The 72,089-nt window shown below is 39.7% G+C and overlaps 2 protein-coding genes across 5 annotated transcripts in view; one reads left to right on the forward strand and one right to left on the reverse strand.

Moving 5' to 3' along the window:
• The first annotated feature begins 324 nt into the window (after positions 1 to 324).
• On the forward strand, positions 325 to 35,309 carry stk39 (serine threonine kinase 39). 4 transcript variants are annotated; one of them, XM_050049522.1, is made up of 18 exons: positions 325 to 724; positions 2,892 to 3,004; positions 3,413 to 3,521; positions 5,006 to 5,144; positions 6,373 to 6,428; positions 7,140 to 7,249; positions 8,506 to 8,607; positions 8,973 to 9,106; positions 9,253 to 9,301; positions 9,965 to 10,030; positions 16,987 to 17,142; positions 17,863 to 17,892; positions 18,310 to 18,366; positions 19,203 to 19,264; positions 27,117 to 27,169; positions 27,366 to 27,434; positions 27,798 to 27,862; positions 33,834 to 35,309. In XM_050049522.1, the coding sequence occupies exons 1-18, from the start codon at positions 433 to 435 to the stop codon at positions 33,906 to 33,908; spliced, it is 1,737 nt and encodes a 578-aa protein (XP_049905479.1). In that variant the 5' UTR covers positions 325 to 432; the 3' UTR covers positions 33,909 to 35,309. The 4 variants fall into 4 exon arrangements, with proteins under 4 accessions (XP_049905479.1, XP_049905481.1, XP_049905482.1 ...); XM_050049523.1 differs by having other exon boundaries at positions 326 to 724; positions 16,987 to 17,109; XM_050049524.1 differs by lacking the exon at positions 18,310 to 18,366.
• Positions 35,310 to 39,331: 4,022 nt separating this feature from the next.
• Positions 39,332 to 72,089, reverse strand: part of b3galt1b (UDP-Gal:betaGlcNAc beta 1,3-galactosyltransferase, polypeptide 1b) — a 66,783-nt gene continuing 34,025 nt past the window's right edge. The window contains exon 2 of the mRNA XM_050048901.1: positions 39,332 to 41,467. Within this exon, the coding sequence (XP_049904858.1) occupies positions 40,246 to 41,232 (987 nt within the window). The 5' untranslated portion in view covers positions 41,233 to 41,467 and the 3' untranslated portion in view covers positions 39,332 to 40,245. The remainder of the gene's footprint in view (positions 41,468 to 72,089) is intronic.

Genomic DNA, 72,089 nt, shown 5'->3' on the forward strand with positions numbered 1-72,089 from the left:
CAAATTATTATGCATGTTCAGTTCTTCAGCATGGAGCAATGGTGACTACTGTGTCCCTCAGCCTTCATACACAATACAAAGATGTGGTGGCGCCATCTATTGGCCAGTGTTAACAACATCACTTGCAGTTTTGAATACATGTGACATATGAAATCGTCACACATACGTACTGTCTCACACAAAGCAGCTGCCAAATCCTTCTTCCTATTAGTAATCAAACAACGATGGCAGTATTTAACAGTTATTTAATACATTAAAAAACATAATTAATTAAAGATTTAGATAACAGCGTTTTGTACCGTCTAGTAGTCTCCTAAAATGACTAATAGTGATTTTAATCAATGTCTTCCTGTGTGTATTGAACCATTGTGTACTCAACTGGCATGTCACTGAAAAGTGTGTGTGCGCGCGCGTGTGCGTTAGTGCGCGCGCATGTGTGCGGTCCGTTATTTTCCGGGTTGTGTCTCCTCGCTGGCGGTAGTTGCTCCGCTGCAGCCGCCAGCTGACATTTGTACTGAGGAGGTGAGGTCAAATTTGACTGTCTCTCTCTCCCTCTCGGTGTGTGTCTGTCTGTCTGCCACAGAGGCTGCTAACAAGCGCAGAATCATCATCATCATCATGGCGGATCAAGGCGAATCTCCGGCTCCGGTCCTCCACCCGCAACCAGCGCTGACAACCAGCTGGCCAATTACCAGGGAGTCGTACGAGCTGCAGGAAGTCATAGGTTAGTACCCGGGGATGTGATGAACGCTGTATATTATCATGGAAAGGCACGCGGCGGCCGGTTATCAGCTGTAGATGACGATGAGGGGCCTACCGGCTTTTCCATATGCAGTAGCCTCCTGCAATGCTTTGCAATGCGGATGTTAACAGGCACGTTTTACAGACTACCGGTCTACAACTGTGTTTGGTGACCCTGATGGAGCCCAATGAGTTGAAATGCAGGTTACTGAGCCGGGTTTGAAATGTCACTTTGCCCAAGTGTGCTCGGATCATAGAGACCCACTCTGGCAATGCCAGTTTATGGCACGTGTCCAGTTTATTAGTCATTACTAAAATCACAGTTGCTGTGGCTGTGTAAAACCCACACTGTGTTATTTCACTGGCGTTATCTGTGATGGCACGGAAACAGAATTAGATAGCCTGTCATCTCAAGTTGGCAATGTTTCAAATGTCAAATATACACAGTGATAAAAACAGCTTATATTAATATTCATGATAATAATAGTAGTTAGGATAATAGTGGTAATAGCACTGTTACTTTTAACCACACTAAATCTTTGAGTTATACAAAATAAAAATCAAGAGACTGAATTCCCAGCAAGGCTGTAACTACAGTAACTATTATTTCTGTTATTGATTACTCTATTAACTACTTTTCCGTGTATCATTTAGTCTGTTAAATGTTAGAAAAGAATGAAAAATGTCCATCATGTTTATGGGAGCAATGTCTTAACACCCTTTTCATATCAGACCAACTGTATAAAGTAATATTTTTTTGCTTAATGACTTAAACAATTACCTCACACTCTAAAAAAAGAACCCACTGGTTCAACTTAAAAAAAATAAGGCCTCATAAAGTAAATTTAATTAGTCTTTTATAATCTAACCAACTCAATTAGTTTAGTACAACCATTATGATTTGCTTTCACCTTAAAAAAAGAAACTTAATTAAGTTGAATCAACTTAATATTCATCCAAAAGTTGTGTTGATATTTAGTGGTCAAACTATTTTATTTATTTAAGATATTCTTACTTATTTATTTTAATTCCATCCAACTGAAAAATGTCAAACATTTTTTTGAGTTTGACCAACTTCTTGAAATAAGCTGTAAACTGACTAAAACACGTTAATGTAACAAACTTAATGTTGTTTTACACTGAAAAACGTATTTATTTTAAGTGTTATCCACTAACGGCATGAATAATTTTTTAGAGCGTAATAGTTGGCGATTGATTGTTTAAGTGCTTACTCTCACAATAGCTATGGGTCAAAGGCAGTGAACTTATACATGCTCAGTCATTTGTTAAGTCTTGTTTATATACGTAACTAGAATAAAAACATTTGACACCATGTGTTTTATGAATGTTGTTCTGATTAACCTTGTGGTTATGTGTCTTCCTGTACTATTACATGAGAGACTGTGGATATGCTTGTTGTAGATTTGTAAAATAGTTATATGTACCGTCAGTTTTCTTCCTTTAATTTAACTTTTTTCAGAGTTTAAAAAAGTGATGTGTCCCAGCATCAGTCGCAGAATGCTCATTTTCAGTTCTGCCATGAATCAGTTAAATTTAGTAGTATCAATTACTAAATTCAACAACAATTAAAATCTTAAACGTACTGAAAAAGAGCAAAAGGAAGTCGCCTGAATATTTTTGGTACACGCATGTACTGTGTAGATGAGCTGACAAGTCCTATCATCGCTGATAAGGAGTAGCACCACAGCTGTTTGCTGCTGACTGTGATGAGTTAGTGAGACCCCCCCCTCTGTTGTCACAATCAACTGGTAAGCAGTCAGATCTCATGTGTTCTCTCCTTCTCCTTATCTGCCACTAACAGTTGGAAAGCAATATGCTGTGTGTCGCAGCTCCTTGGTGTGAACAACTTCACCACTCCAGCGTGGCCTGATTTGTAATGAACTGAGTAAACAACACATCACGTTAGAAAAAAGGAGCTCTGTAGTGAAAATCAGCTCATGTCCGCCAGCACGCATGAAAGATGAATACTATAACATAGACATAAAACCTGAGTAACAGAAGGCCAAAATGAACACCACAAAGCCACAGAGTTCTGCTGTATTTCAGTGTTGTCTTCCAGCTGTGTGCGCTTTGAGACGCTCTTTGCTCCTGTCCACTTTGTCATCGCTCTGTTGTGGCTGTGATTCCAGGCAGCGGGGCCACAGCTGTGGTGCAGGCAGCCCTCTGTACCCCCAGACAGGAGCGCGTTGCCATAAAGAGAATAAACCTGGAAAAATGCCAGACCAGCATGGATGAGCTATTGGTGAGCACAATAAATATGGGCTTATTTTCTAAGTGTGTGTGCACAGAGTGTGTTTGAACCACTATGCTGTAGTACTACTTTCCCTCTGATCCATATTATTATTGTTCTGTGTGAGCCTGAATAACGGTAATCATTAATGCACCTAAGAGGCTGTAATACTGAATCATTTGCTGTAAGGTTGTAAAAACTGAGATATATATCAGTTCCTGTTACTAATACATGCTTACTTAATAAAGAAAATGTGACACAAAATACTGATTCAAAAATAATTTTATTGCTGTCATAAGAACTGCATGCTTAGCAATGGTCTGTTTTGCAAAGCTCTTCACAAATAACACACCATGTCATCAACAAAGCCACATGATGAAACTTGAAATGTCACATGCTGTCGTTTCTCTCTCACAATAGAAAGAAATCCAAGCGATGAGCCAGTGCAACCATCCCAACGTTGTCTCCTACTACACCTCCTTTGTGGTGAAGGATGAGCTTTGGTTAGTCATGAAGCTTCTGAGTGGAGGTAAGCTTCAGCTGCCGGGCTACGTGGAACCAGATCCCCAACATCTAGGTTGATAATACAGTCAGAGAAAGTGATGATGCTTCATGTTTGTGCTTCGATCTGACAGCTGCCTGGGTTATAACTCACTTATACTGTAGTCGCAAGTGAAAAATAGTGCAGCTGTACAGCTAATTGTCTAGTGATTACATTAGTTAGCATCATATATTTAAAGGGACAGGTCACACCAAATTCAAAAATACATATTTTTCCTTGTACCTGTCGTGCTATTTACCAGTCTAAATTGTTTTAGTGTGAGTTGCCAAGTGTTGGAGATATCGGCCGTGGAGATGTCTGCTTTTCTTGAATATAATGGAACTAGATGGCACTCAGCTTGTGGCTTAAAGTTCCAAGAAATACATTTGAATAACTCAACAGCAATGTCTCTTTGCAGACATCACGACCAGGTTACTCAAGATAATCCACAGACCTTGTTGTGAGCAGTTTCACATAGGGACTATTTTCTTTCTACCAAACTACACCCACCATGGGTATTACAGAGCAGAAGGAAGCCTTCATCTAGTCATAGACGAGAGACTCAAGCTTGTGACAGTGCAAGATGTAAACTTTAATGGCGTCCATGGCTGAGCTGTAACAGTAGCTACCTCAGTGCTGCTAAGTGAGCTAGCAGTATTTGCACACTTCCTTCTGCTTGGTGATTCGATTGGTGGGTGTAGTTTGGTAGGAAGAAAATAGTTCCTACATGAAACTGCTCACAACAGGAACTGTGGATTATCTTCAGTAACCAGGTCATGATTTATGTAAAGAGACATTGTTGTTGAGTTTTTCTAATGTATTTTTTGGCGCTGTAAGCACCACAGGGTGAGTGCCATCTAGTTCCATTATATTCAACAGAAGGCAGACATCTCTACGGCTGATACCATCAACACTCGGCAACTCACACCAAAACAATCTAGACTGATAAATAACACTACAGGTAAGAGGAAAATGTATTTTTGATTTTTTGATGAACCATCCCTTTAATCTGTATTTACATCCAGTATGCAAAAGCGACAGCTGGCAAGAAATAACTGTCAAAATGCATGCATAAAATGATCAATAAAAGCGATCTAATCAGCATTTCAACCACTATTTCTCATTATGTATGTTAGAAAAAAATGAATGTAAATCCCTTAAAAGTATTCTTTCAGCACAGTATTTTGGGATGGCTTTATTACAGTCATTAGGCAGCAGTTGCAACTGTTGGTTGGATGCTATTGTAAACAGCTTACAGCGCTCACTTCTGAGGGAATTACAGCAGTGAAGTTACTCACTATAATGTACTGCCTGCTGCGTTTTACTGTTTAAGGGACAACAAGCAATTAACAGACACTGAAGTAATTTGCGCCTGGATATTGATCACGTAATGACTCAGCGTAACGCTGCAGCTGATTTGTGTTTTTCATTAATGTGTGAATTATTTCTGTGTTTCCGTGGTGTCTTTCAAGGCTCTATGCTGGATATAATTAAGCACACAAACAAAGAGGACCACAGAAATCGAGCGCTAGATGAGCCAATTATTGCTACCATACTAAAAGAAGTCCTGGAGGGCCTGGACTATCTGCACAGAAATGGACAGATTCACAGGTAATACTTTAACATTTTAACTAGATTTTTTTTTCTGACATGTGCTGTTTTTATCTTGCTTTCTGATTTGTTTATGATCAGAATTAAGAAACGGGTTGTAAAAGAAACTAGCAGTGACAATCCCAGTTGAAATTGTACAAATGTAAAATGGCAGTTTATTCATAGCACCTTACAGACACAAGGTAAGTCAAAGTGCTTTACAGGAGCATAAAAATACATTAAACATAAGACATGAAGACAACATTAAAATTGCATTTTAAAGACTAAAAGAAGTGGGAACAAGTAGATAAATAGTTAAAGATTAGGAAAAGCAAAAGCAAGCAAATAAATAGTCATGCATTAAAAATAAGTCATATATCTACTTTACTGGGAAGTAGTGGTAAATGATAATGTCTTAAGTCCTGATTTAACTGAGCTGACAGTTTTTGCAGACCTTCACAAAGTTTGTTCCACAGGTGGGGAGCACAGAAACTAAAAGCAGCTTCACCTTACTTTGTTTTGATCCTGGGAACACTGAGTCAACCTGTCTCGCATGACCCGAGGGGTCAGGACGTTTCATAGCATACAAGCAGATCAGAGATGTATTTAATGCTTTATAGAAAAGTAATATGATTTTAAGATCTATCCTTTGACTCACAGGAAGCCAGCAGTGATACAAGGAACTGTGTATTGTGCTGCACTGTCTTGGTGTTACTCTGGCAGCAGCGTTCAGGACAAGCTGCAGCTTTCTGATTGATTTTTTTTACTAAGACCTGTGAAGGCACCATTGAAATAGTCGAGTCTGCTAAAAAATAAATGCGTGAACAAGTTTCTTTCTGTATCTTGTTGAGACAGAAATCCTTTAAGTCTTGCTGTGTTTTTAAGTGGTAATCAGCTGATTTGTAATTGTTCTAATGTGGCTGTTTAAATTCAGGTCAGAGTCTTTGACTTACATAAAATAAACAACATTCATAAAACGTATGATCATATAAAATGTTATCGCTCTCTGGATAAAATGTAAAATGAATCTTATCAGGCCATTCTGTTTATTAAAAAGCAGTGCTGTTGTCGTGTTGTCTAAACTCCCTGCATTTCAAGGTCACCGAGAGGCACGATTAAACCTCTATCAGCCCCTTGGGCAAAGATCCAGATGGTGGTGGGCTGTGGGACTTGTTTGCACGAATGGAAGAATCAATGCTGCTCCACATGACTTTGTTGTTTGACTGTGTCTGCGTTTTGTTGACCTCAGGGATGTGAAAGCTGGAAACATACTACTGGGAGAAGACGGATCTGTTCAGATTGCAGGTGTGTTGAACACGATACTGTTCTGTTCTGTGACACTCAAGATTTTCATTAAAACCAAAAGCAGAAATGTCTAATCACTGAAACTGAGCTCACAGATTGTATGAATTCATGATAAAAGTGATGCATATTTATAGTATTTGTTGTTAAGTCAGAGATTAAGCTAGTCTTACATGAGGCTGGTAATATTTCTTGACTAATTGTTGACATGATATTTGATTTCTGGAAGCTGAAAACAAAACCAGCACCAATCGCTTGAATCGTGATTGTCAGGTGTGCATATTATGGATCTCGCTGTTCCATAACCTAATTGAAGTTAGCAGTTTTTTTAAGTCCTGGTGACTGCATTAACTACAGCTGTTAAGATATTACAAAAGACATTATTGAATAAATAACTGATAAAACTGTGTAAAAGAATTGTAAAAGACATTTGCTGCTTTTGCAGGTCTTCTGTAAAAGGTGGACCTTCTATCATTTTGGTGAAAAACATAATGAAATGATATCTGATATCAAATAAAACCTCGCTTTTGGCCCAATATTTACTCTCCATGCTGCAGTTCTTTACCTGTCACAAAGCTGAACTTTAAATGAACAAAAACTGACTGGACATTATGTTTTTTTTTGTGTTTGCTAAAAAAAGCCATTTCATTCTGAAATACCCATTCAGCACATTCAGGTATGAATAAGGCACTGGTTGTTTATCTATATTTTCAGATTTTGGAGTAAGCGCGTTCCTATCCACCGGGGGGGATGTGACTAGGAACAAAGTACGGAAGACCTTTGTTGGCACGCCATGCTGGATGGCGCCGGAGGTGATGGAACAGGTGAGTCTATCTTTATCCGTACAAAAAGGTAGCTGCAGGTGATGTCATGAAGTTCATCGTATCTCATTCAAAATGTTTTTGCCTCAGCTTGTCTCTGCAGGACTTAGTGCTAATCTAATTCTTGATGTAATGCTATTAGCTGATGTATTTTAACCACCTAAATCATGACATTAACATAAAGCCCCAGAGATTAAAAGGGGCAGTTCACCCCAAAATCAAAATATTTTTCCTTTTACTTGTAGTGCTCTATATCAGTTTAGATTGTTTTGGTGTGAGTTGCTGAGTGTTGGAGATATCAGCTGTAGAGATGTCTGCTTTCTCTAAAATATAATGGAACTAGATGGCACTCAGCTTGTGGTGCTCTAAGCGCCAAAAAAATACATTTGAAAAACTCAACAGCAATGTCTCTTTCCAGAAATATGACCCAGTTACTCAAGATAATCCACAGACCTTGTTGTGAGCAGTATCACATAGGGACTATTTTCTTTCTACCGAATTACACCCTGAACAGTATCACCACACACAAGGAACTGTGCATTTACTGCTAGCTCATGTAGCAACACTGAGCTAGCCAATGTTACAGCTAAGCCGAGGAGGACGTTGTTGTTTACATGTTGGCTGTCATGAATATGAGCCTCTCTTGCATGAGTAGATGCACTCTTCCTTCTGTGTGGTGGTTATTTGCAGACTGACTTGGCAGAGATGGCTGCCATTTTGTTTTTATATGGATTAGTGTATTGTGCTCTTATTCCACTAGATGACACAAAAAGTGTCCACAGATGAGGACAACAGGTCTAAGTTAAGTAGAATGAAGCATAAGGTCAAGTAGATGAAGGCTTCCTTCTGCACAGTAATACGGTTGGCGGGTGTAGTTTGGTAGAAAGTAAATAGTTCCAATGTGAAACTGCTCACAACAAGATCTGTGGATTATCTTGAGTAACCTGGTCATGATTTCTGCAAAGAGACATTACTGTTGAGTTTTTCAAATGTATTTCTTGGAACTTTAAGCACCACGAGCTGAGTGCCATCTAGTTCCATTATATTCAAGAAAAGCAGACATCTCAACGGTTGATATCTCCAAAACTCAGCAACTCACACTAAAACAATGTAGACTGATAAATAGCACTGCAGGTAAGAGGGAAAATATGTATTTTGATTTGGGGGTGGACTGTCCCTTTAAATCCCGACACTGACGTAATGCCCCAGAGATTTAAGTGTATTTAATATCACACATTATTGTAATTATATGTCCACAGGTTCGAGGCTATGATTTCAAAGCAGATATTTGGAGTTTTGGAATTACAGCTATAGAGTTAGCAACAGGCTCTGCACCCTATCACCGCTACCCTCCCATGAAGGTGAGTGTCCTGGATGTTATTATTGGCTGTTATTTAATCAGTGTGGTGTCCCAATCACAGCTATTTTTGCAGCTTTCACCATTAGTGCCCCTAAACTCTTGGCTTACTAAATTCTCGTCTAAATCAACTTGTCTCTGTGAAGTTTCATCATTAGCACAGAAAGAAACTTGAGATAACACATTCTGACTCGCAGCTTTTGCTGTAATTGGGATACCAAACAACTAATAAAGAGCAAAAGTTTTCTCGCAACATTTCTTCTACAAATATTTTCCTGCTTTGAGTTTCTTTTCCTCTTGTACAATATTTGTGTTGCTGCAGAAATGTGAGGGCGGTTTTGAGTTGTTGTTTTTTCTTGTCCTTTTTAGGTTTTAATGCTCACCCTACAGAACGATCCACCCACTCTGGAGACAGGTGTAGAAGACAAGGAAGTGCTAAAAAAATACGGCAAATCGTTTAGGAAGCTAATAACTATGTGCCTTCAGAAGGATCCTGCCAAAAGGTCAGCCCCGCATTCCATAAATCTACCAAATATTTCAGTGCAGAAAGAGCTGATGCAATTTGCGATCAATAAAAAGCACCTGATGAGCATTCAGAGAGCGCTGTGTGGTAATGTATTTTCAACAGTGTGCTTTTCTTTATCTCTAGGCCCACAGCCGCAGAGCTTTTGAAGTGTAAAATCTTCCAAAAGGCCAAGGTATTTGTTTCATTTCAAATATATGACTTGCCATCTTTGTTTGGTTTCATTATTAGTGTTACGCTTATGGCCTTGTGCCAACTCCAACAATGACTCAGCTCTGTATGTTGAGTTTATTATTAATTTATGATGGTTATGCATGGTTTGCTATATCAAGCAACATACGGTATGAAAAGTCCACAAGCACACTGTATCTATCATCATATTGCAGAAACCTGTAAATATATACCTAATTAAAATCTATATCCATGTTGATACTTAGGTCAATAATTGAACATGATGATGATTTACAAGGGTGTCCTGATGTTCTGGTTCAGAGGAAAGAAATGCTGTTCAATAGCGGAGTATGTGCAATGCAAAATAGAGTAATTATTTGAATTACCTGTTAGCACACTTTTTATAATGTTAATTTTATGAATGAGATATAGCAGGACCAAGTGCTTGAACGTCACTGTGTTGTTGGCATTGAAACTGGTTTAGTCACTTGTCTAACTTTTTAACATTTGAAAGATAACCTTCAGAACTTTCCTTTAAGTGCTGGCACTCAAAAATACAATACATGAGATTGTTGTGACTCATTGTTAGGTTGTGATTAATTTAATCTGTCAGTTCTTTGCGTTATGAATGATATTTTTGATATGTATTTTTGTTTTTCTCTTGCAGAACAGAGAATATCTGGTTGAAAAGCTTTTGTGTCACGCACCAAAGATTTCCCAGAGAGCGAAGAAGGTATGTTTACACAAACATTCCCTGTAAAATAACTCCGCTATTGACTAAACATGAACAAATTATGCCCGAGTGCTGGGATCGACTGAAGTCCACCAGAGTGTTGCATTTACAGTCAACACAAGCTACGCACTCTGACTTTCTTCAGCACCTCAAACACTTCATGCCTAAACTGTTGTGTGGGTTATGTAAAAATATGGGCCACTGCAGCAGAAGAGTTAGACAGCATCGATGCACTGACATCTTGCGTCAGTGGCTCCCACTGCGGCTCTCTGTATGTGGCACACTCAAAGATAAACAGGATTAAATGAATTGTTAACACTAAGTATCAGAGAGGAGCACTTTATTGTTCAGGTTGCTTGCTCAGTTGCCCACTGGTCACAGTTTACTGGGAGGAAGTGCAGTTTTCAAGCACAGCTGATATTGGTTTCACATAACAGTCCGCCTGGATGGCCAGGACAAAAAATGGGAACAGAGGGCCATAGCTGGAGGCAGCGTGGACAAGTGGAGGGGTGGAAATTCACTGATTGCTCTGGAGTAAATGGAGGGCATAGTGGATAGCAGGGCTGTTACGGTGTGTGACGTTAATGTTACGCACAGACAGGACAGGGTGTCAATAAAGAGAGAGGCAACTGTTGTGGGATGGGCATAGAGATGTTGAGGTTTGTTGATGGGTAAAGTGGTAACTACAGGCATCTTTAGCTGCCATAACAGTAAATGAGGAGGCACTTAAAGTCCCCTTCTAGACACTTCAAAGTGTGTAAAAAAATACTCTGCTATTATTAATAAATTGTTGAACATGGTGAGCCCACATAAAACAAATGAAAAAAAAGGCATTGCACCGTTATTCTGCCTTGCTGTTCTGTATAAAAGGTACGATCGTGGAATGGGAGGACAGCGGGCGTAGCAACAGCGCCCAAACAATGTTTGAGTAAAAGGACAGTTGGTAGGACAAGACCATGGGCGGAAGGGGTGTGACGTTTTAAAGGTGTATTATGTAGGCGACTCACCACGGGAGATTTAAGAAGTAGCTGTTAGCAGTTAGCAGCTTACTTAAAGAAGAAGAACGGCAGCCTAAAATATCTACACATTCCACAAGCTAAGGATGAGATTCACCACCATATAACAGGGACGATAAATGATTATTGCCATGTTATGCCATCATTATTGTTTAGAAAGCACTGCCAACGTATTTGTTATGTATCACACTAGAGGCCGATGCTGTGGTGTAATATGTAGCACCTGTGACACCTCTTTTGCTTTTGCAATGCAGGCATGCAGTATAACATCACACACTTGGGCAGAGTGTAAAAATGCAAGGGCAGCATGAAGAGGGGACTTCGTAGTGCCCCTACAGCATGATCTTTGTGTAAAAAGGGCTATTGAGGAATTCAGGATCTGGCCTCGTGCCCTGCCCACCATCACTGCTTGCGCTAGGTTGACCAGTGAAAGAGCAGTGTGTATCAAGATGGTTAACTTAAGCATTAGAGGGAGCAGACTCAGTTGAGGAGTCTGTTGTGGACCAAAATCAGCAACCAGCTGACGAATCAGAATGGTAGGTGAAGTTAGCATCTTTAACTATTTCCGCCCGGCGTAAGCCAAGAGGGGATCATGCGTTTGGATGTGTGTGCATGCATGTGTCTAGCTGTCTGTCCCCAGCTAATCTGGCAAACTACTGGGCCAATCAGCCTCATATTTTGTGTGCACATTTATGACTGTATGCTCAAGGATGTCTTGTGGTTGCGATGATTCTCTATTGTTGAAAATCTTGTTAATCTTGTTGCATTAACTGCCGACCCTGCACTCCTCTCAACCAGCTAGTGGGGGGGGGCACAAGTTTACCTGAAATCGGTTTGGCTAAAACAACAAGCTTTCCTGTCTGTTACTGGCCACATTTTGGCTTTTGTCGTGGCAAAAGTCTGAACTGTAGAATCTGCAGACCGATTCCAGACCCAATATGTTATGATCCACCAAAGTTAGGGACTTTACAAGATAAATTTGTCCTGTTTTTGTTATCTTCACCGCCATCTTGACAGTAAGGGAGCTGGGAGGGACAATTCCACCAGGTACGGCTGTGCTGCATTCCTGCTATCATGGCTGCTACCTTGTTTTGTTCCGTCCGTTACACAGCGTCATGTAACATCAGGGTTCCAGAGCGTTTTGCCTCCCCAATTTTGTAGGCTTGCAGAATTTGTTGATTTGGTCGTTCTTCCTTGATATTTTTGTTTCTTATTAACTTAGTAGGCTAATGTAGTTAGATGTTTTTTGTCTGTTTTAATTATTTTTATTGTTGTTATTTCCTATTTTGTTGTGCTGTAGGCTACAGACAAGTTAATGCTGTTCAAAGTCCAGTTATGAATGACATAAATTAAATATTTGTGGCTGTGTTTTAGTCATGAAAAATACATTCATCCTCATTGTATCTATATTTTTCATTCAGACATGTTAGCAGGAGAACTCGCGTATTTTTCTGCTTGAGTTTTTTTGCTTGAGTGGCCTGGCAGCCGCCTGGTGGAGATCTGCACTCTGTGTACTTCTCTTGTTTGTTTATTTTTGTTTGTTAGCATGTTAGCTGGTAACTTGCTGTAGCTGACACAGCATCAGTGGTTGTGAAACATACAGTAATATGTGTGTTGACATGGTCACATTGTTATTATGTAATGATATACCTGATGTATAATCAAAGTTTGCAGAAAGATATATTCTGTCTGACTGAGATTTTTTTATTAGGTGTAATAAGTGTGCTCTTCCTGGAGGTTTCAGGTTTCTTTGCCGGCAGTTGCATATTATCCAGTGATGGGCTTTCATATTAGTGACGCACCTAATCTAGCCTGCTCAGTGCACATTTCATTCTCAGATTTTAGGTAGGTGCACAGACATCACCCCCCTTCAGTAGAGGAATGTGAGAACACCTCTTTAGTGACAAACATTATACAGATGAACAATTCAGACATTTTAGGGGACATAAACAAACGAAAAACACATTTTTGATTACAGCAACTACTTTCCAATTTAGACTGTATTTATGTCTTTGAGGAAAATTATGTGAGATTGGATCTTAAATGTTGGCACTTTGTGAAAGAACTTCTACAGACTAGAACCTGTATGCTGTGGAGCCATTTATCCCAAAGTATAAATGCACAATTACTGGACACTTACTGTAATTAATCCACTTTAGCTTTATGTGTGGAGTCCTGTTTAATGTGTAAAATAGACGGCATACACAGTAAATGCAGCCAGGTAATGTCAGATTCACTTGATACCTTCGTTGGACTAAATGTACGAGCCACAGAGCCAGTGTCTTTGTTTCTTTGGGCTGATTTGACCTCCAGAGTCATCTACATTATACATTCAGCAAACATTACCCAAAGCTTGCAGAGACATGCGATACCGCAGAAACATTGTCACCTCAGGGTGCTGTGACCTCTTTTTACAAAGACAACCATGGCCTTGCTCCTTTAAGATCTTGTCCAGTCACTCTCAGACCTCCTTGACCTCTCTGAACCGCACTGCGCCCCCTTTGCACCTCTGTTCCCTGGTGCTCTTGTTATGTTCCTGTACTTTTTGTCCTGTGTGGTGAACACGTGCAATTCTACTCCCAGGAAACAGGCACAATGTGGGTTTAAGAGACGAGAATTAAAGCTTTAAATGGGACCTTGAACATACTGCACTGAATGAAAAGGAGATGGCAGATCCTCCGGTCAGCTGTCACCAGCAAAGTCATTTTAGATTAATACTTTATCTAATGAACGGAGGGAGAAACTCGGGTATGGTTTCCTAGAGAGAGAAAAAGAGAAAGGAAATAAGTGAGAAATACAGGAAATTGCCTCTTATTGTGTTGCATTTGAAATATGAATGTAAAAAAGCTGTAGTATGACCTGTAATGTGAGGTGAGTAACCAGCAGAGGGCACCCTAACACCCACTATAGAGCTTCCAAATGGGGAAATTGAGTCTTTAATGTTTAAAGATTAGACATTAGGGCTTGAATCATTGATTTGTTAAATAATGAAAAGTTGGAACATATAAAAATATTGATATTGAATACAAATGTATGGTCCATTGCATGAATCCTGATGGAATACTGTCGGCGTTCTGCATGGATGCTTTCTGAAGCCTGATTTCAAAATACAGGGCATTTTAGTAGAAGGTGTTTTCAGCTGTATTCCACTATCAACACATTCGCTCTCTGAGTAATGTTTCTGTTTATCCTCAAATACAGTGGCATATGTGTACAGTGGGATGATTTTGTCAGCTGCATATTTTGTCTGTGAGCTATTTTTTTTATGTATGAATGTCGGTCCGGTGATCATGAGTGGCAGCTGCGTGCATTGATCTGTGTCTGTTTTGCTCAAGGACCCTGAGCAGAACTGTGGGAGCCTCGGTTCTGTGTCAGGTGTGGAAAAAAATCCTGACACCAGCAGAGCGGTAGTGCGTCCTTAACTTTGACCTTGTTTAACGCTGGGGCATTTCAATGACCCTAGTGCTAGTGATTTACAGTTTTGTGTGTTGTCTCCTCTGTAACACTTTTGTGCTCTCATATCTCACCTCACACTGCTAGACTAGTCGTGTGTCGCTTGCCTTACACACTCCCCCAGACTGTAGCAAATTACCGGCTTTAGCAATGACTCTGCCAATTTTAACTGCTTTATTATGCTGGTTATATTTGCAGTTATATTACCGCTGCTGTGCAACCAAGTCATATTTGATATCTCTCTTATGTTGCCTCTTTGTATGATTTATAGAGTTTTCCGAGCTGTGCCCGAGCTGTGCCTACTAAACTGATAGTTACTAGAAGCGTCTGTATGGTTTCTCTTGGAGTGCTGAGTGATTTTGTATTTAGTGTACTGTATATCACCAATGTTGCCATGTCACACCAGGAACCTTTGAAAATTAGCCATTAGGATATTATCAGTACAACCTAAGCTGATGCACCTGGGGTCTGTGAAATATTTGGATAAATGTACAAGAAAAATGTTTTCTTGTGTTTGCAAGATCCTTCTAATTTTCCAGCTTTATTTTATATTTTCTTCTGAGATAATTTTCATGTGATAACACAGTTCTCATTATTACTACATACCAAATTACACTGCTATAACAACATAATGCTCAACCTTAATGACGTGGGCTACAGTGCCATCTGCTGAAGCTGGTTGTTATACGGATTTATCATGTTACAACAATAAAAGTTTGTTATAATAATAATTTTGGGAAATAACGAAAACATTTTGTGACATAAAAAGAGGAAGTTTTATATCATTAGTACAAGAATTATTATTATTATTATTATTGTTATTATATATTTTTTAAAACCATAGACTGTATATTAAGATGGATGACACATCTCCACTTACTTCCACTCTACAAAAACGGAGCTAAGATATCCTGGATACTGCTGCTGCCATCTTGTGCTGGTGTCATCATTTGGAGCCAGAGTCTCCACAGTACCAATCCGATTAGCACACACAGCTGTCAATCATGTCGTCATACCCCCTCTTTAAAGCATTAAATAACTAATTTAAACCAAACTTAATTAAAAGAAAAATGAACATACATCAGCAGGAACTAACTAAAATGACTAAAACCATCTTTGGGAAAAATGTATTCGACGGTACTTTGAATTTTTAGTTTGGCTCATGTCCTATATATGCTAATATGGAGGGGGCTGAGTTTATGACCTATACTGCAGCCAGCCACCAGGGGTCGTTTGAGGTGTTTTGGCTTCACTTTTGGGGAGCTGTTATGTTGTCCCTCTTTATATACAGTTAATAATAAAAACTGAATAATTTGTCATGCAGTACTAACGAGAAGAAAATGTCACAACACGATAAATGTCTTGTTATAACATGTAAAGGATCTTGTAAAAAACAAGAAAATGTTCTCGTTATAACCAGAAACTGAATAAGTTTTGTGTGTGGCAGCAATACACTGCAACATCAGATGAATTCAACAGGCTTAGTGACTTAAATGTGACTTTATAAATGGTCAAAAATATGTAGCTGAGGTTCCCAACAGTTTCTGTCAGGGAGTAGATCCTTTCAGTACATCAGCTCATCACAAGGCTTCCAGGGGCGCCATTACAGAAACTCTTCAAGACTGAAATCCTATCTTATCTCAGTTTAGGATGACATTTGGGATTTTTGGCATCACAGAAACATGTTTCCAAACTGCATTTGGGGGAAAACCCTATCTAATCTTAGTGTAGGAATTAAGCTATTACTAACGTAGTAATTTCCAAAGTTAGGATTTATAAGTAAGGGTAGCGAAGACCCTGTCTCTGAAATCCAAAATAGCTGCCTAATAACAGGCAAAAATGTCAACAGCACTGTTGTTAGGTCTTTATGTCAGTGACAATGACAATGGGGAGCAACAGGAACTGAAATACAATGATTGAAAGGCACCTCAAACCATATGATGACACTTACAATTTTGAAAAACAATTCAAATAGACGAATGAATGAATTAATAATTTGAATTAATTAATTAAGCAAGCTAGCTAGCCCCTGACAAGTGAGAGCTGCTGATACTATGGCTTGTCCATTTTGAGTAACCTATAGGAACACCCTAATCAAAGATACAAGCAGTCTGTGTACATTTTAAACATAGATATGGGCATGAAAGGAGGAGTGCGGATTAAGAATTTACAGTTATAGTTCTCTGAAGTTAAGATCACATAGGGTGTCTGAAATGGGATAGGACACAAATATTCTTTTAGGAATTGCTTCTGTGATAAGAAGACAGGGTTTTCCTCTCTTTGAAACTTAGACAAGCAGTTGAGATACGTTTCTGTAATGAGGCCCCAGTACTCCAGAAACATTAAGATCCACTGCTCTAATGTGATGGCCTGTAAAACCTAATGGAATCATGGGTAAATCACAATATAGATACATGTTCAATAAGAATATACTATGAATGGCATCATTAACATGAAGTGTGCTGGCTGTGTGTTGTCACGGTCCAGGTGAGGAGAGTCCCAGGCTCCAGTGGCCACCTGCACAAGACGGAGGACGGAGACTGGGAGTGGAGCGACGACGAGATGGACGAAGGCAGCGAGGAGGGCAAGGCAGCGGTGAATCAGGGCAGGGTAGGTGAGACTCCACATCGGCCAGCCTCAGCAGTGCGTATTCCTTCGTATTTACTCATGATTTGTTGTATTTATCCTCAACTGCACATCAAATCGGTCATTGTAACAAAACTCCAGTGTGCACATTGAAATTCAGAATTTGACGTATTGAGGTGTACGTGGCATGTCTAACCCTGATCACACCGTTACACAACTTCCCCTCTGTATAACCCTGTACACCCCCCACCCCACCCCACCCCCGATCAGTCAGTATTTTTTTTGGATAGCAGATGGCTTATCTCTGAGAGAGCCTGTCATGAGGTCGCTGTAATGAGCTGGAAGATAGCTGCAAGGATTTGAGGCAGGAGGAAGTCGGCAGCTATGATCAAAGAGCCCTTTGATAGAGTTGCCCAGCTTTAATGTATGAAACAACAAATAATACGTTACCAGAAGTCGTGATTTAAGAAATAGGTTGTTGATGATAGTATTTTTACAAGGTTGTGTTTCCGTTTCATCGATCTCAGGCTTGTTTCTTTTCGGGTGCTGCACTGTACTTTTTTCATTAAAGTGAAACATAGGTTTGGAGAGACAGACAGAGACAGAGAGAGAGAGACAGAAACAGACATATGGTGTGGGAAAACTGAAAAATGCACTGAGATCGTACAGTAGAAGTTTTAGGCTTTTTGAGAAACCAAAAAAAGGAAATAAATCATCATTATAACTGTGTGCCTGTGAAAATGAAAATGTAAATGTGTGTTTTTTTCCCCCCTCCAGTCACGAAGGGTCAGAGATGAGGCCAAAGACGTAAGTTAGCTCATCCTCTCACGCACTGATTTTAGCATGCATTTACAAATAAAAAACACCTATTTGTGTAGACACGTAGACAAACAAGCTTTATCCTCTCTGCTGCTGTACTACTTGATAACTTGGCAGAGGGGCAGTTTTTAGAAATGCAATTAACTCGCCTTCTTGGGCTGAAGCTTGTGTACGAATAATGAACTCAATTATGAATGTTTATTTCGCCGCGCACATTTTTATGCGGTTTAATCAAAACAGCCGAGCACCTGTTTTAGAGTGTCTGACAAAGCCAGCAAATTGCTCCTCGTCTAGTGCTCTGAATTGACTTTCCTGTGTTTTCTTTATAAGATGAGCTCTGATTTGATATTTACCAAGGATGTAATAGCATTTGCACAATTATGCCTCTCATTTTGTTGCTCCTAGAATGAGGAGAATGCCAACAATGTCCCTATTGAAGGGTTGTCTATTCAGCATCCCCAGGTGAGGGATTCAGCAGCAGCACTAATTTGTCATGATTCAATGACCTTGATGCCACAGTGATTGTGTGTGTGTGTGTGTGTGTGTGTGTGTGTGTGTGTGTGTGTTTGTGCACACCCATGCGTGTGCAGCACTGTACATGCGTCTGTCTGTCAATGTGTGTAGGTGGGCTAATATGTGCGCATGTGTGTGTGTGCGTACATGTGGCTAATATGTGCGCATGTGTGTGTGTGCGTACATGTGTGAATGTTGGTCTCCTGGAGGGATGCTCTCAGCAGTAATAACTCAGAGTAAATGGCTGTCTGCCTGACAGTGCCAGCTCAGTGCCTGGGTGTATCTCATCTAAAGACTCACTGCCATTGCAACCCATTTTCTAAGGCTATTGTCATTTTGAAAATGAGCCAAAGCAGTTTGAGGTGTAGTCTTGTGCTCTAGTCAGAAATTAAGTGTGACAGCTACTCGGCAGTCATTTCTTACCCGTAATGTCCATTCTTTGCCATACAAAGAGCCCGTTTGTAACATGGTATTGATAACGATGATGGATCCTTACACCTTCTTGTATTGTCCCTTTTCTTTTCCCATACAACTTTCCCTGCAGCTGCAGTAAATGGAAGACATTTCTCAGAAAAAAATAAACCACAAGAGCTGAGGGTGCAGCCACTTGCTTTTTTTCTGACTTTATGTTAAACTTGCAGTTACCAAAACTTCTTGCTCTGCAGTGCAAGCTGTGTGCAAAGCTTCTTCTTCTTTTCCACAGAAAGTGTGATTGTTTTGTCTGATCTCTCAGTCTGTCAGTACACCACATAAACTGCCTCTTCATCAGGTGTTTTCTTGTGCAGGTTGAGCCATATGGGGACACTCCGTACATTCAGGGTGCTGTGAACATGGTACTACGGCTAAGGTGAGACAGACATTTCTTTTCAGATCATTTTCTCAATCATCGGCTGATGCACAAGGCAATCACAAGAACATATTGATTTTGGTCACTTGAGACAAGGCAATCCTCACCCCGGAGATACATGTTTTTCCTCTTACCTGTAGTGCTGTTTATTAGTCTGGATTGTGTTGGTGTGAGTTGCAGAGTGTTTGAGATATCAGCCGTAGAGATGTCTGCCTTCTCTTCAAAATAATGAAACTAGATGGCACTCGGCTTGTGGTGCTCAAGTGCCAAAAAAGTACATTCAAAAAACTCAACAGCAATGTCTCTTACTGAAATCATGACCTAGTTACTCAAGATAATCTGCAGACCTTGTTTAGAGCTGTTTCATGTTGGAGCTATTTTCTTTTTGCCATCCATATCACTGCGCTGAAGGAAGAGTGCATCTACTGCTAGGTCACCTAGCATCACTGCGCTAGCTAATGTTGCAGCTCAGCTGAGAAGGATGCAATTGATGTTTACGTCTCATGTTGTCACTACAGCAAAGACCCCTCGTCCATGAGTATATGCACACTTTCTGTAGTGCAGTGATATGGTTGGCAAGTGTAGTTTGTTAGAAAGAAAATAGTTCCTATATATGAAACTGCTGATAACAAGGTCTGTGGATTATCTTGAGTAAACGGCTTATGATTTCTGGAAAGAGATGTTGCTGTTGGGTTTTTAGATAATTTTTGAGATTTTTTTTTTTTTTTTTTTTGTTAGAATTTTTTTCCCATTTTTTTTCATTATAATTTTTTTTCAATTTGGTCAATTTTTTTAATTAAATTTTTTTTTTTTAATTATTATTATTATTTATGCTTAGAGCACAAGGAGCCGAGTGCTGTCTACCTCCATTTTAAGGCAGACATCTCTATGGCAGATATCTCTAACGATCGGCAACTCACACCAAAACAATCTAGATTTATAAAACACACTACAGGTAAAAGGAAAAATATGTATTTTTTTGGAGGGGGTTGAACTATTCTGTTAAATAACTAATCATGTCTCTGGATGCATCATCACTTTGTCCTGAACATGCAGGCCATTAATAGACCTAATGATGTTCGTCTGCTGCAGAGGGGCTCTGGCATTGCCATGCATCCCTTCATCTCCCTTTGTTTCACCAGTCGTGTCATAGGGAGGAGAGGGTTACACTCCACTGGTTCCCTGGCTGTGCTCCACACTCTGCTTTCCTCCTTTCATGGCACCCTTTGCTTCTTGCTATAGAAGCATTTCTCTTCATGATGGCACAGTGGAGGCTTGTGATTTGGCTTCAGAATGATCAATGTGGAGACTAGCTGTTAGAAAACAACTGAATTTAGCACCCTTTCGCTTTAAAATAAGGCAATGCAAAGCAGGTGTACACATGACCAATATGTTGGCTGTGTATCATGTACATTCCCTCTCTATCTTACTCGCTATGCAAACACACCATTAAAGAAAGCGGAGGACATTTTAAGTGATGCAACAGCCAGACAATGGTGCATTTTTGGACAGTAGCTTGCCTGTAGCTCCCTGATGAGCTGGTCGCAGAGCACACTCTTGGTTGAACGGACATCTAAAGGTCCCTCCGCAGGCGTCCAGCATGGCACAGAAAGCCTCTTTATTCTGTGCTTAATAACAAAACAGTGGTCTAGATGCAGCAGGGTATGTCTCACTGTTTGATGGCTGGTGAAGAGTAGTTATTCTAACCTGGTGGTGATTAAAATTAATTGCCAGTTTCAATGGTTTGGGTTTTTTCGGGTGCTCAATTTCACAATTTATCCGCAGGTTTAATGATGTTTGTTCGATCTGTGGGTTTAACGGCTGAAACACAAGAAGCAGGTTATATGTGGTTATCAATTAACACAATTACAACATAAACTTTCACTGCGGCGCTTATTAAACGTAAAAACACTGTTATCCTGGTCGTAAAAATGTGTCAAAGCAGAGTCGTGTGGCAAATGATTTAATTCCTACACAGAAATGCATTGACTGTGTTTAATGTGATCCCAGCATCGGGCTGTCAGGTCATCTCTCTGGTTTGTCAGCTGGAATATTCAGTATTAGAGATGCCGACATGTGATGGATGTCTTCTTAGATGTAAAGCCATGAAGCTTGATGACATTTTTTTCTTAGAAGTGTTCAGTTTTCAAATGCTAATGTATTCCCCGGGTGGATTACCAAGGCCTTTCACTATATCCTCTTCTTTGACACGCTCCGCAGTACGACATAGGGGATGTGTTAACGATGGGATTTTTGTATTATGCCCTATATTCCTCTTGACTAGAAAAGATACACTTGACAGAACATAACATTATATTTGACGTTGCAGCAAGATACAAAAAAAGAAACCTTTTCAAAGGGTAGATACATCAAGCACCTCTTTGTGTACGGTTTATCCTTAAAATGCTTATCTTTATACTATCAACAAAAATATCTCCATCCGAACAGCAGATGTTATGCTGACAGAGACATCGTTTTAAGAGCAGTTTGCTTTATTTTGGGTTCTGAGATATTTGCTTCTGACTGAGGAAATGCTTCTTTAAGAGAAAATAGACTTTTTTTCATTGAGAGGGATTTGGCTGGTATGTTTTTAAGTGAATCAGCACAGGAGGCATTATAGGATGAGAGACTGTGTAATTTTTTTGGATTCTCTTTGGCTGTGTTCCTATGTTTTGGGGGCAGAGCAGGAGATATTTATGGCCACAAATAGTGTGAGGCTGCATAAGAAGCAGTGTCTTTAAGTAGGGTGATTAGATAAAAAATGTATCTGGAATATAAATGTTGCTTTAATGTAAATTCAGATTGTTTTTCTTTAAACCCAGATCTCATTGTCAGTTGTCAGTTAAAGTACTAACATATGGGTTTGCTGGCAAAAGCACAACAGTAAAAGTCTAATTGTGAAAATTTAAAGTCAACTAGTGAATCCATGAAAGTAATTGCATTTGAGCGAGCAAAATAAACAGCTAATTGGTCTCCTCTTTCTACTAATAAGGGAGTTCAGCTGATTAGCATGAGTTTATGGTAATATGATCCCCTCTGTAGCAGAGACAGGGGAGCGGCAGCAGCATGATTGGATTTTTGTCAACATTTTGCTTGGAACTCATTCAATCTTTCTTTTTTTTTTTTTTTTTTTTACAAAGGCACAGAGGTCTCCTGAGAAGAGTATTGTCAGCAGTTTGAAGGGGAAGTTCAGACTTGCATAATATGCTTGCTGTTGGTGCAATGTCATTGGAGCTTAAGTAGCCAAAATAGCACAGATGCAAATTGATTACACCGAGCAGTTCAATGCGGAGGTGACATTTACGTGTTTTCTAAAGGTTCTTCTGTATGAAGGGTAACTAGAAGCTGAGAAATGTCAGGGTAGCCTCTGAAACATCGTTTTGATTCATTTTAGAGAAGCAGTAGTGCCTGTGATGTCATCCTTAAGCCTCGCTGCTGTCTTTAGTGGCACCCCAAGAAATTCTTCATCTCTGGAAATTTTGTATGGCATGCCAAAACCAAAAGCCATAACTGATAGAAAAGAAATGTTATTGTGCTGTTGAAGTCTATAGGCTGGTTGAGAGTTAAGGAGTCGCATACTGACATACTTTGGTTTTATATTTTACAGTTAATATTACTAATTATCTGATGTGATAAGACAAATACTGGTACAGTTAACTTTGTTACTTATGTTTTAATGTGTTATATGTATATGGGTGACACGGTGGTGCAGTGGTTAGCATTGTCGCCTCACGGCAAGAGGGTTCCTGGTTTGAGCCCGGGTTGGGAGGATCGAACCCTGAGGTGGAGTGTCAGCGTGGGTTTTCTCCGAGTACTCCAGCTTCCTCCCACAGTCCAAAGACGCATGCAGGTTACTTGGTGACTCTAAATTGCCTGCAGGTGTGAATTTGAGTGTGAATGGTTGTCTGTCTCTATGTGTCAGCCCTGTGATAGTCTGGCAACCTGTCCCTGCGTCTCGCCCAATGTCAGCTGAAACAGGCTCCAGCCTCCCCGCAACCCCTAACAGGATAAGCCATTACGGAAAATGAATATATGTATATATATCCCTTAAAAAGATAAATACAGGAGTACATTGACTGTAAAAATAAAAGATTTATGGGAACAAGCCCTCTCAAGTTTAGGGGACACTCGTGGGTACTCATACAACCTGTTTTCATTCAGATATCTTGAGAGAAACCTCCTGAGTGTTCAAGGTATCCCTTTGCATATCGACACGCCAGTTGTTCGTGACAGCTATTTTGACATGGTTGCTACCTTTGGATGCCTTAGGTTATCTGTTTTGCAAGATGTTACTGCTCTTCCCCAAGCTTAATAAATGAGCATGCCACAGCCTCTTAATGACAGTAATATCGGCCTCCAATTATTTTTGCCAAGGGAAGCCAGTGGAGGGGCCAATAATTATATCAGGGGTTCTGGGTGCAACTGGCCATCCTCAGTCATTTTGAGCCAACTAAATTCTCTCCACTTCTGGCATCTCTGTATAATAACAAAATAAAATAACAATAACAAGCCCTGAATCCCTCCTTGGTTTCCCTCCCCCAGGGGAGACGCTAGCAATTAGTAGCAATTAGCAATTAATTGAGAGTCTAGGGATTGAGAACTGTCTTAATACTGGGAAATGATGGACCTGTAAGATAAAGCTTTAACAGTGAGAGTTAGTTGCACAGCTAGTAAAGTTTTATCACATTTAAACAGTTTTTTTGCAAGTACTAGACATTTTTGTTTTCTGTGCGAAATCTGGATCTCAGCTTTAACAAGTGCATAAAATTGCCTGCTTGAACTTATTCTGTTTGATGTGCGTTCAGCTGTGTGATATGCTATAAAGATATGAGCTTTGGGTAACATAACAGTGGAGTCTCCCCATAGATGTATTGACTGTTGTGTCAGTATGTGTAAAAGCACCTGCCTCCCCGTCAATGTGACATAAAATTTGGAGTATGTAGTTTCAACACAGTGGGGCACCGGTGTGTCAGCCCAGGCATCATGGTGTGTGGCATTTTCCGTGATATATCTACACTTTTCTTGCCTAAAAATACCCGTCGGCTCCGCTGTCACCACTGTGACAGCCAACAGTGCAGGTCTGTAATGCACTGACAAACTGTACCTGGTGTACATGTGGAAATGTTTTTAAAAGATACCAGTTTCCATTATGTTTGCATGTGAAAGGGTTTATAAAAGCCTCTACCTGAAATCACAGACCTGTATTCTGTAGTGAGAAGGCAGTATGATTATGCTGTGCCTTTTTTGTCAAGGTACTGTGTCATAAACCTGTCGCTGGACATTATACAGTCATCATTCACACACAAGTCAGTTCACAATGTTTGGTGGGTGAAATGCTAATTTTATTGATGTCGAACTGTGAAAACACTCACACCTCAGAATGGTATTTAAATAGGATGCAGATTTTAGGCATGATTTATTTGGGCAGGATTATGATCCTCTTTACATACATGTGGCCTCGGCAGCCTTGGCAATGTGCACCCTCTGCCTCCTCTGCTGGGAATAGAGATGTTGTTTTTGTCCATCTGCTCCACCAGAGTTTTTACCCTGTTTTTTCTTTTTTAAATGCAGCTCTCTAAAATTTAAAAAAAAGTCAAGCTGACTCACAGCTAAGCTGATAGTAAATCCTCCTTTTCAATATGTTGCGTGGACTTGCTACTAACAAATTCATCGCAGATATGCCTCTGCTTATGTGTGTGTTGACTTATGGCTCTAATCTCATCTGAAATGAGGGTCATGGGCTGACTGTGTGATTTATTTAACAAGACTACATACCAAATTAATCTTCCCCTAACACACCTCTTCTGGGCAATGCTGACACATCCTGCTTTTATCAGCAACCGGCCACTCCCCTGTCACACACAGAATTTAAAGGCAGATATCTAATGCAAGTGATGCAAATGAATGCAAGTTGATGCTGAAAAGAAGCCCGAGGGTGCATTTCATTAATGCAATCAAATGAGCTGGATGTATACATGCACATTGCACATACACATGTTTTTTATCTTTTACCGCAGTCCAGGGTTGAAAATCCTACAGTTACATTACCGCACCATGTAGAGACTAAAATCACATTCAGTCACATTTAATCTTAACAGAATTTAAACAGGTAAACCCACACAGATAAGCTGATGCCAACACTTTTTGCAGGTCTTCGTGAAGTTTTGAGAAAAGCATTTTTGATATACAGTATATCTCAGTGGATGCAGAGGGATATGCAGGAGAAGCAGTTAGACAGCCGTTAACTCAATACTGCTCAAAACCACTGAGGCATGTCCTCTGCACATTCTCTACAGTTTTTTCATCCAGTGCCACAACACATTTTTCTCACAGGTGCTCTGTCTTTATGGTAATCCTCAGTATGTAACAAACAAAGTTGCTCAAAGCATCTTTAAAAATTCACAGTCAGTAAAATGTTCATTGCTTTTTCATTTTAACTTATTAACCTAATCATTGCAGGGAAAGGTGATTTACATTTATATTAAACAAAGGATCAAAATAACCATTTGTAATATGAGAATTATCACTAGCCTCTGCTCAGCTTTGGAGAACATTTTGGTGCCTTTCAGCTCATGATTTGGTTTTCTTGCCCGCAGCTTTGCTGTTTTAGTTCACATTCACCGCTCCTATCTGGTCTTTTTTCAGCAAAAAAGCTACAAATAAACCAGCTGTAGTCTTCCTGCCCAGCTTCAAACGACACACACAAAGTCAGCAACCACCTGGAGAACATACTGTAGTGGAGCATTTAGTTGCGAAAGTGCCAGATATTTTCATCAGGAGTTGGTCAAGACCAAAAAGAGTTTTAAAGAAATACTTTACCCTCCCAAATGACCGATTCTCATTCCGTGTGACATTGAATTTGTTGAAAAAAAACAAAAACGTTGTATTTCTCGCATGCCTCTATGTTAAACAGATAATCCAAAAAAAAAGGCAAAAAAAATCTCGAGAGTGAATATTGGGCTACTATTTGTCAGGTGAAGACAAACATGATTGATGCTTGATGAGTAAATATACCACTGTTGGCTGGCGTGTTCACCAATTCAATCAGGAGAGACAGAAGAATGAAGTAAAGATAATATTTAATACAGAATATGAGTGTACAGATTAACAGATGATTTGTGGTAATTAAGATTTAACAGAAGCCTTTGGCACTTGGACACCAGAAGGAAATATTTTGTGATTGAGGGACATTTGAGCAGCAGCAAGATAAACCCCCCCATGGAGTCCAGACACTGGTGGTGGTAGTGGTGGCTGATGACTCTGAGGCTGCTGACTGCTGAGGCTGTTGAGGCTGATGAATCTGTAAAGACTGGCACTAAAGACAAGACAGAACTACCGCAGAGTGAGAACCATAATTAAAATAAGGAGCAGTAAGGTGATAGGCTGACAGAGAAGGTGTGTCACTGTGCTATTGGTTGACTGTGAAGTGGCTGATGACTCAGTTAACCTACCCAGACAATGACCACTAGAGACAGTGAGTGAACATACATACAAGGAGTGAATGGCAGGATGAGAAAGAAACTTACAGCCTGGGCATGAAAAGTTTTGTCTTCCTGACTGAACTTTCGCTAGAGCTTCATTTGATGACAGTATGTCAGTGTTGTGTACACAACTTGTTTACACTGCCTCCAAGTGGCCAAAAAAATCAAGTCATGCAAGTTTTCTACATACAACCCTTGTCTCATGCTGGATTCCTAATGTTTTGCAGCTTCGGTCATCTCTGCATTCTTTAAGTGCTGCCCCTTGTTTTTGCTACAACAGGAAGCCCCTAAAAACACCACTGTTAGTTAGAGACAGAGCTGCAACAAAAAAGATAACCATATATCCAATCATCTACTGTCTCTCCTTTCAGGAACTCTAGAAAGGAGCTGAATGACATCCGGTTCGAATTCACTCCTGGGCGAGGTAGGAGCTCTCTCTATATGGATGTGAATGTGCTATTCCCACTGTGAGAACATCTTCAGGCACTGTGAATTGTTGTGTGTGTAATGGGTAATGGCAGTGTTTGTGCTCATGACAGTATCTAATTCAATATCTAACACAATTACCTGCTAAGTGGAATGCTGCAGGCCCAATATTTGTCATGTTATTCCCTCACCAGACACTGCTGATGGCGTTTCCCAGGAACTGTTCTCGGCCGGCCTCGTCAACGGGCACGATGTTGTTGTTGGTAATGTTACACCTCTTTATTCTAGTAAATTGTGTTGTCTGAATACATACTTATCCAAGGCTATGTGCCATAAAACATCACTTTAGCAGTATCAGCATTTTCCCTAGATGTGCTCTTATTTGAGAAGGACATTTATTTCATTTGGCAAGTCAGCAGACATCACTAAAATTGGTAGAAATTGCATCCGTAAGTTACAGAATGACCTAAAGTCTAAAAATGGTACCGATCACGTAATATTTTATTTTTGTACTGTTGCTATAGACTCTAGAGATCTATTTCATGTGCTAAAAATCACTGCAGATATTGTGAAACTTGCTTGGTATTATTTGACCATTATGTTTCTGTATGCCCTCTGCACTGCAGTTGCTGCTAACCTTCAGAAGATTGTAGATGACCCAACTACCTACAAAGTATTGACCTTTAAGCTGGTGAGTTTCCACATGATTGATGGCTGATGACACCCACACGGGTTTGTCCTGGCTGACGATGTCCAGCTATAAACAGTTTGTTGATGAAAGGTTCGGTGAGGAATGTTGGAGCTGGAGTTATTAGAAAGGCCAAAATGGCAGAAAATAGCCTTGGCATGAAGCAACATCTGTTGCTGAGGGTTTGTCAGTCGATGACACAAAGGATTTATTTTGGGGATGTTTTGTTGGTGAAGGAGATTGGAGGGGGGGGGGCAGAAAAAATTAATCCACATAGGAATTGTGAGTCTTACCCTCCATGGTTCTGAATTAATTCACAAATAGATTTTGTACGTTGTTTATTAAGTTTTTTGGGTGCAACAGAGAAAGCTGAACACAATCGAGCATAGTTCAGCACCCAAATGCTGCACAGTGAAAAAAACAAGTGTTTGGGCACCAACCAATTTCAGATTAAATGACTTAATAATTAGCTTTGCATGATGAAAGTGAAGTATTTTTGTGAAGAAAACCCCCCCAAAACTCTCAGCCAATTCTGATTGATTTCAAAAGACGCGTGCCTCTACAGTGTTTTAGACATCAGTGGCTTTCACTGTACTAACATTGCAGCAGAGCAACTGTTCTCAATACTGGAGATATAACATTAAAGGGATAGTTTGGATCTTTTGAAGTGGGGTGGTATGAGGTACTTATCCATAGTCAATGTCTTACCTTCAGTAGATGGCAGTCGGCATGCCCTCAGTTTGGAGAAACAGGCAGGAGTATTGCCACAGAGGCTAAGCTGCTGTGGATGGGAGTAGTAAGAAAACGTCTTTTAGCCTGTTAACAGTCAGACAGCGATTTCTGACTGGAAACTGAAACCATTATATTGCTCTCTTTAAAGCCAGACTACATTCAGGGTGCTTCCAGACCTAGAACTGTCTTGCTTTGGTCCAAATCAGGGACTCATTTTGTTACAGAGTTGCATAATTGCCTAGAGTTGGTTCGTGTTCTCACGGCAGCATTTACAAGCGGACCAGATAAAATGCCTTGCATAAGAAAGCTGCTCTTGATTGGTCAAAATTTCCATGCGGGAAAAATCAGGAAGTAAACAAAACCCTGAAGAAGAGTACACCTGCAAGATAAATGTGACTTTTTCTAAGGTCACAATGGAGGGACAACTAAGCAGGTTGATTTTAGCGCTGCTCATCGTGGACTATATTGCTGTCATTGTTCATTTTAGTCAAACCATACAGTTTGAAAACGAGGCGCGGCTCCAACTAGAAAACAATGTTTTGATGCATTGGATGTGCTGAATGTGCATATTAAGGCAGTACAGGAGGAGGTGCACATTAATAATCCTCCAGGACTGAAACATGCTCATGTTTAACCCAAACAATGTGTCATGTGACTGCAGTTGGTTCGGATCGAAGTCGGAACACGTTCTCACCACAAATCCGGTTGTTTAGTGCGCACCAGAGTATGATTGCTGTGTTCACACCTGCCCAAACGAACCGCGCTTAGGGGGCAAACGAACTTGAGTTTAATTGAACTGAACCAAAGAGGGCAGGTGTGAACGCGCCCTTAGAAAAACAGTATTTTTTTTGTTTTTGTATTTTTAGAAAAGAGTACAATAATCAGCAGTCACCAATGGGTTATTACACAAATATAACAGTACACTGAGTATCATCATATTCCCAAGTAAACAGACAAATAATTAAAATACAAAACAAATAAAAAAAACAAATAAGCAAAGCAAACAGTTTGACAAAAACAGTGATTTAACTTCAACTGCCTTGATGAGTTAGTTAGTTTGTGTTATTTTGTGACTTTGGTGATTTATAGGGTTAGCTCGGATTTACCAAAGTCTGGTAAGAGCATTAATGGGGAGCTGAAGCCACTAACAGCTTCCCTATCAGAAAAGGCTGCCTGCAGCAAGGTAAAGTGGAGAAAATATTATAGTATAGTAAGTGAATATAGTGTACACTTAAACTGAACTAAGACTTTTTTAGGTGGCTAAAATAGGTTTTGCTGTGACCCCCATCTACAGCAGTACATTTCTTAGCACATCTGGTGGTACTCCTCAACTTCACTTTAAAAAATATTCAAAGTGTCCCTGTACTGTAAGACAACACAGCTGAGTGCTCTACTTATTTTCAGAACACTCAGACAGACAAAGACGAAGTGCATATTGCGTATGTGCCATTTTAAGAAGCCACCTTTGTATGACTATTAGAGAAACCTTTGTGAGGGGAAAAAAGCAATAATGTCAGTCTGTTTGGATTTGACAAAAATATGTAAATGAAGTTTTATTGACCTTTCTGTAATTGTGGGTAAACAACATCTGTGCTTCAGGTCACAGTGCTTTACAAAATGACCTTTCTGCCATGTTTCCCTTATCAGCAGCTAGTGAGAGTCGCAGGTGGACCAGTCTCCAGAGACTCAGAGTGAGGGCAATACTGTTTCTGCCATGTAGATATATGGGCATGCTTCTATTTCCATATGTTAACTCTGCTCCACTGCAGACGTTGTAAAAATCCTCGCTGTGGCTCAGCTCTGCCTTTCTAAACGAAGAGTTACGAGTGCAGTGTCACAAAACCCTGGGAGTGAGAATAATTACCCTCGCTAGAGGAACAGTTCATAACACTTTATGCAGGCAATTCATGGTGTGGTGCCACAAGAGCAACTTAATGATTTAACTGAACAAGAGGTCACAAAGAATGACCTGTTTTCATAACGGTCGCTCCATGTTGATCAGACAACTACAGAGCTCTCAGAACCCCAGAGAAATTGAGTGTCTCTCCTCAATCAGGTGTGAATTGCAGGAGGGTGGCAGGTGTTAGGCCACCCATTCACGCTTTTCCACCAGAGGAGAGCTGAATGAAAACGAAAAACTCCTTTTAGATGGATCTAAATGCACACCGCCTCTGATATTGCCTCTGTGAATAGCATCTGAGCAGCCTTAAATTGGGGTGAGATGCAGGTGCTGAAAGGTTGAACTGTCAGTAAAATAAATATTGTGCTTTTTCACTAGGAGCCGTTAAGTTTAGGTAGTATGTACGAGCAAACATAGTGCGAACATAGCTGAACATTACATTCACATATTCATGAATGATTGTCGAATATCTTATACCAAAATCATGGGCATTAATATGCTGCTATAACAGCCTCCACTCCTGGCTTCTTTCCATCCAGCCGCAGGAAGTAGAGAGGATGGGCACAGATGTTGGGTGATAAGGCCTGGCTCATAGTTGCTGTTCCAGTTTATCCCAAAGGTGTAGGATGGGTTTGAGGTCAGAGGGTTGTGCAGGCCAGTCAGGTCCTTCCATACTAAACCAGGAAGACAGTTCCTACATGTAGACTGAAGAAGTCTTCTCTAAATGTTGCCATAAAGTTGGAAACACACTATTATTGAAATTATTATTTTGTATCTTTGCATTAAGAATTTTTTCTCATTGGAACTATGGGGACTAGCCCATACCATGAAAAGCAGCCACTGAGCAAAAGTACACATATTGTTTATGTGCAGAGACGAAGGCACTGACATTTAAAAGCCGTTTTATTTTCACATTTAATCAAATTGCATAGTGGTGATGTCCTGACCAGATAAACTCCAGCTGACCCTGTTAAACAGATTGGGTATTGTTGAGTTATTTTATACGTAATAAAATAAAATAAAGTTTTCCAAATGCAATGTACTTCCATAAAGAAAAGAGGCTAAGGTTGTTCCTGAAACAGCTGGACACTGTGGTTTTTAGCAAATGTTACTCTTTACAGGAGTAAATTGTGCATTTGCTGGGATCTGTATTCAGCTGTGGATTAATACACATTTGCTTGGCCAGACGGTAAATGTGGGATTGGCTCAGAATAAATTACAATGGCAGTGCTAATGGCAAGGTTATTGTAGTAATTAAAACTAAACTAAAATAAAACTAGGTGTGAAAAAAACTTTAGTCCACTGAAATAAAAATAAAAATTAGACTGAAAAAAACCTAATTGAAACAATATTGTGTACTTACAAAACTAACTAAAATAAAATGAAAATATACAGTAAATGTCAACACACCAAGCGTGAGGAGGCACTGGTACAAAATTGTTATTGAGACTGGGATGTCGGCATGACTGTGTGTCAGCTGCCTTTACAGAGTGCTGTATTTGTAATTTAAGACCTTTTCTGAACTTCTTAAATCTTGCCCCAGACGTACTATCCTAATTATAATAAATATAAACTAAAATTAATATTAAATAATAACAATTAAACTAAAACTAAGCATATTTAACAATAAAAACTAAACTGAAATAAGAAAACTCACTCTGGAAGCTAACTGAAATAAAACTGAATTGAAACCAAAATCAAAACAAAATAAAAATAATTAAAGAAAACAAACAAAAACAAAACCATGATAACTTTTCAATGCCTCTGTGCCAGCGATAGCTGTGGCTGGAGGCATTATGTTTTCAGGTTGTCCATCCCATTGTTGTGAATGAGATATTTCAAGGACAGCTTGAGTGGATTTCTTTAAATTTGGCAAAAATTCTTATTTTGACTCAAGGATAAGTTGGTTAGATTTTGGTGGTTGAAGGTCAAGGTCACCATGATAACTTTTCAATGCCTCTGTGCCAGCGATAGCTGTGGCTGGAGGCATTATGTTTTCAGGTTGTCCATCTTATTCTTGTGAAGCAATAGCTCAAGAATAACTTGAGAAAATGTTTTCAAATTTGGCAAAACATCTACTTGGATTGAATGATGAACTGATTAGATTTTGGTAGTCAAGGTCAATGTGACCTTGCATCCTTCTCATTTTTTGTAAACACTGTATCTCAAGAACACCTTGTGTGAATTTCTTCAAATTTGGCAGCATAAACTGATAAGAATTTGGTGGTTGAAGGTCAAAGGTCAAGGTCAATGTGACCTCACAAAACATGTTTTTGGCCATAACTCAAGCATTCTTATGCTGATCATGACAAAACTTCTGATAAGATAAAATGATAGAGTGATGAAATTTTATGTTCAAAAGGTCAAAGGTCACCTTCAGTGTGGCATCATAATATTCTGCATAAAACACTTTTCTGGCTATTACCGAGTGTAATATCTCAGGAAAAGAAGTAGAGACATTTGGTCAGATAGCGAATTGACCTTTCGCTAAGCCCCGCCTCTTTGTGATGGTCCAACAAGCTGTCGGAGTAAACATGGAGCTCACATTGTCACTAACTGCACTCCCTGAAGAAATATTGTCATATTTTTGGGAAAATAAAGTAGTGATTCCAGAGAGAAGCAGACAGAGGGGTCTACAGTCTGTGTTTGAAGGATATATCCAGGATGTCAAACTGACTCAGCAGCAACAACAGGTTAAAAAGACAAAGCTAGTTAGAAGCTAAAACCGAACTATCGGCTACAGATCACAGTGTAAAAGTGAACCACCTGAGCCGGCCTGATGCTAAGTTATGATTGGCCAGTCTGCATGTGGGGGCAGGACTTAGCGAAGGGTCAATAGGTGACATTAATCTTGGGTGTCCACCTTAAAACTGTGCTGATTGAATACATCTTATGTGCTTGTGTGGGGAAAATGTGTGTTAAGCATCCATGTTTTCCCAGATATGGAGCGCAACTTCACTGGTGCATGGAAATAAACAACCAATTCTAGTGTTCCAGTGTTTTTAAGAGTTTTTAGACAACAGTGAACAGAGAAATTATATCACACTTTGTCTAAAGAGGCACAATTTTAGATGGTGAGATCAGTTCATTGCTGTTTTTGTTAGTCAAGCAAATTACAAACCCAAATTGTTTTCAGTGTTTTTGAAAATAAGACTCAGCAGGTTGAAAACCCCTCATTTTGTGAAATAATAAGCTTTCAGTTGTTCAATCCCCTGATTGATCCAGGATGTTACAACACAGGGGTTGTAGAGAATTTGCAGGATTAGTATTGTCAATGGAGATGAGAGAGGCAGGATGTGAACCAGCACCGTTGACCTTCTCCATGTCTTCCTCCTCACACAGGCTTCCGGCTGCGACGACACTGAGATCCCAGATGAAGTGAAGCTGATCGGCTTTGCGCAGCTAAGTGTTAGTTGATGCTCTCTTCGTGCCTGAAGCAGGTGAGACAGTGGGGAGACAGTTCAGGGCAGACAGACTGAAGAACACACCGCCACTTCCTGCAACATTATCCCCAGCACCCTCCCTGAAAACTCACTCCCTCTCCTCCCTCACTCCTCACCTTCCCTGAGCCCAAGCTCGGCCACCGCCCCACCTACACCTCCTTAGCACCGACTTCCCTGCTCACTGTCCCCTGGCCTTTAACCTTAACAACATTCCACCGCCTAGCGCACAAAGCGGGATCAGGATACAGCCCAGGAACCTAAAGATGTACTCAGGTGGTGACTTAAGGTGATTAAGATGTAGCTTTGAATGTTTTATTTATTTTTTTTCTTTTACTCATTTTTGTTTTGCGTCACATCGCCTTTGTGTTTAGCGAAGCTCTCATTATTTATTGAAATGAGAAGGTATTTTTATGTTGTTTATCACGCTGTTTTGTTGCCACAGTGAAAACAAATAGACTCGCATCTCACAAACACACTCATTCGTGATGTTTCCCTGAGGTCTTTGTCAGAATGTAAGATTTAGTTCATTTATGGGAAAAAGCACATTTTCATAATAACATAATGAATGTCTAAAAGGAGGGCGACTTGTATTTGTGTGAAGACCTGTTTTACACTGACAAGAAGGGAACCATTTGCTTGAGAGAGTGCAGAGGGAAAAAGAAAGAAGAGACCTGGATGCTACTGTGTATAATTTGCTGCTCTTGACAGTGCTAATGCTTCAAAATGTTAGAGGTGCCTTGTTCATTTTTCTGTGCCTAAGAAAGTAGACAATGAGTGAGACCACACAAAGAGCAGAACCTGCTGATTACCATTTCAGTTTAAGTCAAGTATCTTCACTTAATGAGACAAGCTACAATGCACTTTTGGGCTGAGTGTGTGCACCCGACAAGCAGATGCTTAGCCCCCGGAGACAAGTTAACTTGTGCTTTTGTCATCAGACAAATAAAACATAACAGAACCTGTAGTCAATGTAATCTGCTCTGGTTGACGTGTATTCAGATGCCGGGTTAATCGACAAAACCACAACAGTTTTTATTTTCTTGCTCTGTCCTGCTGCACTACAAAACCCTTTGTTCCCCAAAAATATATAGTAGTTACTAAAATGTACTGTATGACAATGCATCTGAGGATGAAACCAAAAGGCAACTATTGAAAGGTTGACGAGCCATTTGTTTGTCCAAAACAAGTCCAGTAGTTCTAAATTATTTTCAAGTATTCAGATGGTAAATGTTAACTTCTAATACGTTCTTTATTATGAAGTAATTTATTGTGTTTTCTATGTACAGTATGTGTACCATTTCAGCATATTACACCTGTTCCCTCTCTGTAATCAGCTGATGTCAAATTTTTGACAAGAAGCAACAATAAAGAATTGCTATTATTTAAAAAAAACTGTGTGGAGTGTTTACTGTTAACTCACTGTCATTACATGCCCCATCGCAACTTGATACCATCGACACTTAAACTTCAAATACCTGATGATATTGTGACAGATTTTTCAGATGTTATGGTTCAATTCAATTCAATTTATTCTTCACATAAAATCGTGAATGCAATTTCAGTGAAATGCAGTCTGTCAGTTCTTTCAATTTGTGCACTCAAAAGAGTAATGATAATAGATATATATCTGGGGGTGGGTGCCGTGTCTTCAGTTGGGATCCATGTGGCCTGCGTGTCAAGCCTCTCATATCCCTTTTCCACCAAATTAGCTCCAGCTCATGACCTAGCTCTGTTCATTATTCCTGGAACCTTGGTGCTATGTAGTGAACCAGCACATTTCCACCAGTTTTAAGCATGACCATTGTAATCAGGGATGTGTGATCAACAGAGGGCGTTGCACAGTGCACTTAAGAGGTGAACAATAGTAGCAGAATTGCAGATTATGTTGATGACCTGCAAACGTTTGTTCTGTTAGTACAGATATTTCTTTTTACCCAAAAAAACAAGACTGATTTTTCGCTTGACTTCTCCATTGTTGCCTTCTCCATCCTCTCTTTATAACCTGAAGAATATGACACGCCCACTGATGTCACTGTGGTTCACACTTTAGGTCAAGGGAAACCTGAAATTTTTTTGGTTTCAACTAAGAATCAACTTTTCAGGTTCTGAACCAATTTTTTTTTGATTGAAATGCTCTGAATGGTTCGAAATTAGATGCATGAACCAAAACTGAACCAGTTCCATGTTGGTGGAAAAGGGGTATCAGTGCCAACCTTAGCAGGAAGAAAAGGCCGTCATGTGGATGGTTGGGGTCCTTCAAGATTCTCCTTGCCCCATTCTTGCAGATATTGGCTACAAAAGGCAACTCATCACTGTATTTTCTCTTCATAGCAGCACTTGGCAAGTTTACAGCATATCAAGTCAGTTTTATTTAGATTATTTTTGGGCGTTACAATCTGCACAGCATATGACAACCTCTATTCTTAGACCCTCCATTTGATTAAAGGAGCAGTGTGTAGGATTTCTATTGGCAGAAATTGAGCTTAGAATGAGCCCTACATATCTTCATAGGGAGTGGGTCACCATGTTGCACTGCCATGTTTCTACAGTAGCCCAGAACAGACAATCCAAACACTGGCTCTATATAGGGCTCTTGATGTTTTTTGCTAGCTGAAGGCCACTGTAGGATCTCTACACGTGGGCTGAGCCAAGAGGTATTCGGTTATTTGCAATCTGCAACCCCACTGTAAAATGCCTCTAAATCTTACACACTGCTCCTTTAAGGAAAATCTCCCCCCAAAATCCTCTTTAAGAGGGAGAAATACAAGTGGAAAGACCCTCTGGAAGAGCAACAGAGGAGGGATCCCTCTTTGAGGATGAAAAGACAATATATTTGTTTACTGCAGAAAAAAAAAATCATGAGCTGCACTATGAAATTGCTTAAAATGGCTTTGAAGTGAGACTATGTCATTTCTGAAAGAAGGAATTTCACATTCTCCCTTTTACAAAAGAAAGGTTCAAATTATAAGCTATAAAAGGCACCATTGCTTAGTTCAATACACTAAAGAGTGTTGTTGCTGGAGCCTTACTTTGTCTGGTATGACCAGCACTTTATGGTAGCCACTGGTTAGATATGACTGTGTTACTGACAATATGGAGAGAGATTGCTGTGCAGGATTTTCCTTAAAAAACAAAAAGTAATCATTTTCAATCATCACTTATGAGCCACTACAAGTGTGTGGCAGTGCATTTATCTGCAGAGACTCTGCCCTCTGCCTGTCTTATTTTCCGCTTATTTTGCCTAGTGTGGGATGTTCCTGGGCACAGGTGAGGTCCAGGTGCCAGACATGACGCAGCACGCATCAAGAGGAAACTATGAAAATCACAGACACAAATATAGTGAAGCAAATGGCCAAGTGCTCAAAGCTGCTGTTTGCTGAAAATTCCTGCGTAGTATACCTTTAAACTACATTTCAGCTTATTCCCTTACACTGCAATTTAAGATCTGTAGCCAAATCTGTCATTCACAAAGTTGTCGGTTTGCTTTAAATAGCTAAATCTGTTTAAATAATCCCATATGTGACCTCTGTGGAACAACCTGCTCTTTAATTACAAACACATCAACGTTAAAAAAAAACCCTTCAATAAATGTAAATCTGTAACAGGAAACTCAAAGCAGGCGACAAGTGAAAGCAGTAATATAACTTTAATTATTCAAGTATTTGTTTTTTAATATAAAAAACATACAATATATAACAACAACCCCTTGTGGGATAGATGCTTTCACAGTAAATGTCACGTCAGCTTATAATACTACAAAACCTTTGGAAACAAAAAAAGAAAAGAAATGAAATTTGGCCATGAAAGCCACATTTTTCTGAGAAACACATTTTTTCCCATGATGTCAGTAGCAGTGCTTTAGTAATCACTGATATGCCAGATACATTTGACGATACATCCAATCTGTAATGGTCTTAGCTACAGTTAAACTCATACTTGCACGACATGATGCTGTATTTCTCTTGATATGTGGAGGAGGCGATGAGCTGAAATAGCTGCTGACGTACAGCATACATAACCAAGAGCAGCAGCTGGAGTAATGAGGAGCTGGTAGCTGAGACACACAATTACCTCAAGTATAAAAATGTCAAAGAGCAGAAAAAACAGAATGCATCTAAAAAACAAAATATACATTTGACTTGTTCAGAGAGAAGAGGCAGTGAAATTATAACAATATGTAAACAGAAACAGGCAAATCTGTAAAAAAAAAAAAGAGCAGCCAGTGAATTCAGCTACATGGTTTCATTAATGCAAGAGAAAAAATGATTTACTGAAATATATCTCTCAACTCGGTCTGTTCAGAGACTGATAATACACTGCGGCTTATTTTCAGCTTTGTATCCGACTGTGTTCATGATAAAGAAGAAAGGGAAGAGCAGCATGAGTGTAAATGTAGTTTTACCTCGACAGACGACCTGTTTTTTTGTTAGATATATTGACTATTTGCGCTCCCACTGTTCGGGAGCTCTTCTTTCATTTGTTAATGTTACTTTTAAAATGTAGAATATTATAGATATAATGTAGTAATTTAATACTTTATTGATTCCTGCAGAGGAGTTCTCTTTTGGCTCGCTCTCCTGCAGGAAGATAAGGGTGCTAAGTCAGCAGCCATGCAGCTGGTAGAGATCAAGTGTCTTGCTCAAGGACACTTTAGCAGGGCAGACGGTTGAGTGAGTGTGAGAGCTTGAAACAAGGTCGTCTGGTTGAAACACTCTCTCTAACCCTTAGGCCACACTACTTAATGCTTAGTGCTGATTGACTAAAAGGTCCAGTGTGTATGATTTAGGGGCATTATTGGCAGAAATGGAATATAATACAATAACTCTGTCTCCTTTAGTGTATATAATAAAAATCTAAGAAGAATAAATAAGAATTGTGTTTTTGTTACCTTAGAATGAACCATTTATATGTGCACACGGAGCCAGTCCTCCTTCGTGGAGTCCTCCACTTCCAATTGCCATGTTTCTCAGGTAGCCCAGAACCGACAACCTAATGCTGGCTCTAGATAAGGCCATTTATGTTACGTGATTTTGCATCAGCAACTGTAGTTAAGAGCCCCTCCATAATGAGCCGAACAGCATAGAAAAAGCTCTGATTTTTGATGTGAAACTGCTTTATTCCATGTTTTTACTGGTTTAAATCACCAGGTTTGTTTGATATGGAGAGGAAGAGACCACTGTGGATAATTCGGCTCATGGTAGAAACCTCCTGAATGTCTGAATCTTAAGTTATCAAGGAAAAAAGGTGAGCGCATATCAGCAGGTGCTTAGCAGGTGATGAACCGAACAGCATCGGAAAAACACTGATTTGGAACGTGAAACTGCTATATACAGTGTTTTCATTGGTTTAAATCACCAGGTTTGTTTGTTTTGGAGAGTTAGAGACCACAGTGGATGATTCGGCTCCTGACAGAAACCTCCTGGATGACTGAATCTTAAGTTATCAGAGCAAAAAGGTGAGCGTATATTAGCAGGTGCTTAGTCTAGTGGCCTGCTTGTGACGAACAGAACAGCGTTGGAGGAACACTGATTTTTAATATGACACTGCTTTATATAGTATGTTTACTGGTTTTAATCACCTGGTGAGTTAGTTTTGTAGAGGAAGACACCTCTGCGGATAATTCTGCTCCTGGTAGAAACCTCATGAATGTCTGAATCTTAAGTTATCAGAGAGAAGCATGGGTAAAAGTTTCTCCCATCATGTCTGTTTTTATAGATCACAATTTTTGCATGGGAAGTGGCGTATGCCTCTTTCAGGCCTCATTTTGTACGTGTAATGTTTATGTGCAGTGTTTATAAATGAGACCTCTGGTACATTACTTTTGGAAAGGACAGTTTGGCTCCTGGTAAAAACGTCCTCAGCAATGAACACTGAAGAAATACTAACCAGGAGCTCACGCTTAGCACATGGGAAAAGCTTCAGTTGTTTGTAATCTGCAATCCTCACCACTAGATGCCCCTAAATCCTACACACTGATCCTTTAATACTGATTGACTTAATGCTTATGATGAAGAATATTCTGCTTAGATGTATACCTGGAATACATGAACAAAATTACTTTCAGTAACAAACACCACATTTTAATTATGCATGAGAATATGCGCTTTACAAGCCTCGTGCATTCATTAACAATCATGAGGCGTAATCAGCAGAAATAGACATAGATGGATGTTAATGAAAACGTGTCAGGATGTAGACTTGCAGCAGCCCTCAATGTTTTTACATTTCTCAGTGTGATGAAGATTGAAAAGGAGAAAAAGGCAAAAAGAAAAAGAAATAAAAAAAGAGTTGTCCAGTGGGCCTCATGTCCTCTAACATCGCAGGTGCTTCTTGCTGGACATGTCGTTCCAAATGCGGTGCATCTCCTCAGGGGAGATCTGGTGCACGGTAATGACCCGTCTGTACCTGCACAGACTGTAGGCCATTTTCCAGTGATTAAAACCACTGTTCTGATACGGGTGTATACCCAGCTTACGCAAACACAGTCCCACATACACATCCTCCAGGTGCAACAGTCTCGTGTGCAATGAAGTCTTGAAGATTAGGTCTGCAACGTCTGCTGAGAACACATAGCCAGTGCCCGAGCAGAACGGTGGGTATTTACTGTCAGGGTACAAGTCCCTAGACATGTACCACTTACTGCGCATATCCCTTATGGGACCGCCGTTTATAACATAGCCAGTAAAATATCTCCGTCTTGGCTTGGTGGTGGGCTTCAGGAGCTTGTAGATTAGATTGTCCATGTTGACAAAGATGTCGCTGTCCGTCTTCATGACATACTGTGCTTTGGGGCAGAAGGTAGCTACCCAGCGCATGCCCATCATGGTCTTGAGGGTGAGGTTGTGGTAAGAATCAATAAAGTTCTCCACCACAATGTCATGGAAGATCTGGCTCTCCTGCTCCACCATCTGGTTCAGGACGGGGTCCGTGTTCCTGCCCAGCAGAAAGATGGTGAGGATGCGGATGTCGGTGAATGTGCTCTCATCCCCCCAGGTCTCCCTGATGGCCTGCCGCGCATCAAACTCCTTGTGCGTGGTGCTGATGAGGATGACCAGGAAGGGAGCGGCACTTTCGCACTTCTTCGGCTCATTGATGACAAATTCAAAGGCATGTGGGTTAAGGGTGCGGGTGTGAATGTTGGTGAAGGTGATGTTTTTTGGGGTTTTTGCAGTCTTACGCATAGGCACAGACATGTGGCCAACATAAGTGGACGTTGGGCGAGATATACTCAAGTACCACAGAGCGCTCGCCCAGCAGACCACTGTCAACAGATATAAACATGACACTTTTGAAGGCATTATGCTGCATTTAGGTGTGTTTTGACCAGCTGGATCTTATAAGGCTTTCTTTCCATTAGCAATGTTTCACCCAGCAAGGCAGCATGAAGCTGCTCCAGCGTGCAGTTTGACATTAATTGTCAGTAATGGATTACTTCAGAAAGAAGTGATGCTGTTTGTGTTTTAATGCAAAGCACTTTAAAATCATATGGACGTCCAATTTCACTTGGTGACACTGCTGCTTCTCCATTTACATCTGAAAGAGACAGAGAGACAGAGACAGAGAAATATATTAATATAAATATATATATATATATATATATATATATATATATATCAGACAGGCCCTAAAAATTTATTTTTGAATAAATCATGAGAGAAACCACTGCAGTTTTTTTCAAAGCCAATAAACTCAGCAGTGGCAACTCAAATATGAATAAAAGCCACAACACAGACTTTGCTATCAGCAACTACGGCAACAAGTCAAACAAATGAGGAAATTTTGCCTCAGTATCATATTATATTTATACAGCAAATAACCTCAAGTACTGTAGAAACACTGCAGAGAAATTTGATGCGTCATACTCATCATTTGGGTGTTGGAGTCCAAAATCATCACAACTCAATTTCCAAAGTTAATTTGTTTCCTGGGAGTAAATCTAGAGGACAAGAGGAAAGGGCTCTGTGGATGAAATCAATATCTAATAAATTACAAAAGTGGCTGAAACACATGGGCAAGATTGTGGTGACATCAGCCGTGTTGCAAAAGTGACTCATCATTGGACACATTTATATTAGTCATAGCTGAATTTAAGATGTTATTCATTGGCAACACACATTATCATGTATGTATGCATACTGTGTGACTGCCTTGGTTTGCAACGGGCCAAATTCACTCATGATAATATGACTATATGATGTTGATTATGACTTTTGTAGTTTCATTTTAACTTTTCACAGGATTAGTACTGGTTGTGGTCATGTCTAAATGAAGCAGATTTTGGGAGAGGGCAAAGGAAGCTCAGTCCAAACACATTTACAAGGGCTCCCACACATTTTCAAGGACAAAATTTCAAAACTTTCCATGACTTTTCAAGCTCGTGATCAATTTCCACCACCATTCTCAAAAGTGCAGTTCCATTTAAAGGTAGTAGAAGGACACATAGCATAGGTATGGAAACTCTGGGATTCATGACCCTACAAGTTAAATCACACTGTCTTAACACCATTTTTCTCTTATTCAAACATGTCAGAAAGGAGAGGAGAAATGTTCGGAGAAAATCAAAACATGTATGTGAGGATAAACTATATGTTGTCACGCATCGGGGCGTGACACATTAGGGCGACATTACATCAACTGCTACAGAAATGTGAGTCCCATATGATTATATATTATTACTCTAATATTACAGCTCAGTGGTTCCCAACTGGTGGGTCACAGTCCAACTGTGGGTTGCTGGTCCGTTCTGATTGGACCGCAAATGACTCGCATAAGTGTCAAATTTGCAACAAAACACACTTTATTTTGAAGTAGAATGGCACTGTCTTGGCCCAGAGCTTTTATTTTGAAGTGCAGTTTCTTGCTGTAGAGTGAGTAACCAATGGACCGCTACTTATCAGAGACAGCAAACTAGCTCTACGACATGGCCAAACGCTAGTATGACACTGAGTATATTAGACTGTGTGGACCTGGAACTAATAACTAAGGATAAATCTGGACCCCGTGGCTGGACCAGTTGGAACCACTGTTATAAGTGATACATTAAAGCTACAACTGGTAACCTCTAAAAAAATAATGTTTTTCATATTTGCTGAAAGTGTCACTATATTTCACACAGCACTAAATGATACAGATAATCTGTGAAAAAAATCACATTCCTTGGTGAACTCTATTGCCCTGTACCACTTCTAATGACCTTACTGCACGTGAACAAAAACAACCAATCAGAGACAAGGAGTCATAAATCATGTCAATCAGGCAGTGCTGATCAAATATGAATCAAGATACTGTTACTGCAGTGCCTCTGTCTTGCCTCAAATGTTTTCAGAAACATATTTTAGTGTACTGTTTAGCTGTAAAATGAGAACCTTTGTGTCCTGGCGGCTATGTTGGATACCATTAAACAGGAGCCCACCAGACCAACTTTCTCAACCACAATGTTTTCCTCACCCTTACCAAGTAGTTTTGTTGCCTAAACCTAACTGTCAAAACCTTCTGTGTCAAGAAGATACAATGCAAAAGAGCCAGGAGCTTCTGCCCAAGTGCCAAAATATGATAAAAATAAAATGGATGAGATCATGTTGTTAGGATCGTCACTATGAGCGATGACTTTCACACTGTCATATTGTTAACACATTGTCACTGTAACAATAGATAAAGAAATCAATAACTACTTTATTATAGACTGGATTAAAAGCTCACGCCTGTGTAAATGAGTCATAGATTTCATATCAGAACTTAACAAAAGATGAGACGACATTTTTAACATTCAGCAAAAGATCCTGGTGCACAGGTTGACATTTCACCAGAGCAGACAAATGGCCTTTTAAACTCAAACCAAAAGCGAAAAAAGAAAAAAAGGTTTACAAGGTCTCTTGTTCTGTGGCTCAAAGGAGCAGTGGGGTTGGCAGCATTCTGCATGACAGTGTGATATGGTGGCACAAAGGGAACACCATGCCATGATAAGCTTCTCCCCTGGGGTGATTTTTTTCTTTCTCCTGGTTTGTTCAGTCCTGCACTGCTATATACTGTCTGCCTGTTACAGAGCTGACAGAAATTTGGCATGTCTCTCTTTTTTTGAGCAGTCGTTCTGCAGCATGGACACTGAAACGGCATTTCAGTTTGTGCTTTTTGCGCAGGTGGCTGAGCAGAATATGTTAGCATGTAGATCATGTATCCCGGCTTTTGAAGCTCCCGGTGACTTTCCTTTCACTCAGGGACGGCAGAACAGGAAATGCACTTCACAGGAGAACGGCCATAATGTAATAAAACCCCTACATTTCCATCTTCAAAGCTGCAGAGCAGCAAATCCTGAGCAGAGCAGACAAATGTAGCTATAATGAGATGATTTGAATTCCATTTAACAATAGACTGCAATTACCTGCAGTCTATACCCGTATTGTATACCAATGCACTAGACTGAAAGACATGGCATTACCGACAAAGGATACATACATGCTTTGAAACAATACATCGGGGATCAGACAGATGAAGCAGAGCTGGACTTGTATGCCTGTGGACTATGATAGAAATACCTTTTTATCTTGCACTGTGGCTACATCTATGTTTATTTGGTTACAGTTTGGGAATAGAGTCTAAGACTGTCTTACAAATGCTGTTACTTCTCAGTTTATTTTGTACTGAACCATTTTCCCCAGAGTCTTTCAGCAAAAATCTTATGTTGGGAGTATTTGCTCACAATATCAGACTTCTCCTCCTCTTGTGGAATTACTGTTGGATCTCACAGGATTTAGAGAAGCAAACAATCGTTGCCTTTAACAACAGTTTACTCAGACGCAAGAAATACGCTAATATTCTCTAATACCAGAGGAGGGTCAGGCGGAGTGAGGACAGAATAATAGGGCAATGGATGTTTGCTGTGAGGTTAATAACAAAGTGAAAACAGAAAGCGACACAAAAACAAGGGGCACACTGTGTGTACATGTACACATGTTCAAATACACAATAACCAGGGCCAGCTGGTGGCAAACAGTCACTGTGTCCCACATTGTCACTTTGAAATCTCACTTTTCAGACTGAAGCAAAAATATTTATGAGACAGAACTGAGGCAATGTTTATGTGACAGTTCATTTGGCTGCCAGTCTGTAAAACATAACCTTCAGTGGCTCTTGAGCACAAACACTTCTGAGTCTGCATCTTGTATGTGCACACACACACCGCCAGATTAAAAAGGCTATTCAATTTGTCCCTGATTCCGATTGATGCTGAGGAAAGTACATTTACTACTTCTGAATGTCATTAATTAGTGTAGAATGAGCTGCAGATGCTCTGTGCATAAGCAAAACTGATGTGGGAGAAATTACATAATGCCTTGTTTCTGCATGGCTTGTGTACTGTCCAACCGTGACTCGAATAAAATGCTTGAGTGATATCTCAGTGCTGGATTTTTATTTTTTTTTACTGTCAATCAATCAAACCAAATGATAAGTCACTAATGTGTGTGACTGTAATGGTCATGATGACTGTGCATCATCCAGCACATCACTTTAGATTCAACATGAGAAATTTGTCAGTGTGTGTTATCTCTGTGGATGAGACACAGAGATATAAATGGGTCTATCTGCGACGGAGTCAAGTGGCAGCATCTATCAGACGGTAAGATAGAAGCTACACATAAGTGGGAGAAGGTGGTATAGGAGAAAGAGGAGGAGGAAGAGAGACGGAGAGATATAGATCCTGATTAGGAGAGATGTGTTATACTGGCTGAATTTTGTGCAACAATCTGCTCTTAACAAAAGAGACCCGGCGTAATTATGCGTTGTGCTCTGCTGCCTCTTCACAGTTTCTAAAGAATTGTTTGACCTCCAATAGGTACATTGGCAATATGAGGATTTTCTACAGAAGCTGCCATTCACAATGGTTGGGCATTTTTAATAGGATCAGGATTTTCTTTTTCAACAGAAAAAGAAAGTCTGCACATAAAGAACCTTACGTCAGTGTTTTGGAACAGCACAGTGATAATGAACTTTTGATGGCAGGTGAGTCAGAACACTCACCAACAAATCAAAACACCACACATGATGGTTGGCACAAACCTCCACTACTATTATGACTATGGCTTAAAATTTCTCCGCTGTCTGTCAGAATTAGTCAGCATATCTCAGAACGTGCTCTTTAGATCCTACTTTGTTCAATATCTAATAAAACGTACATTAAACTATGAGAAACTACAACAAACACACACACACACATATATATGTAAGCAGATTTTATAACCCCTGCTGGATACATGCAAATATCTAGGGTGAATTCAGGTAATTTGGGACATCACTTAAAATGGGACAATTAAGGTTTTACGTTCTTTATATATTAGAAGCCAGTCACCAAACATGCCGTTGCATTATTGCTTCAAATGCCCTTGGCATGAAACAATAATTTTGACTGGTGTGAGATAACTAAGGTGTAAAAATCACTGGTCCCGGAACTTGCAATAAGTCATGTGGCATGTTGATTTTCTATTTATGGTATTAAGAGTACTGGCAGCAACTAAATGCATTTAGGCATGTAGACATGGTCAAGACGACCTGCTGAAGTTCAAACCGAGCACCAGAATGGGGAAGAAAGGTGATTTAAGTGACTGAACGTGGCATGGTAGTTGGTGCCAGACGGGCTGCTCTGAGTATTTCAGAAACCACAGTGTACCCATCTTCTGATGGCTACTTCCAGCACCATGTCACAAAGCTCAAATCATCTCAAACACTTTTTGAACATGACAATGAGTTCACTGTATTCCAACGGCCTCCACAGTCACCAGATCTCAGTCCAACAGAGCACATTCGGGATGTGGTGGAACTGGAGATTCACATCATGGATGTGCAGCTGACAAATCTGCAGCAACTGTGTGATGCTATCATGTCAATATGGACCAAAATCACTAAGGAATGTTTCAAGCACCTTGTTAAATCTATGCCACAAAGAATTAGAGCAGTTCTGAAGGCCAAAGGGGTCCAACCCAGTAAAAGCAAAGTGTACCTTATACACTGGATCCACTTTACTTTTTATGGGAAATGGGTTTTGAGGGAGTACTTAATGCATTCAGGTAAAATGGGACAAAGAATTAAGCTAAAATGGGACTTTATTTCTGAAGTGAAACCAGCAGATTTTTAGGCTACCTGGTGCCATAAAATCATGTCTTCTACTATTGCGTACCATCAGGTAATATTACATGCATCTTAAGTATTTTTGTTACTTAAGAAACATTAAAGATGATGCAGTGAGTCCAATCACAACAGTCCAGAATTAGCCATAATTGCAACATGCACACAGGCACCATAAAGCCCCAGTTCCACAAAAACCTTTTGGTATAGTAACTTTAGAACTAAAAGTAACCCCTATGGACAGGTACCTAGACTGTAGATCCAGTAAGTGTTTCCACAGTACTTTTAAATTTAGGCAATGTTGTTGTCACTCACTGCTCCATCCAGCTTTGCTTTATTTCCTCTTCACTGGTGAACAGAGGAACATTTGCATCTCTCTAACAGTGATGCATGGTGAAATTTTCAGTTAAAAAAATATAACAGGCTGGAGTAAGAGTCTCTATTCAAAAAAAGTGGGTTTGTGGATTGAGTCCTTGACAGGTAAGAGTAGGGGTTTAGTGCTGCTGGAGCACACTGGAATGATGCTCTGCCATGTTTTTTCTCCAAGTGAGGATTAAAGTATATACAGTACCGGCTGAAATTCACATTCATTTTTTTAATGCTTAAAGATCCATTCAAGAGAGAAAATATAAACAAACAGAATGGTCACAGTTATCATATTGATATTTGAGGTCTGTTCACGTTGTCAACTGATGCCACAAGTAAATGTTCCACCATAAAAGTTGCCAGTAGTTGCTGGCAGTCGGCACAGTGAATTCAATTATTTTTCTCAGCCTGTAACTGCTGTAGAGGCAGCAAAACATCCTTCCATTTAATAGTTATAGTTTATTGATGTATGAATAACATGCCACAGTATGAACAGTGGTTACATAACCTTTAACTGTTCGTACGTTTTGCTGCGATCACATGACCATGCGGGCTGATGGTAGTAAAGAAGGAAGCAGGCCCGGGTGGTCTGGTTAGGAGGCAGGTTAGGGTGGTGGATGGGTTGCAAAACACAGGACTTCCCCCAGGAGACCAGTGTTTGGAACTGTTTGAATTTTAAGTCACTTTAAGGTATGTCCTCAGCATGTTTTTTTTTTCTAAACCAAACCAAAATAACTTAACTTGCTTCAACCTAACCTCCATAACTTAATGTTGATTAGGCTACCTAACATTACAGTCAGAATGTAACGCCATTTGTGTGGTAGTAGTTTGCAGGATATCATACGAACTGTTGTATGAGGAGAGGAAACTCTTAGCTACAGCAGGAGCTGTAGGGTCTCTCTTAGTGGTAAGATAAGATACTTTTTTTTTTTTTATCACAGCTCTGTCTGTCCTTTATTACAGAGGCCTTTCAGGATCAGTCCCTGCTTGTCTGCAGCAGAGATGTAGCTGCTCTAGTTTGTGTTGAGATGATTGTAGCATGGAGCAGAGCCTGCAGGCAGGCCGCCAGACCTTTGCAGAGCTATTATTCTAATCAGTCTCCATAATACTGGATGTCACACTGAGAGTCAGTCATAAAATCTCCCGCTCTGTGTGACCAGATTGGGCTGGTGACTGGCAAAAAGGATAGTAAAACATAAAACAATCCATATGGGGAGGAACACGGCCGCAACCGTTGAGCACTGGACGTTCAGGACATTAAAATGTACTCCAGAAACACAACAGGGGGGGAATGAAATGAGGAAATAATTAGCCTATACTACCACCAAAGACCCAATTTATCATGATTTATGATATAGCATGAGGTAAACTTGTATGGGGAGCACAGCACAAAGACAGCCATTCATCAAGACATGACATTTCTGTCTGCAAGCCTCTGGGTTGACTGTTTGGCGGACTGGTTTCTAAAAAGCAGCTATTAGGCTCTCCTCTGCACACAACAAAAATGTTTTGATTCATGGCCCCATGACCGTCTGTAGACGGGCCTCCAAAGTGTTTTTCCAATAACAACGTCTCAGAGCTAATAGATTGCCAGATTGAATTAACTGGTTCATACAAAGCTGGAGTATTGAGGAGAGCCTGTGCCCAAAATTTAAATTGATTACTTTGGCTTTCGTTTGACGCGACACTCTTTGAATATTGCTGGTTATACTTTTAATCGCACGGCACACTAATGGCAGAACTTAAGAGATAACAACACTCATTTTAATAAGACATGCTTTGCATTTTAATATTCTTGCTGACAGTATATCTAAACTGCTTTAATATAAACACCTCCTCTGCTTTATATTTACTGTTCAGTATAACGTGGATGACATAATGAAGGCTGGATTCACTCCTACTTTTAAATTTTAAATTTAAATGTGGATTACAACCCCAGCATGGATGTACTTTTTTCACAATAAAAAATAAGCGAATGATGAAATACTGATGACAGGACCGCCTGATGGAGCAGAGATGTGTGAAAAATGATATGAAAATTGTAGCACAGCAAGTGGTAAAGTCTTAAATCTCCCTACCCAGCAGTAGGATGTTGAAAGCTGCATTTGTAAGCTCATAGATGAGATTTCATCGACCTTGGAAAAGTAAGGAGGGTGACCGCGCGCCCATTTTCAGAACCATTAAAAGGTGTTTTTCACAACATTTACCTGAACCTCTCTGCATTTTATGAGCAATTTTTCTCGTGCGCTTATTATAAAACACAAATCAAACAAAATGCCGGCCTGAAAACACAATTTTTCAACAACACCAGATCCCTTAAACAAGAATGAGCCTGTGAAGCTTTTTCATCATCCTGCCTCTATAAATGTGTCATTTCAGAGACCCTGTTGTGTACTGTAAGATCTGTTGTTCTGGAAACAAAGATGGCTTCAGTGCATCAACTGAAAAAACCACACACTTCTTTCAAATTACATGGCATCACTTTCAATGACAGCCCTGGTAGATAACTCATGTGTTAATGTAGTGTAGTGACATTTATATGATTATTTACTTTATCTGTTCCGTGCCTATGTGCTACTGTAACTCTGATTCCTCCGGTTGCTATGGAAACTGAAAGTGTTCAATATTACATAAATGACATGAAATTGTAAAATTAATTATGATGACTTTTTCTTTTTATCTCAGCTCATAATTACGAATGCCTTTTTTTCTCCAAAGTCTGTTTTTATTTCACAGTACCGCTCACTGAATGGCCACTAATTCAGGTTGAGGCAACAGCGAACACAGAACTGGCCCCTACACGCTTTCTCATAACGAGGAGACAAAGACTTTGTGATGAAAAGCTGCGTTATGAAATTGAGAAAATGGTATTGTGAAATAAAAATGGTGATTAATAAAACAGCTGGAATGAATTTAAATTGCCTGCAATCAACTCTAAGAAGGAGGATTAAATAACATTTCATAATAATGAGATACATTTGTTAAAAAATATTGGACTTGACAATTTCAGTTATTTTTGTCTGTGTTTACACGTATTATTCATTTCATAATGTTTTATTCATTTCTTAAATAGCCCCTCCAGACATAAGTTATATTGAAATGCTATGCTTTGAATAATCATTTGTCTGGTTTTTCCTTAAAAATCTACTTCTGCCCCATCATTGAAAAATCTTATATCTATGAATATGCAAATATTTTCATTTAAAAGTTGAACTGCTGGACAGGAGTACCTTCTATACTTCACTGAAAAGTCTGGTCTCAGTGTGTGTGCACTGGGTGTTTAGGGTGTCCACATCACAATGATTGGTCACAAAATCTTGCCCATACATGTTTTAAACTCAGATTTAAGGAAATTAGAGAAACTTTCCACTTTTCATGAATGTGTCAGAATCTGAACATACATCATTCTGCACAGTGAAGGTCAAATTTCGGACACTTTGGGTCAAGTTTCATTTCTCATGTTCATCCTTACAATTTAACAGTATTCCTTGAAATACCAAAACAAGAATATGTTCTGTTAATTGAAAATGTATCATATGAAGCACTTATGCAACGGTAACAGTCTAATCAGTGACTCCTTTTCCCCACAGAGGGAGATGAGATTTTATTTGAAACCAGATGAACAAAAGAACCAGACTCTATATTTCCCACAGACTCCTGTCTTCTTTATTGTTCCCTGACTGAAACATTAAGGGAATATTGTCATTTACATATTTTATGCTTAGGGCTTGATCTAAATGGTGCTCTGCCTTTGCTATCATAGCAAGCTAAACACTGGAGGAAAATCTATACTGTCAATTAAATGAGCGAAGCTACATTAATCTGAATGAAAACTTCTGATAGATTAAAAAACAGAACGCTGGCATCACAGTTACTTTCCTTTACTGGGAGAGCTGAAATCCCTTGAGCATTATCACGTCTTGAAGAAAGTTCGGTTAACAAATGTTGATACTCTAACTGAATATATCGCTAACACACAGACTTGCTTGGGTGGATCGAGGACTGCTTTCGATTGTGGCAATAGCAATTGTTTTCCATGCATATGTGAATTAAGGAAGTGAAGTGTAACACAAACAATATTACAATTGTTGGATGGTTGTAAAGTTTTCATGAGGCCATCACATAAACACAATTATGCTTAAAATCAAAAGGGAATGGCAGGTAATATTCATATAGGCTAATGTTAGTGTAGTGAATAATTTGTTGATCTTCTCATTGACTAGGGTGCAGTAAAACATAAGGAAACAACAAGAATTTACTGTTTATCTCTATTTTTGACATTTAAAGAGTTCCAAAGAGAGCCCTATGAGCACATCTGGTATTAACATGCATCTTGGTTGATCCGATCACAAGTGGACAGTATTAAATACAAGTAGTCACAATGATGCATAGTGATTCGATCACTCAAACCGCTTGCCGAGATGGTCTGGGACGCATTTGACCACATATCTTTTTAGTCTAAATGCTAACACGTCTTGATGTGCCCCCAACAAGAACTACATCAGAACTACATCAATACAGAGCAGGATCATAGACTGTATGATAAAGATGAATGACTTAACCGCTCAAACGGCTTAAAGTGAAACCAGAACATCTTGATTGCCCCCTGGTGGCTGGCTGCAGTATGGGTCATAAAGTCTATACTGCAGCCAGCCACCAGGGGGCCATGTTCAAGTGTTCAGGTGTCTGATAAGTTTGGTTTTTATTAGTTATTATAGGCTATATCATTTGGTGTCATGATTGACAGCTGCGTACTGTACCAATTAGCATGCTCGTGATCACCAATGCTGCTTGCGACTGGTATAGGTGGGAGCTCGGTACCATGGAGATTGCTACCATGCAGACGCTGGCTCCAAAAGACCTCACTGGCACAAGATGGCAGCGGCCATATCCGCAGTATTTTGACTCAGTTTTGTACAGTGGGAGCAAGTGGACATGCATTGTCTATGTGCAGGACGTGGTGGGTGTTTTGGTGACAGTGCACTTTACACTTTAAGCAAGCAAGCTAGCAAGGTGCTGGCGGGAGTGTGGACGCAATAATTGTGCACTGGGCCCTTTGACCCTCTAGTGTAAGTGACATAATATAGATAGTAACAAAATCTGAACACAGTTGGTCAGCTGGACATGCATGACAGACACAGGTGTGAACAGTAATGTGACTTGGCTGTCCACTGGTGTTCAGGTTACTGATACTCATTTTAATACAAGGTGTAAACAGGCTCTGAAGGTTTGTAAAAACACAAACACGAGAGCAAAAATGTAAGGAGTGGATTTAACAGTGTGTTTGTTTGCTCTAAGATACAACGTTAGCATGTCCAGTAACCTAGCCAAGAAGCAAAATATATGTCAGAACAAAATAACAGTCTGACCTTACATTACATTTTTTCTTATATTAGGCTACTAGGACAAACTAGGTCTACAGCTGCAAAGAACAAATCAAACAAAGCATTGCAGTTTATTTACATTACATAGGTTGACCATATTTTGATTTCCAAAAAAGAGGACACGACATAGCCTACTTAAATGATACTCGCAGTTTACTCAAAGATGCCTTATAATTTTAATATATTTAAAATTTATATGTATGGATAGAAAATTCAGTTATATTACAAAATAATATCTCTCAAAGACAGAAATTCAGATAGGCCCCAATAGGGGACACATACATACACTAGAGTGTGGCGATCTGAGCCCGACGGTACCCGACGGGTTTGGTCAAAAATGTAGCTATAAATTGTATTCGGGCTCGGGTCGGATTCGGTCAGCTTTCAGTGAAAATGTAGTGTAAAAATAAATAAAATCCTATTGTCTGTCCTGTTTATTGCTTGGGCACTGTTATTTACGTGACAACACCTGAACATAACACACACAGACATTGGCTGGNAAATAATGTCGGGCTCGGTTCAGGTTCGGACAGAAATATGCTGCCCGTGCCGCACTCTAACACACACACACAAACACACGGAAAACCGGACATTATCATCAGTTTATAAAAAAAACCCCGGATGCCCCGGACGGGACGTGAAAAGTGGACAAAAGAGGACAAAAGAGGACGTTTGGTCAGCCTACATTACAACATTTACAATATGAGTTAGCTGTAAACATTAAAAAGTCAGCTGAATACTGTGTTTGCAACGATGCTATCGTTAGCTTAATTAGCTACAGCTGGTACAAAACACTGTTTCAGTCAGCAAAGTCAATAATTGTCACCTAAAAATGCGAAGGCTGCATTTTGTTGACCTCTGTCTAAAATCAAGGACACACTGTTGAAGAAAGATATCATCGGTAATTGCATATGTGCCAAAATGTGAAGCTTATTGTCAAGCACAACAACAATGTGGAGTCGGGCTTAACGGTCAGTTAGCATTTCTGTAAGCAACCCTGTCTCAACATCCCATACTAATTTGCAATATAAAATGTGTTTTGGGAGAAATTTGATGCAAAGTATAATGGAAATTTCATCAACATGGTGAGTAATGTTTTTCATTTAACTACCTGCCAACTCACAAGATTCATATCTATCCTGCAAAGTGTTCAACAAACAGCAATATATTTCCTGTCTTTTCTCTACAATATCCCCTCTTTCAATACAACTCCCACTCGTGGCTACCAAAGTATTGCTGATAGTTTATATGGTTATGTTTAGGAAATCATAGCCCTTGAGGTTAAAGGTTCAATATTAACCTAAGTCCTTAAGACTGAAGTGACTTAAAGCTTGAGACCGGACATGGTTTCTTTTTTGACATTCAACCAAAACCACTGTTTTGTTTCCTAAACCTTTCTACTGTATATCTAAATGTTATAATGTCAGTGGCTTATAGTTTAATAGGGAGCGTATCTATGTTTCCCGGGTTCTATGTTCCCCACTTAACCCTCCAAAAAAGGTTCTATGTTCCCCGCTTACACAAAAAAGGTTCTATGTTTCCCGTGTTTTTTAGTAAGCGGGAAACATAGAACCCTTTTTGGGTGGTAAGCGGGGATCATAGAACCCGGGAAACATAGAACCCAGGAAACATAGGGATAACCCAGTTTAATACTGGAGCTACTACATGTAGAAATCTGTCATTCCCTTGCTCTGATTTATTAATAACGTTGTATAACAAAAACCCATAAAACTCAATAAAAGGAGCACTTCCTTATCATAATAGAGGCAGCAATTATTATTTCTATTAAAAGTATTTTGGAAAACAAATTAGTAGTAAACGTAATTTCTAGGAGGCAAGGTTCACTGATGCTAATATTCTTCCACAAGCAACACTATGCTTGACATTTTGTTTTGCTATATATCGGATAAGAGTTGATTCCTAATTATAATATATTTGTTCTTTATTTTGTCCTCGGGCAACATTCACTCCTGGGACTCTGCTGTACTTATTAACAAGCCAGAAGCCCAGAACATGGAGATTTCAGAGCAACCCTACCTTCAGACACTTGCTGGTGAAACTGTTGCTAATTTTAAGCCTGCATGGGCACAGCAGATGCTGTAAATAAATCATTAGCTGTGTCTGAAACAATAAGAGTCATTTATAAGTTTTACTGGAAGATGACAGGGAGGCAGGCGATCGGTGCCAGAGGAGTGATAATGGTGAGTGAGGGACTTGAGGATAAAGAGCGGAATCAAAGATCCTGAGCCAATGGTTACCGTGGGGACTGCTCGCACCTTTCTGCCATCAGGTGTTGCCGAAAAATATTAGCGACGAGGCAAGGTGAGTCGGGGGTTTTCAAAGCAGAGCTGCAGACAAACAGGAAGCTGGCGTCCTGCTGGGATGATGCCAGCATTCGTTCTCCCTGAACAGATGCTGCCCAGTGCCCACTATTCTTTGTTCCCTTCTCCAAAGGCATGCTGTGTTGCATGCCGCACACAGAATAAAAATGCTCACCTTGATGCCAGTAAAGGACATAACATGGAGGAAAAAATAAGAATACAGTTTCTTGCCAGTTTTAAACCATCAATCCTCAATTTTTGATGAGCTACTTTGGAAATTTGTGTAAACAAAGATGACTTAGAAAGAGCTACTTCTACATTTTCATAATAAATTCAGGCCTCAGATTGAAGCATGTGAAGTACCCAAGAGATGTGTCATTGTCACACACCGTAGACTCAATGGATATCTAATGCCGCAGCACTGGATAGTAACGCTGAGAAAATGTCCAGAAATGTGAGAACTGAGAAGCAACCTTTCTCTTCATTACCGGCATTACACAGCAACCATCTGCCTTGTGACAAAATGGGCTCATTTCTCAATTTATGAGAGACAGTCTGACGCGTATGAAAATGGATAACAATTTATCACACTTTGCTGATTCGATGAAACTACAATGTATAATAATGATACAGTTAATTAACATGCTTCAATTGGACATCAATGGGGTCCGCTGCCTGGCATCAATCAGATCTACTGCTCTGTCATCTAATAGTTTAGTGCCCATATCTATACAAGTGAAAACAGCAAGTAGATAATGTATCTGCTCACAGGCTGCTCATTTAACATTGTGATGACAGATGTGTGTGGTCCCCCTCCACTTTGGAAAACGCATGGTTTATTAAATATGGGGGGTGTTTGAGATGAAGACTGTAAAGAGGAGCGCTGCTGAGGGATTTTCAAAAACAACCGAGATGGCTGCAGCTGATGTGGAACTTTCTGTTAAAGCCGCTATCATGTCATTGTTGAATGACATTGACGGTCTATTTTCGCAAAAGAAACAAAGTGATCTTAAGGCTTTCCTTGAGAAGAATTGTGTGTTTGCCGTAGGCTACTTGCACTTGACAAAAGTCTCAGCACACTGTAGTCTGTTTACATTTGCTTCAATTTACGTCCTAGTGTGCTGTGACTGGCCATATCCGCTGCGCAGACCTAGTCACTAGTCACTCACAATAACAATATAATGGATGAGCTACCCTGATATCACCCATTGGTTTGTGGACTCCTATTTACATGGATCAAGTTCGGCACTTCAGCTGTCCCTATCTTGGGTTTTTGGAGCCAGAAGTGACCACCTTTGAACAAGAGGGAGCGGTGGAGGAGCTAGGGTGGATCTGACTCCCAGATAGTAGCGACACCTTGCAGGGACCTTATCACTCAAAGCAGTCCCTCCCTTAATTGTGCGTAACTTTAAGACTCTTTGCACACAGAGTCCGCTTTTTTCGTCTTTGTTGCATACGACCTCACGATTGTGATACGATTGTGTCAATCACTTTTGCACACTGAGTTCAAAACTTTCGCCCATCATAAAAAATTTCATAACAGGTTCAATTTTCTGCGCCTTTCCAGAGTTGTTTGACCTAGAATCAGTGAAGAAAATGTAGCGGCAGGATACATCCTCAACAAGACAGAGGAACAGAGGTCACAGAATTATTTCATAACTCAGATAGCTCACGTTCAGCAGGTCAGATAGTAATATTCAAGTGGATGATGATGAAGAGGAGGAGGATGTGGACCGCACACAGAATGTGGAGACAGACAGGGGAACAGCTCCGCCCCTTTATGCAGGTGCATTGCCAAAGGCAAGACAGAGAGGGAGTGGTGACAGCCAGATGGGTATGACATAGGAGGTATGACAAAGGACACAAAGGAGGAAATGTGTCTTCTCATTTTGTCAAGTATTGCCAATTTTCACAATGAATAGAATAATAAAACGCATCGGAATCAGTGTGCAAGGCTTCTGTGAGTAGCTTAACAATTTTTTTTGGATGACAGATTAAAAAAATGCATCCGAAAAAAATGGAATCAGTGTGCAAAGGCCTTAAGCCTTGATAAAAATGTAAACTGGTGACTTATATCAAAATGTACTCCCTGTGCAGTTGTCACAAAACATGCTTATTTTTGCAGTTAAGTCAGACATTTAACATTTTTAACATGGGCATCTATGGGGACTCACTGTCCTCCAGAGCCAGCCCTCAAGTGGCCTTTTAAGGAACTGCAGTTTTGACATTTTCAAGTTAACTTAATTTTTACGCCCTAGAGGATCCTGCTCGGTCACTGAGCGCTATGTCATATGTAGCTTGTGTTTCTCCAGATGCTGTTAAATGCTGTTCAGAAGACAAAGACGCTCAGTTCCTTGTGGACCAGATTTCAATCAGTGAGACACCTACGATTTCATTTGTCAGTGTTTGCTACACACATCTGAAATTTGCATACATTTAGTTTGAGTTTCACGTCCATGCCTTCCCTTCAATGCTATAATATTGCCTGAGAACTCCTGGGGCTTTCCTTATGAAAATGAGTGAGGAACCTGATTTTCTCTGTAATGTGGTGGCTGTTTTCTGTTTGAACCAGAAGCGTGTTTCTGAGTCTAATGATTCCTTGCAGTAAAACAGGGAAACAACACACATGATACTTAAATGTCTCTACAAGACAACTAACAACCATTACTTTGCTTGAAAAATCCAAGGACAACCTTTCATTGGGTGTTATTTCTAAATGCATGCAGTACATTTGTTTGTACATTATTAAAGTGGTGATATGAGCAATGTATTTATGATGTATGAGCACAGGGGAAAGCTGGTTTCCTAAAACTTTCTTAGAGAAAGTTTTTTTTTATTAAATAAGAAATCCAATAAGCCAACGAGAAATGTGAGCATTCCCGTAGTTGATACAAGAATCATCCCTGGGAAACGCCATGACTCTCCTCCACATAAGAAAACACTGACATTGGCTTGGTGGCTATACTGTGTCTGGTTTTATTCTGTGTCCTCCAGAGTGAGTCCTGTCCTGTTCATTCCTGTATCTTACTCCCATTAATGTGATGTGAAGGACACTCATTACTGAGGCCAAGATGCTAAATTAAACCGGATACGGCCAACTGCAAACCTCTGATCCCTCTTAAACCCACTGACTGTCCTTTCAACAGACTGAGAATGCCATCTCATCTTTTGACCTATATACTCAAGAATCTGCATACTTTTATTTTTTATGACTTTTATGTTACTACACAAAGTAAGTGGATGTAAGTGTTTTTAATTCTGTGGTGTTAATGGAAAAGCTCACAAAGACACCAACAGACGGCAGGCCAAATCATTACATTCACATCTTTGAACTCCATTTAACTCCAGCAGTAAGTGAACACATATAATAGCCTATGTGAGTCTATAAGCTCTGGCAGGAGTTTATACATCTGACTTTCAGTATGAATTCAATCCAGTTGGCAGAGAAAATGTTCATATTGTATGTTTCTGCAAACTACGGATGTGTTACATTCACAAAAACCTGGAAGGTATGATTAGGAAAAGATCATGTTTTGGCTCAAAACACCCATGTTTTGTGACACAAAAGCCACTGGAAAAGCAAGGACAGGTTGAAAAAAAACACCAAGGTTCGGGGCTCAAACTCTGCTGGGAAACACTAGGATACGTTAGTGAAAAACAGCCTGGTTCACTGGCTCAAACATTGCAAAGTGCTGGTAAAAAATACACTGGGATGTGGCCGTGAAAAACACCCAGGATTGGGGCTCAAACACCACTGGGAAATGCAGCGATATGTTGCTAAAAAAAATAATAGAAAATGAATAAATAAATAAACAGAATAGTGTTTGATGGTTTGTTCTGAACAGTTGTCTGCAGTTTGACAGCTGTCTCGCCTAGGTGACACACCATCCACCATCTCCTCCAACTCCTGATGACAAAGTCAGCTTATGCAGTATGTCACTTTATTAAATGAAACATATTCATTGTTTGCAGAAACGCACAATGCAAACATTTTCTTCTGGCGACTGGGCTGATATATTATGAACATTGTACATGACTGACTGATCTCATCCAGAGCAGCAAAACATCTGAATCCTATAAGCAAACAAGTAAAGATGTGTGCAAGTCATTTTTAGTAAAGGCAGAAGACAGCTTCAAGACATTTTTTTTACATGCTAAACACTGATTGCTTTGTTACTGAGGAACAGTGTTTCCATAGTGAATCTGAAACTGCTGGTATCATATTACAGAAGGAGGCCTCAGGGCAATTTGAATGGCAGTAGGGACAGCAACTACAAGAATAAGCCATTCAGCCACCCATCCTCTTTCCTTTCTACTGTATAAAAGCTGCATGGTTAATGTTTGACCAATTAAATGATAAGGGACATATTCTATATCCATCCCACATACAACAATGAACTGATCCAGTGTTCTCTGTGTTGCAACAGCCTGATGTAACTTGTTCCTCTGGGCCATGGACCTACTTTTTTTTTTTGTCCAAAAACTATTAAAAACATAAAGGAGCCACACCTTTGCACTGGGCGACATGGTCCTTCAACACTCAGAATATGGACACCAGTGTTCACGTTCATACTTCACAGATCAAAATGAACTAGTTCATGTCCATACTTCACAATTTGAGTTTTGAACTGAGGTCACAATCCAAAAAAATGAACTAATTTATGTTTATTTCTTCCTTTGTTTGTGTAAAATGAAATCTGATCATAAGTCACCTGTACTGTAAGTTGCTAGTCAGATATTTCCCAAAACTGGTCGAATGCTTCAATTTGATGTGTTGTTCAAATTCTTATCGGATAAACCTCTGCCTCCCACATGCGCTACTCAGAATGGGCAGCTCATTGGCAGAGACAGGTAGAGAGGAGAGGTCATCAGCAGGCGGTTGTTTATGGTTATGTGGTGTTACTATGGCTACAGCAGCAGATGGAGATGAAGATTTACCTCCACATCACCCATGGCCATACCTCAAGATCATGATTGAAGTTTTTGAGATGAACAATGATTCATATTGTTTAAATGATTGCTCTGTTTATCGCAAACAAACTTCATCACGGCCTACAAGAATTTGCCATCCAACCTGAGAAAGCATGTCGAGGCATGTAAACATTTAAGTTGTTTTAAAAGTAAGTACTCCAGTACTGTAACTCAAGTAATAATTTGACTCAGCAACTTTCAGTAATATTTGACCAGGAGTATCTGTACTTTGACTCAGGTAATAAAGTTGTGTACTTTATCCACCACTGATAGTAATCAGCTGCTGAAAATAGTCCCCAACAAATGTAATATCCAAACCTGTGTCAGTAACATTTATTCATTCTGAAACATACAGGAGTTTTTAGCCTTTAAAAATATGTTTTTAAAACTGAAAAACTTAAACTTGATGTGTGACATCTAAATCTTCAGTAGGAATGAATGGACCTGGGGTTGAAAACCACAAACAGAATAATGAGATCTGAAAGTAGTGAGAGACGGTTTGGCAGCAAGAAAAACTTGATCTACAATAACGGCAGCCTTATCCTTTAAATCTACAACATACAGCAGAGTGCATACAGCAAAGCAGAGAGCAAAGTTCAATAAAGATGTTTTGCAAGTCTATGTAATATATCATGACTGACATCATTTGATTGAGATTAAATATTTACTGCATGCTCTAAATAATGAAAACAATTACAGTGAAAAGAATTTTCAGACCTTCCAGCAAGACGTTATTATGCAGAAGATTATCTTACACAAAATGCCAACTGCACATATAAGTACTATTTTCAAATGTCAAGCGAGCACAACTTTGAGTGATGTGTTCAATGTTACAGAGAGTGCCCTGGATGTTTGGCATTAGCACACAGCCAGGGGATAAATTGGATCGGGGCTATCAGGGCCCTGGCACACAGGCTCCCAGACATCATCAGGCTCAGCTAAGCCCTGACATAACAGACAAATTATTCACTCACACTTTTTTTACTGTAGGAACAAAATAGTATTGTTTACATGGTTGTCATTAAAATGGACTAAAAATGGGTTTTAGGTGCGTTGTTGTCCGGCTTTAAAAGACTGTCAGTCACTACTGCCTCTGTGTACCGTGTCAGCATTGCCATGATTAATGTGTGTGGACGAGCAGCACCAATCAGTCACACACTGTCAGTCATGCAGCTGAGGTAAACGAGGACGCACTGGGCTTACCAGTCTTTTGCCTTTAAAGTACAGCCGATGTTCTGATTTAACAATACATAACTCAGACTGAGTTGGCAGTTGAGTGTATTATTACTTAAACTAATAAATAAAGTTTAAATGTAATTGTTAAAGAGAACTTTACTGACTCTGTAACCAATGTAGCTGTCCATCTCCCTGCCAGTTAGCACAATGTCTCTCCTTGATTGCAAGGTGTTGTATTGTTAACAGAGATAATAAAGCTGTTGGTAACTTTTAGAAAAAATACCCTTTCTCATATTTGCTGAAAGTGTCACTATATTCACACAGCACTAAATAAGACAGAAAACCTGTGAGAATTATCACATTCGTCTGCCTACTCTATTACCTTGTAACACTTTTAATGGCTTTACTGCACATGAACGAAAACAAGCAGAGCCGAGGAGTCTCTAACGCAGCTGTCAATTATATCAATTACTACTTGCAAACTGCGGTCAGATTTGAGCCAACAATGCTAACCACTGTACCACTGTGCTGCCATGTTGGAAACAGTCGAGCCAAAACAGAGCACTCCCCACCAGCCAGTGCAAACTTCCCAATTTTACAGCTAAACAGTACACTAAATATGTTTCTTAAAACATTTGCGGTGAGAAATAGGCAATGCAGTAACACAATCTTGATTTATACTTTATCAGTGCTGCTTCGTTTGACCGCATTTCACAAGCAGTGATTTATATAATTGACAGCTGCTTTACAAACTCCTCAACTTTGATTGGTTGTTTTAGGAGCACTGCAGTTGTAGATTGTTTAAAATACTGGATGTAACTACCGTGACGTCATGCATAGCTTTGTGGACTCCCATTTTAAAGCCTTGAAATCTGCATTTCAGCTGTCGCCATCTTGGCTTTTTGGACCCAGAAGTGACCATATTTGGACAAGTGGGTGGAGCTGGGGATGAGCGAGGGGTGGATCTCACTCATAGACTGTAGCGACGCCTCGCAGACAGCCTGTCACTCAGAGCGCCCCCGCCCTTAATAATGCAAAACTTTGGGTCTTAATGAAATGTAAATGGATAACTTATAAAAAGATTCACCTCTGTATGGTGGTCTGAATGTTGTCATTAGCAACACAGGCCAAAACTGTTTCTTGTATCAGGCTGTAAACATGCTTATTTGAGCTGTAAAGTTGGGCATTTTAACATAGACGTCAATGGGGATTTACTCTGTTTTGGAGCCAGCCTCAAGTGGCCACTTGATGAACTGCAGTTTTTGGCACTTCCACATTGGCTTCATTTTTCAGCTTTGGAGGTTGCTGTTTGGCCGCGGAAGCGAATGCCATTAGAGGCAGTAGGAAAAGGAGGAATGATTATCTGTCTCATGTACTCATGTTCTTTCAGAATATATTCACAGTTTCAGCAAACAAGACAAAAAGTTATTTTCATACCAGCTGTAGCTTTAACAGGGCTCTGCTTTCTGACTCGATGACATTAAGATATGAAATTGTCATGGCAATACTTGCAAGACTAAAAACAGCAGTCTTGAAACCCAAAGTCATTTACCTTGGTAATCACATAATAGTACTTAGCAAAAGCTGTTATTTACATGAGCTTTTTGTGCCACTTGCAAGGTTGTGAATTATTTTATTAAACTATCCTACCTGGCTCAGCAGGTTCAACTTTTTCATTAACCTTGTAAGGAAATTCATCTTATGCTTTTGACAGATCTTAAATATTTCACATCAGTGCGCAGCCATGGTGCAGGTGGACCAACTTCAGGTCTGAGGCCTATTTTCTCACATGAAAACATGCAAACTGTGAGGAGACAGTATTAACTACTGAACCACTGTGGCTATCAAATCACACCTCTGTAGTCGCTTTAAAAAAGGGACACAGAAATCTGAGAGCTGTAACACAAGAGTCTAAAATGACACACATTTGAAACCATATTGACAAATTATTTGTATTATTATTTATTTATATTCTATGATGTGCATGGCAATTTAATGTATGGCTCTTTATGGGCAATAAGGAACGATAAAAATGCACACTCTTTATGTAGGTCTTCCAGGACAGTACATCATGTTAATCGACTGTACCCTTGTTATGTAAATGTTATTAATATAGTAATAAAAAAAATACTTTTTGGAAATATTAAACCTACGTTTTACCTGAATAGAGCAATACATCCAAATCTTAGTCAGCTGTTAAACAAAATTATACTGCACTGCATTTAACTGACAGTAATTACACCCATTCTCTGAAAAGATAAAAATATATATTATGAAAACTATAATTTTGTGCATAAAAAGCTTCGCCTTCTTCTTCTTAAAGTGAAACTTGGCCGATTTTCAACCAACTTTGTATTGTAACAATGTGGGTAGTATGTGTAAATGAACTATGTGAAAGTTCCCTCCATCTCAGTAGCTCCCAGATCTCTCTGCTCAGTGTATTTTCGTTGGCTTTAGGGCTGTTGCTCAAACTACAGATTGTACTTCCTCATTTTTGTACGCCCACTGCCACCACAGACACAAAGAGTATAGAAGCGATTGAGAGAGAGAGAGAGAGAGAGAGAGAGCTGCCCCTCTCTGTCTCTCTCAAACTCAGACCAAACACAGATCAAACAGTAAAACTAAGCAGTGCTGATAAAATATGAACCAACGTACTGTTACTGAGCTGCCTATTTCTTGCCTATAATGTTTCAGAAACCTATTTTAGCTCAATACAAGATGGTCTGTTACCATCCGGCCACCTTATTGTTTTTGAAGGAGCTGAAACCAATTCACCCACCCACAAGCGGGAGCGTTTATTGTTCTGGTGCGGCGCTGTACATTCAGGTCGTTGTAGATTTTCTACCTTTTGAGCAAAACCAATGCCTCAGCCCTTTTTCTGTGTTTTCTCTGGCTCCATTTTCAAAATTATTTGCATCTTTTTACTGCATAGACACCAGTTTAAATAGTGGTGAAATACTTCTTTGAGACTGTGGAATATTTAAAAGTTATCTAAACTTATTTCTTCATAGTTTATCCACTTATATTGTGAGTCACTCATGGGATTATATAAATCCTTTAGTAGATCATTACTTTGCTATTCACATGAGGGTTATGGGACTACAGTACAGGGATGTATTCCAAATTTAACAGACAAATTAAAAACAAAGAAAGATGCTGTTCACGTTTTACTTTTTATATCCTGAAATAAAACCATAAAATCATCATCATAAAAGTACCTTCTTCCTCCCTGTTGCAGACGGGGCACGGCAGGAGTATATTTTTGTGTGTTAGAGAGAGACAGGCTTGATCATGTCTCATCAGTTGTGCAGAGTTTGGTAGAAATGCAGAGACTTAATGAGAGGATGTTTGCTGTGGAGCCTCTCCAGCCAACCGTGTCACATCACGGAGCAGCCAGGTAGTCATTAGAGGGACAGATGGTGCTGCGGCTGATTGGTCTCTCTGCTGACCTATTTGAAGGTGTTTTTTCCTCATCATGCCTCTCCTCAGAAGTAGTGAGCAATGTTGGAAATAGAGGGGCTCAAATAAAGACAGAAATGCAAAGTACACTTTAGTAATCTGCAGGATACCTATTGCAGCTTTGATGTGTGGGAGACTCAAAGGCGCTCACTGAGCTTGTGAATTACTCATGAATAAAAGTGCAAAATATGTCTTCTTATTACATGAAACCATTTAACTGAGGGTTATGCATATAACCAACGAGGCACAACACAACATCAGTATGGGGACTGTGTACTCACGAGACCAACCTGAGGAACCTCTCTTTCAAAAGCCGTGCTTTTCCCTCGGGCTGCAAAAGACCTGGCGCAGTCTCTCCTCTTCTACCTAAACTGCACTTCACAGAGCTGGAGGGCAGTGTGGTGTCTGACTCGTGTTGTACCTCGTTTCCCTCCCTCAAGGAGCATTGGTTATCTGCACAACCTCCAATTCGCTTTGGGTCGGCACACTGGGCACATCAGTTATGGGGATATAACATCACGCCCTGAGACGCCCCTACAGACAGACTGAGAAGATTCGGCCCCAGAACAGCTGTAATAGGGATGTCAGCTATGTCACTTTTCTGCCAAGAGCACAGTCTGAGGGACAACCTGGGCTGTCAGATACAGGCAATAAAACTTCATGAATGTGTGTGAGGAAGCCCAGCTTGGGGCACAACAGACATTCTCCAATGACAAAAACAGGAATCGAGGATGCAGCCATGCCCCTGGTGGAGTGAGCCTGTACACCACTGGACATCTATGCGCCACAGAAGTAAGCATGTGAGATCACCACTACAAACCACCAGTCTTGGAAAGAAACAATCCATAAACACTTACCAGCTTTGCTAGCCTTGCTGGACCCACTAGGGGAATGTTTCTTCCCCCCGTGCTATTCCACTTTGCAATTTAGCAAGTTCAACAAGCCAGTTGTTGGTTAAGTGGCAGGAAATGCAGCTAGTTAGCAAGCTAAACGAGTGTAACGCAGGAACAAACGTTGATAGAGACGCCTTAGGGAGCAAACCAGCCAAGGTTGAGCTCTGTGGAGGGCAATATTGATTGTATAGATGCATAAAGAAAACTGGATACAGCGTTAACTGCTCAGTGGGGCATGAAGCCAAAAATGTTCAACTGCTGTATATAAAATGACCTGGACAATCAGCACTGCATTCGCATCATTGGGCCCACAGAGCAGATGCACTAGAGACTTTCACTGGCTGACCTGCTAACTTCCAGTTGAGCCCTCCTCTAACTTAAATGGTGAGTATTTAATCATGCAGCTCTTCTAGACTTTCCAAACGCTACCACACTGAATAAATCCAAATGGTGATATTGAAATGAGTCATTTGGGGAAAAAGTCTTTTTGGGGCCCAATGGTTGAAGTTTGGCCGCAATGAAAATTGGCGTCAAAGACCTGAGCACATCCTAGCAGCCTGGTTGTACCAAGTGTACTGACTGAAAGGGAACCAACTGCCCTGTTGCCATGTTAAAATGTTTTATTTATTTATTTATTTTTATTTTATTATTTGCACACATAGTAAAAACTACATAGAATCCAGATAAATAATAGAAAAAATAAGGATGTGACAGGAGAGGTCAAGAAGCTATAAGCTTATACAACGGACCTCCCCTCAACTTAAGATAGAAAACTACATGAACAAGAAAAAACAAAATAAAGAAAGAAAAAAACTATATTCAAAAAACAAAGTGAAACTAAACTAATATAGTTAAGCTAATCAAACAAAATAATAAATAGCAGAAACACACTAAGTAAATATAACACAAAAACTAACCTACACGGAACAAAAACAACCACAAATACAGGAAACACAACAAGAAAAAGAAAAAGAGAATAAAAGAAAAAAAAAAAAGTAGCCTATATATATATATATATATATATATATTTATATATATATATATATATATATATATATACACACACGTATATGCAAGCAACACATACACATAAGCAACAAAAAATAAAAAGACAAAAAAGAACTTAAACATTGTGGATCAAATGTAACAACAATTTCTTTTTAAGATTAATCAAAGACAACGAGCTCTTCACTATATGTACCTTGGAGTTCCATATCTGTACACCATGATATCTAAGAGAGTACTGGCCATGTTTTGCTTTATTAAAAGGAAGATGAAGATGGTCAGCTTGTCTAGTATTATATGAGTAAAACTGAGACTTGGATTTTAAAAAATTACTAAACGATGATGGCAAAGAAAAAGGTAGAAACATATATTTATATACAAACACACATATCTGATGAGTGTTTATGTCATATACTGACAAAATGTTCAATGTTCTAAACAGGGGGGCAGACGCCTCAATAGAGTTTGAATAAGTTGCCAATCTAACAAAACGTTTTTGTAATAGGTTTATGAAGATTAGAAGGATATGTGTTTGCCCAAACAATATTACCATAAATCAAATAGAGATAAATCAAAGAATAATATAAAGTCAGTAAACAAGTGACATTTAAAACGCTTCGAACTTTGCTGATGATCCCTAATGACTTCACAATTTTGTTATGAATAAAATGAATATGGGTTTTCCAATTTAAATTCTCATCAACTAAAATGCCTAAAAAACATGTATGAGATACTTGGGAAATTTGTTTTCCATCAACTACCACTCTAACATGATCTCTAATGTATTTCTTGCCCTTACCTGCAAATATTATGAAATTAGATTTTTTAATATTTAATGCAAGTTTATTTAAGTTTAATTGAATAAAAATCACCCAAAACCAAGACACAAGAAGGATTACATAAAAAATGAAAATGGCAAGTCTGAATTGTATGAGAAAGTAAAAATAAGTTAATGTAGGTACATGCTACAAAACGGGATGCGCATAATGGAATATTTAATGCAGAGCAAAGGGGAAGGCTGTGTCACTAAATCTGGGTGGTCACAAATCCCTATTATCTCCTTAACAACCTGAATTCGACACGAAGAGATAATGTCAAACAACCTAAAGCCGGTAATCTCTCTTGATGATGCCTCTGAGATTCCTAATTTACATTTGAAGCCATGCATTCTTACTTGCACTAGAAATAACACAGCAACCAGGCGAGGAACAGACAGGACTTCACACTGCATAACTCCTATAGAGTTTCATTTTGCAACATTTCTGCACAGAATGAAACAAGATGCAGTATCCACGGCAGGGATAATGAAGGCTAGATGGAGGAGAGATGAATTATGGGTCACTTCTGCTGTGGCTGTCACTGCCACTGTCTGGCATCAAAAGACGGAGTAAAGGGTGAGGAGGAGCCTCTCTTTCGAAGCCATGATTTTTCCAGATGGTGAATAAACTGATGAAGGAATCTATAATTTTCATTGTCTGCTGCAAAACCCAGAAAATAAACACCATCTTGTGAGGGGGGAAAACAGCTAAATCAGTCAAGGGTGTTGTTTTCAACAGGATGCACCTCATCTGCAAAGTATTACAGCTAGGGATTTATCTAGATATATTTTAAATGTTGGTGAATTTATTTAAAATTCAACAAGACTATTGACCTCACAGCAAGATCTGAGTCTGCCAAAGTATCACACGGCACAACTGTAACAACTTGGTGCAATTGCAACGTCTTTGATCAGTGTGTTAAACTGCTACTGTAAGTGTGTGTGCCGGCAACCATTGACTTCTAAATGAATATGATTTCCATTGAGGAGGATAGCACATTTGAAGGGGTGTCTGCCATTTGAAGGGGTGTCTGCCAGGAGTTCGGAGACCTATGTGCCATACCCAGACAAGCCTGGGAGTGAGTCCAAAGTACATGGCTACATATCAGCGTCCAGACACTAGAAAACATTCAAACAGAATGTGCTCAAACTGTGCTGATTGAGTAGATCTTTTGTGCTGCCGGGGGAAAGATGTGTGTGAAGCATCCATGTTTTCACAGACATGGATGTAAACTGTAACTGCATCTTGACGGGTTCATGGAGGCATACAACCACAAGGCAGTAATTCAAGATTCTTTTTAAAAGTCTGTGGTTTATCGAATGCTGCGGTGAGATGGGTTCTAGCCAGTGTTGGGCTCGTTACTCTAAAAATGTAATAAATTACTCATTACTTGTTACTCTTTTCAAAAGTAACATTACTTCACTTATTAGTCCCTGCCAACAGTAATTCATTACACTACTCATTATATTACTTTTCTGTACACCCCATAAAATTTGTAATTGCGTATCGCCCCAAAATTGAAATGTGTGCCTCTGTGTGGATGTCTGGGTAATCGCTGTTCAGTGTAGCTAAGGCTAGACACCTCCTATTTATCTGGGGGTTTTCTGTTGCCTGTGACTAGTATTTTCCTGAGACTCTGCCCGAAAGATGGAGAGTCATTTCATGCACCACATATCCAGCTTCATGACTTTGTAGCTGCAGCTGTGGACAATTAAAATCCAGTTTTGGTTGTTTAGCCAGTGTACGGCTACAGCCAACCTCCGCGGCTGAGGAGGGCTCAGCTTTGGTGGGGTGTATTTCCTGGAGCTTCATGTTGTTGTGGTGTCGGTCGCAGTATCCGAGGTGTTTCAGACTTTGGGGGTTTGATGTGTTTTTTACAGTGGAAAGAGTTTTAGTCCGACTACCTGCAGCAACAGTGTTCTTGTCATCTTATCTCCTGACAAAATCAAAGTAATGGGAATATTTCCAGCCTCTACGGTAAGCATTTCCAATTAACTTGCTGCTTTATGACATGTGCGCAGCCCGACGATTACTAAAATGAGTTCACTGATGTAATTCAAGTCAGTAGTGATGTGATAACAAAAGTAACGATGTAACAAGTTGTTTGGTTTTGGAGTAATTGTAAAACTATTACTGAAATTTCATTCGTAAATAGAAACACTACTCTTTACTAGAGTGTAGTGGTTAGAGCACTCGTCTTCCATGCGGAAGGTCCAGGTTTCAAATCCTGCTGGGGTCGACGTCAGCAAAGGCATGCGGTCGCTAGAGGTTCCCACCACCGACTGAACAGGATCAGATTAATCTGAGCACAGTCATCATAGACAGGAGATTCCAGACGTAACAGCGGATTCATTCACTCTTTACTAGAAAAAGTAATTTTATTACTGTAACACGTTACTAGTTACTGCCCAACACTAGTTCAAATGCTAATAGAGTAATTAATACCTGCACCACTTTGGCCCCCTCGTGCTGTGTGGCCCCCCATCCCCTACCCTAGATTTGTCTCTGACAAGTTATGGCACTGGTGAAGGCGGACTTCACAAGCTGTAGATAGCCATTAATTGTCGGGAATTAGTGAAGTTTTCTGAGGTTATGGGGCCAAAAATCCCACTTTTCCAGCAGTGATTTCTGCTATAATGTTACTTGAGGCCATAAAATTTTCAGAATTGAAATGAACAAATTCAAAGCAGTTCTGTGTCGTGGGTGACAAAGAGATTTGACTGTTTGATCTGTTAAATAAAGTGAGTGAAACAAGTCCTTATAATAGATATATCTTGATTCCAGAGGGCAGCGAGGATGACAGGCTGATTATAAGACAAACAACTGTATAAGCAGAAATGATAGACAACAAGCACAAGGTGGATCATAATGTCAGCAAGTTTTACACTGTACTTTTCTTTTTTTTGTTTCACAATAACAAGAACTGTGTGAGAGAAATGAAGCAAAATCCATTTGTAATCTGTCAAATGAACCTTTCTCTGTGTAAATGAAGTGAAGCCTTGGGGCTACTTGAGACAGCTCGAGCGATTTGCCATATTCAAACATGACTCAACTACTCGCAGCAGTAAGGCAGTGTATTTAAGGTGTTAATGCTCTGCCCCCAGTTTTGCTTTTTTACCTGTGCTAATTACATTCCCCAGTAGCATTTAAGTAGAGTAGCTACTTTTCTAACTTTGTAATGTTTCAAGTAGCAAGCATTTTTTCTACTAAGTAGAGGGGTTGCATAAATTATTGAAGAGGTTTGTTTATTATTAATTCACAGCAGATATTTCATAATGTGAAATTGCTTCAATGTATTAAGCTTCTCCCTCTGAGAAGCTCGTAGTGTAGATTTCTACTAGCAAAGTGTAGTGTTACTGTAGCCTAACTAATGAAGAGTAGCATGTGGCTTCACTACAGTTTTAAAGTAGCTACTGGCTATTGCTTATGTAGCATTTCATAAGGAAGCTCGCTTGCCAACAGCCAAATCATGTCTCTCTCCAGCACAGCACTGTGGGGGAAATATCAGTAGAGGTTTTGTGGTGTTCTCCCTCCTACCGGTATTTGGTGATGCCATTTGTCACATCGTGTGCCAGCCTCAAACATGCAAGCGTAGTTAGATAAAATATTGTCTTGGCTCTGCTTTTGTTTGTGTGCTTTGGAAACATCAATACAGTTTACTGCTGTCAATGTTCCTGGCTGTTTTATCGCATTTGACCTGATCTGATTTTGGGTGCTAATTTCGGTTTGTGTGCTGCTGCTGTTTATCTATGTACAGTACTCAATTTTCAATTCTTGTGGTGACTAAGCTTTTTTCTCTCTTGTTGATTAGTGTGTGCATTATGATGCTTTCATGCTGCTTCAGGCTGAATTAATTTTGCTGAATATCTCCCCAGGTTGTTGTTGTTTTGGAGGGCTCTCCAATTGGCCCACAGCAGACAGGGGTCTGGTAGATTGTTATATTTTGTATTGTTGCTTTCAGTGTTTTTCTGCAGAGCTTGGTGTATGCTTTTGGGGAGTGAGGAGGTCAGGGCCTCGAAACCAAATATCTCTGTACACATTCTGCAAATGTTTTCAAATAATATATCTATTTCACATTAGTTTACTGACTAAGGTTTTATAACTCTGCAATTTTTAGTGTCCTTGCGGAGTAGTTTGCTGTAGAGATATTAAGCTGGACTGGACACAGGGAAAGAAAACCATTACAGCATTTATCTTTAACGACTCAAAATGCATCCCAAGTATTAGACTGTCTGTGATAAAATATGCCCTTACCATAGACAAAATATACAGCAAATGACTACCGAACTTTATTGTGTAACAGTGCTAAACCACCTCCTCTAATGGTGCCCATTACTTCATTTCAGTCAGGACTCACACACCAAGGTTTTAAACCTCTGTTGGAAGTTAGAGGTGTGGCAGAAGCAAATCTAAGCAAACTTGACACAGACTGTCCCTGTGCTCACAGCCGCCCAAACAAAGCCTGAGATACACAGCACTGAATGAACACGGACATATGCTGTAGAAGTCACTGGAAACCACATCTGAATGCTAATGATGCAGTGAGCTGGGGTGGTGGAGGGAATAAAGTAGCAGGTAGCGCAGAGGGGTTGAGGTGCAATATAAGCACTGTTAGTATACAGTAAATAAGCGCCAAACTTATTATG

Source organism: Epinephelus moara, chromosome 7 (genome assembly GCF_006386435.1).
Source record: "Epinephelus moara isolate mb chromosome 7, YSFRI_EMoa_1.0, whole genome shotgun sequence".
Lineage (NCBI taxonomy): Eukaryota > Metazoa > Chordata > Actinopteri > Perciformes > Serranidae > Epinephelus > Epinephelus moara.

Coding starts and splice junctions, on each gene's coding strand:
- stk39 (XM_050049522.1), top strand. CDS start 433: ATGTGTGCGGTCCGTTATTTTCCGGGTTGTGTCTCCTCGCTGGCGGTA. Junction 18,367..19,202: donor TGTCTATTCAGCATCCCCAG/GTGAGGGATTCA, acceptor TTTCTTGTGCAG/GTTGAGCCATATGGGGACAC. Junction 27,170..27,365: donor CGAATTCACTCCTGGGCGAG/GTAGGAGCTCTC, acceptor TTCCCTCACCAG/ACACTGCTGATGGCGTTTCC.